The sequence below is a fragment of the Rhinolophus ferrumequinum genome, chromosome 13 (assembly GCF_004115265.2).
Source record: "Rhinolophus ferrumequinum isolate MPI-CBG mRhiFer1 chromosome 13, mRhiFer1_v1.p, whole genome shotgun sequence".
Lineage (NCBI taxonomy): Eukaryota > Metazoa > Chordata > Mammalia > Chiroptera > Rhinolophidae > Rhinolophus > Rhinolophus ferrumequinum.
In genome coordinates, this window is record NC_046296.1 from 31954828 (window position 1) to 32026916 (window position 72089).

General features: G+C 38.2%; 1 protein-coding gene across 3 annotated transcripts; it reads left to right on the plus strand.

Moving 5' to 3' along the window:
• Nucleotides 1–2835: 2835 nt before the first annotated feature.
• EFEMP1 (EGF containing fibulin extracellular matrix protein 1) lies at nucleotides 2836–58947 on the plus strand. 3 transcript variants are annotated; one of them, XM_033125061.1, is made up of 11 exons: nucleotides 2836–2991; nucleotides 4273–4360; nucleotides 8324–8372; nucleotides 8537–8947; nucleotides 42414–42536; nucleotides 46158–46277; nucleotides 47273–47392; nucleotides 48660–48779; nucleotides 52679–52802; nucleotides 52903–53098; nucleotides 58313–58947. In XM_033125061.1, the coding sequence occupies exons 2-11, from the start codon at nucleotides 4280–4282 to the stop codon at nucleotides 58472–58474; spliced, it is 1506 nt and encodes a 501-aa protein (XP_032980952.1). In that variant the 5' UTR covers nucleotides 2836–2991; nucleotides 4273–4279; the 3' UTR covers nucleotides 58475–58947. The 3 variants fall into 3 exon arrangements, with proteins under 3 accessions (XP_032980952.1, XP_032980953.1, XP_032980954.1); XM_033125062.1 differs by having other exon boundaries at nucleotides 2864–2991; nucleotides 4234–4360; XM_033125063.1 differs by lacking the exon at nucleotides 2836–2991 and adding an exon at nucleotides 3790–3808.
• Nucleotides 58948–72089: the final 13142 nt, after the last annotated feature.

Consider the following 72089-nt stretch of genomic DNA (forward strand, 5'->3'; position numbering starts at 1 on the left):
CTATCTTTAGACTAGTCAGGAGATACCGTATGGTTAGGAATAGGAAGCATACTTAAATAACACTGGGTTGTATTATGGGGGAGGAATGGTTTACTACAGCCCTTCACACCATACATTCTAATATGTAAGAACATTCATTCAAATGTGTTGGATATTTGTCATGAGTTTCCCACTCAATCCTCACAACCTTAGAAGCAGAAAGTATTATCCTCCTCCTTTTACAAGAGCAGTAACTGAGGTTTAGAGAGCTTAAAAGATTTGCCCAAGGTAAGATTTTTTTTTTAAATAGTACATAAAAAGGACAAAATATAAAAGAAAAAAATTAATAAATTAGACATTATCAAAATTAAAAATGCTTGCTCTAAAAGACAGCATTAAGAAAATGAAAATGCAAGATTAAGATTGGGAGAAAATATTCAATAAATGTATATCTGACAAAGGACTTGCAAGAAGAGCAAATTTTTAACAAAACCATTACAACTACGTAAGACAAAGAAAACAATAAAGACACGGATTAAAGATTCGATTGGGCTCGTCACAAAAGAACATATATTGATGGATAATAATCATATAAAAATGCTCAACATCATCAACACATCAGAAAAATGTAAAACAAAACCACAATGAGATGTTACTTACGTACCCCCAATCCTAGCTAACGCTATAAGTGACAAGACAATATTAGGTGTTAACAAGGATGTAAAGCAAATGGAATCTCATATATTGCTGGTAGGAAAATGAAATGGTATGGTTGCTTTGGGAAACAGTTTGACACTTTCTTATAAAGGTAAACATACCCCTACCATATGACCCAGTAGTTCCACTTCTAAGTATTTACCTAAAAGAAAAGAAAACACACATGTCCACACAACGATTTCTATGTGAATGTCCATGACAGCTTTATTCATAAACAATCCAAATATCCATCAACAAGTGAACAGATAAACAAATCAAGGTATAGTATTCCACACAATGAAATACTACTCATCCACAAAAAGGAATGAACTTCTGGTTTACCTAACAACAAGGATGCAACTCAAAAGCATGCTAAGTGAAGGAAGCCAGACACAAAAGAGTACATACTCTAGGATGCCGTTTGTATGAACATTTGCTGAGAAAAGATTCCAGGGGGGCAAGGATTTAAGCTGGGAGACCTATTACAAGGCTGTTGTGATAATTCAAGTGGATGATGGGATGGCTTAGAACAGGGTGGTTGCAAAAGAATTGATAAGATGTGGTCCGATTCTGGATATATTTTGAAGATAAAGCTGACAGACTGTTCTGAAGAATGGAATGCAGGGTGTGTGAAAAAAAGAGAAATCAAGGGATTAAACCCATGATGTTGGACCTGAGCAAATGGAAAGATGAAATTGCTTTTAATTGAAATGGTGAAGCAGGCGGGGAAAGAGGGTGAGAATCAGCAGACCTGTTCAGTTTGAAATGCCCAGTAGGTCTAGAGATGAAGATTACAAGGCAGCAGTTGTATACTTGTATGCGGGAAGAGATCCAGGCCCGAGATAGAACTTTGGGAGTTTTAACCCACTTTTTCTGGGGAAAGGGCTGAAGATAGGCAGGAAAATTTTCAAAAAGAAACAAAAGAAAATATCTGGACATTTTTTTACTTTTTACTATTCAAAAGCAAAAATTCAATTTTTTCTTTGAAAAATTTGGAGATCATTAATGACTAACACAACAAACTTATTTGAATTTGGGTAGTACAAGTCTTCAATACTATTAGCAAAACCTTACATGCTCAGGTAAGGTTCAAGGTTGTGAAGCTCCTGTGATCTTGTCCAATATTGCATGGCTTGCAACCAAACTGACAAGGTCTGGGCAAACCCACTGCATACCCGCTAGATAAGGAGAGAGGCTTCCACCTGACAGCCTGTCTCTTGCACTATCTACCACCTTTCCTCCTACGGTCAGTGATTCTTCTTCCTCCCACCCTCTGCCTCCAGCTCTGGATCAAAGTCCTTAATACCTTCAGTTTGCACATTGTCTCATTCATGAAATTTTGTTTGGCGGTTTGCTTCTTAGAAGACATGACTGCCTTAGAAGCAAACTATTAATCTGACTTTCGAGTTGGAGCCTTCAGAGATAAGCCTTAAATCATGTGGTATGATTTGAGGAAGCAAGAAAAATTTTTTTTCCTCTCCAAATTCCTGAAATTCCACCATTAGTATGAAAGGTGAGAGTGAAATGCCCAACTTTGAATGACCAGTACTAGGGATTCCCACAAATGTACCAGAGGAGAAAAGAAAGGCAGTACAACAGAGAAGAGGCCCATAAAAAGGAAGTCTGGGAAGAACAAAAACAAATCCCACCTCATAATTTTGTTAGTATGAGCTCTCTTTGGCCTATTCTTAACACCTGGCACATAGTAGGTCACAAATAATTTGTTGAATGAATGCTGTTTTTTCTACATTTGACGAAGCTGATCCTCCTCCCACTCCATAAAACCAAAAAACATCTGAAAGAAAAGGCAAAAGAACCAATTCTATGAATGGGATTCATGTACTCTCCTAGAATTCACTAATTGGGGCTTACAAAAAAAAAAAAAAGCACAGCAATTTCTCAGGAACCTCAGAAGCTCTCCTCGAGAAATGTTTTCCCCTCTGCAGACACGAAAAATTGCCCGGGAGGCTGCAGCATCACCAAGGCTGATTCAAACCCCAGACATCACATGCCAAACGTGCCATTTTCGGCCTGGGGTTCCAGCGTGTCTGGGAACCGCGGCAGAGGGCCCTTGGAGCAGGGGGCGCGGACCCAGCTGCGCAGCGCGCTCTCCCGCCCGGCTTGCCGCGCTTGGCTCAGCCCTTGCGCCTCCCTCAGCTCTCTCCTCCGCCCCCCTTCGCCTTCCCCTTTTCCCTCCCTTTCTTCTCCTCCTGCCGCTGCGCCACTGCTAGACCTCGCCAGTTCAGACCCACGGGGCTGCCCTCCCCTGCGCTCTCCCCTCGCTGCCTGGGCCTGGAGCGCAGCGCGGCCGCGCAGGTAGGAGCCCCCGATGCGGGGGTCACACCAGTATACCCAGTGCCCGCAGGGCCGCGCTCCAGGGAGTAAGCGGGGTGATCTGAGGGGTGCAGTGTACCCGAGAATTTCCCCAGATTGTGCAGGATCTCTCAGGCAGAGAGGGAGGTGGAGGTGTGCGGTCTCGGAATGCGATCTGTCAGCATGTGCAAGTACCAGGGTGACATCTGTTTGGATGGGCATGTGTGTGCGCGCCGACAATCAGCAGACAGGGATTTGCCGGTAAACGAGGTTTGAAAGTTTCAGAGGTTCAATGTGGCGAGATTTAAGCCGCACCTGGATTCCATGGGAGCTGCTTAGAAGCTGGAGCACTGAGCAACTCCCGGGACTGCCGCCTGGTAGCTTAGTGTTAAGAAAGAGGACCTCACCTCCCTGGAGGCGCCAGGCCGGCCGCCCGGAAACTGGCACCTCGGGCTGCGGTGTGGTCCCCGGGTTCTGGCCCTACGCAGCCCAGATCCTGAAGGTAGCTTATCCCGGAATAATAAGGCACAAGGCAATCAGACGCTCTTCCACACAACCTGGGGCTTTTAAACAAAGCTGCGCGCAGAGAACCGCGTGGAAATACGCACCACTTGGAGAGTTTGTGCTGGGGGATGCGAGAAGGAGCCCTGAAGGGCAAGTATTCTGCTGGAACTGGGAGGAGATTGCCCCCGAGTTCAGTTTTGGTGTTTTGTTAAAAAAAAAAAAAAAAAAAAAAAAGAAACAAGTGTAAGGACAAGGTAATTCATATTGGTTAGCAGGTACTTCTGCTGTGCTGTGCAAAGAACTTCACTAGCTGAAGGTGAGCATAAACGGAAAAGCCTTAATTTTCAAGGGAATATGAGGTTTGCTGCCCCACCTCCACCCTCGGGGAAAAAAAATAAATAAAAATGCGCCATCTCTTTTGAAATTAATTACCCTTTATTCTTTCCCTTCCGCCTCCTTTCTTGAGCCTGTTGTGTAGGTGCAGTATGAACGGTACCTTTGTATACATTGAGCGCAGCCCGATAGAGTGAGGCGAAACATAATTCTGCAGCGGTATTACAGTCCTTGGTGCCTCTTTTGGCCCCGGGAAGGTTTTGGGGGGGAGGTCGGGGGTGAAGAGTTTGGAAGGGGAGGGGGAGATGAGAAAAGAGATTGAAAGCTGGGTATGGTGGAAGCTTCAGCTTTCCCCTGCCCTTTCTTACTTGTTACTTCACAGCTGAAGTTTTGTTCTTTTCCCCGCAGCTGATACTAAGCATCGGTTTGTCCTGTGTTTTCTTTGAGATTCACGATGTTGAAAGAGCTTTTCCTAACTATGCTGATTCTGGCTCTGGTCAAGTCACAGGACACCGAAGAAACCATCACGTACACGGTAAGGGGTGATGGAATTTGAGATAAGTGCAGTTCAGCGGGATTCCGTGACACAAGGGAGACTTTCTCCACTTCTGCCAGTGTATGCGGGCTGCACTCCGGAGGGTAATAAATTAAACAACACTTTAGCATAGTTCACGATTAAGATTCCTTGTAAATTGTCCTTTCAAAAGCTCACTTAGATCACCAGTTGAGGTAGGCACCAAAATGTAATAATTAGTGCAAGGTCCAAAGAGGGGAACCCTTTTAAAACAAAAACCAAAGTAAGCTACATGTTTTCAACACATTCAATACATTAATGGATATAAGCAATTGGAAAACCTGGATTCCTATGCACGTGGAGATGAAACCAAAACTTGCAGAGTAAGGCTCACGTCAAAAAAGAAAGTTGAACGTCACAAAAGCACTTCACCTCATTTGTGTGTGACTTATGTTCTCATATAAGTGGCCTTTATTGCCTTTATGAAGGCTAATGTTAACTTGTAGTATAACCGATAACTTCTATAAATGCCCTTCAGATAGACTTTATGTGTGTTACCAGGAGGTGGTATTTGCTAAACTGGTTTTAAAACGCATTGTGTGAAATTTGGTTTTGCATTTTCTAATTAGCATATCTGATATTTCCAAGTAATATTTAACTAATTAGTTAATTGCCTGGGTATAACCAATGTTTACTGAAATATTGAAAATACCATCTGACCTCTCCCACTGTCAGAAATGGATGTGGTGAGAACAGAGGGTAGCACCTACTTCACTTCTGGTGAATGTGCACCTCTGTTTTGTGTTTTCTATTCTTTAATCAGCATTGTGAGGCAAATGACATTTGTCCTGGATCAGAATATGAAAAACATATTTTTCTACTTGCTCCCAATTTAAAATTAAGTAATCCTACTCAAAGGAATGTGAAAAAAAATTTTAAGTAAAACTCTTAAAAGTGAGCTAATGTCAATTACTGATAATAAACATTATCTCGCTTTTTTGGTACTATATTATCCCTAGAATGTTAGTATTCATCTGGCAAATGTTCCTTGTTTTTCAGGTCAACTATAAATCAAATAAAGTTTAATATAAATATTTTGTTAACTTAATGGTAAATGTAATTGCTTCCTCTGCTGAAGATAAATAAAGCAAGAGAAATGACTACATGTGTTGTTTATCTTCAAATGCAAGTGTTTTGTTATTCAGGCTACCTTCTCAGGGAGATAAGATATAAAGAGTTACCCATTTTTATATTTATCTAATAAGAAATTTTATTGCTGTTACAACTGCTTATCTTATACCCCCTTCCCTTTGCTAATCACCTAAATCTTACTCATCTTTAGCAGAGAAAGTTCCCTGTAGACTAAACACTATTGTTTTAAGATCACTATTATTATAACAAGTTTCCCAGATATGACATCCTTTTTGTGCTAAGATTAGGTGTATTCTCTTTTGAATTGTGTCTGCCTAATAATTCATGGTTAAAGGACAAGTTGTAACTATTTTTTTGAGTACCTCACTGTGGAGACACTTTCTCCTTTCATCCTCACAGCAAAGGATGAGGTAAGTGGTATCATCTTCCTTCTGTTGATAGAACTGAAGATCAGAGGTAATATCTCACTAGCTTAAGGCTACATAGCCAGCAGGTGTTGAAGCTAAATTCACTCTAGGCTTGTTTAATAGTAGATCCATATTAAAGGTACTGGAACCAAATACCTAAAACAAACTGTCTTTTCTATTAGTATACAGATTATTCAAGTGAATGGTCATCTCGCCTAGCTTGAAAGATAATTTTCAGAAGGATGGGCTCACATCCACAAGATAGCCTGACAGTCCCCTTCCATGTTAAAGATAGGATCCATTCAGCTATTTACTCACCCAGTATCTTCCATGTACATAAGCAATTACCATCACTATCAAAAGGATTTAAGTTTGTTTACTAAGAAAATTCAGACCTTAACCTCAGGGAAGTTACTCTGGGAAGATAGCGATGCAAACTACAAAGTTCCTAAGCAAGTACAAATAATATTATTATACAGATTATACAAGTTGCTAAAGCAATAGAAAAGCAAGGAGGTAACTGATGTCAATCTGGCATATTGGGGGACATACAACTCTGTGTTGGTTCTTGAAGGAAGTGATAACTTTGGATTAATCTAGAAAGGCTGAAGAGGCATCTGAATCAGAAGAACTGGCATAATCAAAGGCTAGGAGTGAAAACAACCAAAACGAGTCCAGGAGGTGACAAAGTCAAATGGGCTGGAACTGGGTAGTGGGGAGAACCTAGAGAGAGTAAGAATAGGAGATGAGAGGTCTGCAGGCCACTGTGATTTCTTTGATGGAAGAACAATATAACCAAGAGAACAAGAGAGCTTGCCCTGGAGGTAGTGTGTGCAGCATGTAGAGATAGGAAGACCAGCTAAGGAGACTTGCCTACTCATGAGCCTATGAAGGCTCATTCCAATTGTTAGATACAGAAATGGACACACAGTCAGCAGAGCTTGAAGGAAAACAATTGGAAAAGTCAATGCTGATGTCAACATTGTAATCCTGGGTCCTGAGAATGATGGCAGTGCCCTGGACAGCGTTGGGAAAACTAGAAAATTAATTTGGGAGATAAAGTGAGTCTAGTGTTTACCCTGTTAAGTTTCAGATATCAGTAAAATATCTAAATTGACCTTTCTGTCTCCATTCAGCTATTTACTTGCCAAGCATCTGTTGTGTATATAAGCAACTCTCAGCTCTATTAAAAGAATTCAAGTTCACTTGTTTGTTTATCCTACTTTTGCTCAATACTTCCTGAAGCATCTTTCTTCTGTATCTGAAGAAATGACCTGTATTAGAATCACTTGGAATGCTTGTTAGGAATTCAGATTTCAGGCCTCCTACCCAGAATCGGATCTTTTGCCCAGTAACCTGCATTTTAACAAGCACCCTGGGTTGTTAACCATAGTACAGTTTGAGATTCACTGACCTTCAGTTCAGTGAGAATTCAGTTCCTGCCTGTCCCAAAGAAAGGCTTCCCACATTTGGCCCTGCCTATCTCTCTAACCTCATTTCGACCCCCCCAGAACTTCTAGCAGCTTCTCCCTTCTTTAACGATTTTGCACCTTTGCTCACGTGGTCCTTCATCCTAGAATTCCCACATCTCCCTGGAAAAATCCTATAAGGCCCTATTCAGTTGTCGCCTCCCCCATAGAGCCTTCCCTTCTTATGGCCACCCGCATCCCTGGCCAGAGTCCATCACTCCTTCGACATGTACGCTGTGTCACAGCACCTCACGTCTTGCTCCAACTCATTTACCTGTGTGTCTCCTTTTCTGGCCTATGAGCTGACTGAGGACAGGGAAAAAGTCTTCAGGATCTTTGCATTCCCGAGGACCAGGATGGTGTCTTGTGTGAGAAGGTACTTGATAGATGATTTGTTCAGTGAATGAACGAGAGAGGACGTGTGGGAACTGAAACTAGGAGGCAGGCCAGGGTATGAGAGGGAGGCAGTGGACTCAGCTGCATAGGAATGATAAGGAAAGCCAGGTGCTGCAATGCTCTAAGAGGATTCAGAACGAGAAGGAACAGTCAAGGGCTGAAAAAAAGAGCTTGGTCAATTTTTTTTTTTTTTTTTTTGTAAAATACACAATGTGGGAGAGGTAAATAAAGCAATAAAAGAGCAGAACAGTCAGAGGGATTGGAGAGCAATACCAAGACAAGAAAGAATTCCAAGATGATATTCATGGGTGACTGTACCAAACGCAAGAGAAGAGTTGAGGCAACTGGTGATTGAGAAGGGATGCCTGAAATGGGCCAATGCACAGGGTTGTCTTTAAAAAAAGAAAAGCTAGAGAATGTTCAACCACCCATCTCATCGTCTATCGAGGACTCTAGTGCAAGGATTGTTGCCCTAAGAATGCAGCTTTTAGAGTGACTTCCTAGGGACTGGATATCCCAATTAACTGTCTCTTGGCTCCATCTTGATCATTTCTTCACAGCAATGCACAGATGGATATGAGTGGGATCCTGTAAGACAGCAGTGCAAAGGTGAGCCAGCTTCCAAGACTTTCCATCTGAACATAGCTCTCTGACTCCATCTCTTGTCACTCTTCCTGTCCTATTTGTATTATAACAACAAGGCATGAGCATATATTTACATATTCAATTTTCCCCCTATGAAGATTCCTGACTTATTTTATTACTGACCACAGATATTGATGAATGTGACATTGTCCCAGACGCTTGCAAAGGTGGAATGAAATGCGTCAACCACTATGGAGGATACCTCTGCCTTCCTAAAACAGCCCAGATTATTGTCAATAATGAACAACCTCAACAAGAAACACCAGCATCCGAAAATGTGGGTGCAGCCGCAAATGCAGCTGCAGCCTCAGGTACAGCTGGGGGTGTAGCAGCCAGTGGCATGGCAACAAGTGGAGCGATGCCTGGGGGTGGTTTTGTCGCCAGTGCTACTGCAGTTGCAGGCCCAGAAGTGCAGACTGGCCGAAATAACTTTGTCATCCGGAGGAACCCAGCTGACCCTCAGCGCATTCCCTCCAACCCTTCTCACCGGATCCAGTGTACAACAGGCTATGAGCAGAGTGATCATAACATCTGCCAAGGTAAGCATGATTTATTATCCTAACTAGAAGGTTCTTGCCCAAGTGCACCTTGTAGTGAAAATAACAACTCATAAATTTTTGAGAGCTTCCCACATGTGCCAGACATTGGCTATATATGCTTTTCCCACATTATCATATTTTATCATCATAATAATCCTAAAAGGTGGTTGCTGTCGGTATAGTCATCATTTTTCAAATGAGGAAACTGTGGCTCAGAGGTCATCAATTGTTCTCAACCTTAGCTGCATATTTAGAGTCACTTAGAAGCCTTTAAGACTCCTCCATGTCCAAGCCACACCCCAGCCCAATGAAATAATAGTCTTGGGAGTGGTTTCCAGGCATCAGTATGTTTTAAAGCTCCTCACGTGGTTCCAGCGTGTAGCCAAGTTTGAGAACCACAGGTAACACAGATGGTGAGTGCAGAGCCAGCCTTCAAAGCCAGGCAGGCAGGGCCAGAGTCACAGCTGTCAGAAGGAGCAGTCAGGTTATTCGTTGGGAATTTGAAATTGTGCTGTCAAGCTACTCCATAAATATTCCCTTTTGGCTTCTCAAACTTTCTTTTCATTGAATTTGCCACTGACTTTTTTCCCTTACTGAGGAATAAAGAAATGGAGCTCCTGCTTCTCAGTACCTTTGAGGGAATGTCCCCCACTCATATTCATGTGTCTTTTAAAGGGCTCATTTGAACATATTTCGATTATATCACTTGCACCATAACGCCATCTGCCTGGGTTTTTCTGTTTGTTTTCACAAAGAGTACACATCACTGTGTATTCTAGAAACAGCTGTAGACTCAGCCTAGCAAAGCGATAAGAATCGTAGGCTTTGAAGACGTGTAGGATATTAGCTAACTGGACTGTGCTAAGGGATTTTGTTTCCCTTTTCCTACTTAGCAAACCCTTTCAGATCCGCCTGATGTGGAAGACTGTGTTCCTGAGATAGGCCATAGGAAACCCAGATTCCTTTTGCACTGCAGTGCTGAATGAGTAGATCCCACATTATACCATAAATGCCTGGGACATATGCATCAATGAAAAGATCCCCAGAGTTCTGACTTTCTACCTGCTTATGAGTGAGAAAGAAAGCATCTTCCTCCCTCAACACTGAGCAGTTCATTTGGGATCAACTAGCTGCTGCATTAAATGCAAAAAGTATCTTCTGGTCCCCTGGTACGCACTGCCCCTTATTCACCAGTGTTGAGTTATATCTTCTGTATAGGAGATAGGAAATTTTAAACAGCTTCTAAATGAAATAAGAAAATAAATCACACTCTGACTTTTAGTTTATATTTTGTGTTCAAATTTTAAGTACCCTACATCAAGAGTTAACCCATGCTGTGATGGTGTCACTTTTCAGAGAGACCATCATATTAGCATCTGTTTCGTGTTACTGTCATGAGTCAGAATTCCAATATTGATGATGAATGCTTCAGCATCTGCTTGATATTCTGATATTTAATTTAAGGGTTATGTCAAGGAGATAACCTCATGAGGTTATTTTGCATATATGTATTTGAGTGAATATTGATAAAAAATGCCTCAGATTACTTAAGATATCAATTTTCATTGTGTTATTGAAATATGTAATTATCTTAGAAGGTTTGGTGGTGTTTTTCCTGAAACTGAAACATTTTGCTGAAATTTTTTTAAGTATTGACTTTTATATACTGAATTATTTTTCATACTTCAGATGTATATTTCACTGGTACTTAGAAGACCAAAAAACAGAAATGAATGGGTTATTCCCCAAAGTAGTTTGTAGTCCATTGTTGACAATTGTGGTTGAATTGAAAAATGATGCCTATAACCGAATGAGTAACTTCTAGAACAAAACATATTCAGGACTCACAACATGCATTGGTTACAGTAGAAACTATATAATAAAATGTGAATAATAAAATGAAATCCTATTTAATTTTTCTTGAAAAGATTTAGACAACCTTACAAAGTAAGTTACTTTTCACATATTAAAATATTTATAATTCTTACTTCTTCAGGAAATTTTTATAGTTATAAGCTAAAATTATTTAATACTTTGCTTATGGTAGATGCTATATATATATATATATGCATATATATATGTGTGTGTGTGTGTGTGTATATATATATATATTTATTGATTGCACATGGTATATTTCCAACCCAAACTGTCCTGCATAATTCAACCAATTTCTAAAACTTGGAATTGGGGGTCTATGTCATTGGAAGAAGGGCTAAAAGTTTTTTGGATGACTTAAGGCTGAAATTGGATTTCTTCCTACCTCACAATTTTACAAAGTGCCTACAAATGTGGATTTACTTAATTGTTGATAAAAGGGGGTTATTTCATACGATAACAACAGGATAATCTGTCTAGGGAATCTGACTAACATAAGTCTAGTCACACTTATGCCCGTTTATTATTGAGCTAATCAAACATTCAGTCCAGCTTCTTCTAATTGACTACAGATGTATGACATTCTCATTCCAGGCCAGCAGCACAAAATAATGCTTTATAACCAATGTGAATGTGTGGGGACCTCTGCTTAAAACAATAATGTGCTCCCAGGACCTCTATTACTGACATCATTGAGGAGTTTGAGGAGGCTTCTGTTTTAATAAAGACCTCCATTCCCTTTTCAATGTTGCGTACTTATGCCCAGTAATCCAAACACATTTACCACGGTCATGGGATTGGAATAAATGAATGCCTGTGGATGAGCAATATTTGTATTAAAAATTTTTTTTCCACATATAGTTTTCAGCAGGTACAGTTTATTATTACATAACCTAAAACTGAAGACATGTTTATGTGATGGATGAAATCTGTACTATTTCAGGCTGTGCTTTGAATGTACTGTTACCAATCACAGCTGGCACCTAATCATTTACATACCACTAGGTATTTTTAAATGTACTCTATTTTATAAATATACGTTTAACCAGCTGTCTGTATTTTAACATTTAGTGAAAATGTGATCCTTTTACTCCTTTTTAAAAAATTTGTCCAGAATTTTTTCAATTTTGTGCAAAAACAGAGGGGTTTAAAATGCAATATGATATCCAAATATCAAATTCCGAGTGAGCAGTTTTGTTTTTATCAGGCAATTTTTGTCAACTGAGGGTGATGCTAGGGAGTCATTCACACTCAGAATTTCAAATGCCAGGCACCAACCTTCCTTGGCAGTTATGAAAGTACATGAAGATCACTTCAGGTTTCCACACCTAGAGTCATGTATAAAGTTTTATAAATTAATAGTTTCTCCATAAGATATCATCTACTTCAAAGACAGCAGATATTCATCTGCTCAAAAAAAATTGGATGAATGGGGAGTATATTGTAATCCATTGATGACTCACTTTATTTTTCTACATCTTTAGTGCACAGTCTATGTGATTTTCCTCAAAGGAAATGGAGTTAGAAATCACTAGTCCAAGTTGAAAAAGGAGGGTTTTTTTTTAATATATACCTTTTAAGAGCCCCATTCTTGTATTAAAAATAATCATCTGGGAACTGACAAGTAAGAAAAAGCATCGATTGCCCAATTTGAAGGAATTTGCTCATTTAATTGAACTTTTGAAAAATTAAACACAGGATATTTTGTATAACTGGCAATTAAGCTATAATTAAACTCAGTCAAGATTTACAGGAATCATTACTAACTTGCTAAAGAAACTATGCCATTAAAAAATGGAGGCAATGGAAATCCCTAATAAAACTGATTATGGAACCAAATCCAGAATGCAGTGCCTGGCTTGTATTATATAAGGTGAAAGATGTGAAAACACACCCTAGGTTTTCAACCATTACGGTCTACCTGAGGCTGTCCTGGTCTGAAAACTAAAATCCCCACATCCCCGGAAATGCCTCAGTCCTTAATAAATGGGATGGTTGAACACCCTAGAACACCCCCAATAATCAAATCTGCTGTACCTCACAGCCAAGAGTGAGAAAGTCTCCACGTTAGACCCACTTTTTTTTCTTTTTCAGGTTAAAGTATTGTTTGTCCAGTGTGACTGTTTTCCCATTTGTTTTGAACTTTCAAAAACCAAACTGCATTGATTTTAATGTACCTGGACAGGGCCTTTCTTTTTAGTTGTCAGGATCCCACTTGCCATTTTGTCAATGAGCTGGTTTCCACATATTCTAGATTGCTGGTGTAGGATACTTGGACATTAACACCTCCATACTTAGATACATGTCATATCACAGGTCATCTTTCCATGTTTTTGTGGGGAAAAATTTACCCCACAAAATTGGTACATGGCCAAATTAAGTACCATATTTCAACTGTAAAGTTTTGTTTGCCAAATTTTTTATTTTTTTAATTTTTAGCTACATTTTTAGCTATATTTGATTTGATTTTTATCATTATTATTTATGACAGAGGAACAACTAAACAGCTAAAAAGAAAAAAACAATGCCTTCTATAAAGCCTAAAGGAACAAAAACATTATACTCAGGGTTATAAAGCTCCAGACTCTTGTTGACCTCTATTATCTTCTGCACATTTCTTTATAAACATAAGGATAACTAAAATACTATTTTGAAAATGAAAGTTATTATCTATACATCTACTTTAAAAAAGAGAAAGTTGAGCTAACATGCACAGAGTCTCAGAGTCTCAGTCTAGGGACATCTTTCTTTGACTTCTTTCATTTGAAACTTAAATGATCTCATATCCAAAAGAGAATCTATAAATTATACTGTAATCAAGGGGCCTTAGCACACTTGGCATCGCCATTACCAAACAACTTTCAAACAGTGTCCTTTTGTGAATCCTCACTCATCATCATTAGGGTCTCTGGTTGCTTCAATTAGTTTTGTGAGGAAATGCCCATTTTTTGGTAACATAATTATACAGCCTCCCACCAAAGAGCTTTGATCTCAGAAAATAGATATTTTGTAAAAGGAAGACTATAATTGAATAAATTATGATATTAACAGAAAAGAAATACTTCACGCAGAAAGTAAATGGGTATTTAGTCCGCTTACAGTTCTTCATTGTTTTCAGTTGTTAATTACCTTTGAGTATCTGAAAATTCTCTACAGCTGCATAAATGGATAGGAGTTGGGTTTAGAGGGAAAATTTAATTACTTCTTAAATAAGCCCATGCAATGTAATACAAAAATGATTAACTCCTGAAAAATCTAGCATTGTTTCATAATTTACTTTTCCAAATACTGTAGTCATTGAATTTTTAGTTAATTTAAGACTCATTTTTAATATACATGTATGAACAGTATGTATATGTATCTGATTTGTGCACAATCAGGAAGTGTCCTTAAAATTGCCTCATGCAACTTAAACTACAACTATTTGAGGTAGAAAGATGGAAGAGATCAGTATGATCACTCTTCTGCCACTAAACACTATGCTGTGTAACTGCCTTACTCCATGACTCCCATTGTGGTCTCCCGACCAGAAACATTAGCATCATCCAGTAATTTCTTAGAAATGCAAAATCCTGGGCCCCATCAGACCTACTGAATCTGAAATTCTGAGGGTGGGGCTCAGCAACCTGTGTTTGAACAATCCCATGATTTGGTTCCCTGCCCAAGTTTGAGAACCAGGATTCTAACTTAATCTTAACTTCAGGAAGCTGCATTCAGCTACAAAAATCAGAGGGCGGGATCAGAATACTTTACATGGAATATGGGAAATAGTAAAGAGAAAACGTCAAAAATGTACATTCTGCTTGTAGGATAGAATAATATTTCTATTTTACTTTTCTCACCTGCTTATTGTCATCACCAGTACTGTGATCCCTAAACATGACTGATCGTGAGCCCTCATCACGACTATATCCCTGCACTGAGGACATGATATGCGCCATCTAGAGGAAAAGGAGGTATCTTAATAAGACAACAGAGATCTTACACCTCTCTATAAAACCTGCAAATATGAAATACTGTAACTGTCCTTAAATTGTCAGTTGGTGAATCTCTAAGTTACATTATGGGTATGGTAATATAGATTGGTGCTAAGATATACCCATACCTTCTACGGTCATCCCCATTACTCTTGTGGCACAAACTTGTGAGGTGAAGCAACACTGTTTGAAGGTTCAGTTCATACAGAATCACAAAAGAGGAGGTTGACTCTGATTTTGGCCTAAAAGTGTCTTTCGGTTACCAAAATACCACATGCACAGCTGACATCTCATTCTATTTAGACTCTATGAATATTATAAGGTATTAGAATATTCACACAAGTGTCTTCTGTTCAATTTAAACTTGAACAAAGATTTACTTTCCATGAAAGACAAGAAGATTCTTATTAAAACTAGTTAACAGTTAGTTTTATTTGTGGAATGAATTTCCCTCTCTCTGTAGAAACAAAAAGAAGCAGATTAGAGTAGAATTGCAAGCCTGGGTAACTTCAGGAATGCGCACTGATACTGGCTCATTCTTTCTCCAGCAGAAAGTCTCAAACTCTGTTCTCTGAAATCAATAAGTTGCCCCATTTGTAAGGTTTGCTTTTGCACTTGTTGAATCACTGGCACAATTTTGTTCTTTGAAACCAAAGAGTAAACAAAGTTTGCCCCAAATGTGTTTGATTTTGCATGAATGTACAAATAAGTAATTCACGCCACATCTGAAATGCATTAGTATGCTTCTTTTTCCAGGAGGCAACTGCAAATTGCACACTCAAAAATAAAACTGATCAAGAAAACTGCATTCAAATATTGGCAGAATAAAATGGCTGCCACTACAAAGATTTAGCCACAATTGCAGGCTTGTAGCTTGAACCTAAATGATTTGTAAACATTTAATAAAGAAGTGAAGAAACGACATCAAAGGAAGGCTGAGTGCCAGGATACTGGCAGCAGAATAGATAGCTTATTGCTGTCAATTTCATATGACTACAGATTAAAAGGAGGGAGATAGAGTGAACCAATGTTACGTAAATATGTACTAAGTAGATTAAAATATTTGAGACTTGGGCTAACTCAAATTCTAAAACTTGAACTACCTTTCAAATAGTTGTACATGTATACTAGTTAAGGGTAACCAGACAATATTGCAAGTGAAGTTGATCAAACAGAGCACAAAACCATTCAATGAGTGTTCAATAAATTCAATCAAGTTTGAGGACCACTGTCTGTTTTAAGGCACTTTGATAAAATCAAAGTAGAAGGAGAGAGTGGTCATGATCCTTAAAGAACTTGGCACCATCGACCCATAATTTATCAAATAACAATAAAAGAAACAAACAGTTCCATAAACACATGGTACATCACACCAAGTACATGACAAATTGCTAAAAGTAGAAGTAAAAGTGGTTTATGACAAAGGTAGCCTTATAATTTACTAAAATCCATATTTGGACTGAAAAAGAAAACTTACCCCAGATATGTGGTCAAGAACAAAAGTCTGGTTCCTCCTTGGAATGGACCATTGAGAGAATGATCAGGGGAAATTGGGAGGACTGATGAGGAAATGAAGATACATGCAGCAGAGGAAGTAATCATCCTGCAGCCAGACAGAACCAGCATGAAGATGCATTGCATCCATTTTCCTTATGTCTTAGAGTGGTTTCCCAGGAAAGCACCCCCCCAGAAGCAGTGTGTTGCTGACAAGAATGCTAACTAGGGGTTATGCAGGGGGACATCAAGTCAGCAAGTACACTTGATGCTGAACCACCGCACAGCAAATAGCTAGTACTTGTCCCGTCCTCTGTCACTCTCCCCAACAAAATACTAACGTGTTTCTCCACATCTGACTCAATACCTTCTTGACCGGATCCCATTTTACTTACTAATGAATAAGCACTAAGCAAATGTTTGGTTTGTGTATGTATATGTGTGTGCGTTTGAAAAGTGAATGGTTTTTAATCATCAGAAAACTCGGGCTTAAAGTTTACTCTGAGTTCTAAAACTATCCTTGAAAATGAGCTATTGAGCACCATATGTATATATAAGGCGTATTTCCCAACTATGTCTTTTATCAAATTTCTCATTAATTTTGGAGGTCTTAGATATTTTGTTCCCATTTTAAGCTTAAGCCACTTGAAAGAAGAAGTTATAAAATCTATTCTTTATATCCTGGATGGTTAGTTTTTAATAAACATTGGTGAATAAATAGGTTGCTATTATTCCTAGAACAAGACCAGTAATTGGAAATACTTAAACTCTTTTTACTTTCTGGCAAGCCATTTAACCAATGAATGCTTCTCTGTGTCAAATATATCCTACCTAGAAATCTAATGGTGAATAACAATAATAGAGTTGAACTGGGGAAATGTTAATATTTATGATATTTCAAGCGAAAAAATCGTAAGACTGGTCTGATAACTGTGAAGAAACTCGGGGCACTTGAAGCTCTATATAATAAGAGTAAGAAAGGAAAAAAGGATCAGAACAGTCCATCTTGATCATTTCCTTCTCCCACAGGCCAGAAATTATCCTTTTAAAATCTACTTTGTTCAAATGCTAAAGGGTGGAATCCAGGAAAGTCACTTAGTTGGGTGTAGGTGACTTAGAGAAGCTCCGTTCTGATCTGGTCCCAAAGTAGGAAGAGCTGAATTGCTAGAGAAGTGAGAAGGAAGGCCATGGATCCCAGGGGCACAGGAAGAAAGAACCCAGCTTACTGCGGACAGCTGGTGACCTGATAACTAGTTTATACTTAAACTGTCGGTGAAATACAAGTGTGAAGTAGGGAGTTGAACTAGAGACAACCATAAAAGCTATTTGCTTGTATAGCTTTATGTGTGCCCAGCTAAAGTGAAAATTATGACGGGAATTGGAACTGCCTTTGCGCATGTAGTTAAATCTCAAAAAGCCCCAGGGACTATAGCGAAATGAGTTTTTTACTCTAAAGAGCTCTGTGTGCTGCAAGGAATCTCATCCTACTCCCTCGAGTGCAGGTGTGGAACTCAATCCAAAATGGGAAACGGCTTGAGGGATCCTAGTCAGTGCCCACCCTGGAGACCAGGTCTATGATGATCCGGATTAGGGAAGAATTTTTGTTCAGTGGTGATTAGTTAGATTTCATTTGTGGAATATTTTGCAGCCAAGCCCTTCTCTCATACATACATTCACAAAATAAGTATGTCATTAAATTGTCATTGACATTTTTACTATTCACTGAAAAATTGAAGTATCTCAATCTATTTTTAATACACCAAAATTACAAAGAGCAGTATAAGTCTGTTTTTCAGAGTCTGCTGTTGAATCCTTCCAGTTGTTATTGATTTGAAGAGGCTTCTTAGAGAATTAGCTCAACCTAAATCATTCTCTTAAAATATATGAGCAATTTAGATATCTGGCATCATTCATCTTTGCAAAACCCACCAATGAACTTTTTTCAAATTACTGCTTTTTGTCATTTGAAGCTTAAAGAGATACTGTTGTGTAAGATAGTTTCTCTCCTTACCCATGTTCCTTCCTAAGCAGTTTGTGATATCAGGTGATACCTCATTTAAAATAGAAAAGGACATTCCAAAAGAACTTGTTAAAAGACGCTTTAGAAACCTGTCTATGCAGGCTAAATGCCCCCATTTCTTGCCTAGATTAACTTTATTCCAGCTATTTAGACACACATGTGCACATATACATATACCCCCTCAAGTTCATGCCCATATACACACAGGTACACAAACATATAATGCACCATTATTTTTGGTAGGAAAGTAAACAGGTACCAAAATTAAACTGATCAAAGCCAAAGATGCTTCAAAAATGATTCAGAACACAATTCTCCTCTCATTATTGCCATTAAGTCAATACTAGAAACTGCTTTCTAAATTCATGTGTATCCCTATCATGAGAGAATAGGGCACCTTAGACAGCTACTATAGTATTTAATCAACAAAGCATTTTGTTAGATAGACTATACAAAGGGTCAACAAAATAGAAGTAAAAGTGTTAAGGCCTAACCTCTTAGGCTCTGTTGTCTTACACTTCTGCAGCATCCTGGCCATTTCTTTACTAACCTTTCTTAGAGATTTACCTGGATTCCATCCTAACCCACCTTTGTAATCTATAATGAGGAACTGAATTTTTAACACGACAAATGTTTTAGATACACCATCACAGAACAAATTAGAAAATAGCTTATCTGGGACTGACATTGAATCCCAAAGCTCTTTCATTCTTTAGACTTCAGTAAATTATATAGTCAGGAGATAGCCCAGAATAAAACTCCACTGAACAAGCAAAGCAGAAAATTCCAGTCATTCATGATTAATTAAACTTCCCAGTAAAAGCTGTGGGTTCCTTTTGTAAAAATAGTTCACGACCTGGTATATCAGAAGGACCCTAATCCAGGGAGGTAGCCAGAGAAAAACGTCCTTCCACACAATCTGGTAGAGATTCAGGGCTTTGTTTTGAACTTCAGTTGCATGACCTCCCTTCTTTAGTGAATGGAAAAAAAAAAAAAGTGAACTAATGATAAAAGAAGCTAAATGAAAGAAGGAAACTTAATTGTGGTGCAATTTAACCAGCTAATGATTGTTCTGAAAAACCAGGAAGATTATTTGATGAATAGCTCTTTCAAAAATGTTAAATCGCAAAACCATTATAAATTAGAATTCACCTCTAAGTAAACTACAGAATCTTCTATTGATTCTTTAATTTTAAGCAGAAAACTCGATTGTGTAAACATGCCAGGACAATAGTTTCCAACAAACCAAGCTATCACAGATCATTGATACCTCAGATAATCTATCTGAATATCACCCTACTAGACAAAGAGCTTTAGTTGTCAATGTAAAAATCTGGCCACCCTGTATTAGGGTTCTGAAAGAGAGTTTTAAGTAATTATTGGAAAATTTTACAATATAAAAGGCAGGGGCAGATGGAATTACACATTACCAAAAGTATTATGAATCTATTACAAAATGGTTTTAACTGTATATTTTTCTCAGTGAAATACACATTTCCTGGTCTCATCTTGAGGGAACAGTTTATAGTGACAAGAGAAAGGAAGGAAGACTTCAATAAGGAAGATTCAATTAATTATTTGATTAAATATGAATGGTGTTTTGAATTTTCTCAAGAGCTTAAATAAAATCAAGTCAAGATCCCAAGAAATGGGCAAAACTAACTGCAAGCAGTGGGCCTGCCTAACCCTCAGGGTAGATCTCAAATTAGAAAAAGCAGAATCAGTGCAGATTCAAACTGAGACCAATTCAGAGAGCTACATTTAAAACTTATTCTAACAGAGGATACATCACTGTTATGTTGATGTAATTATTCAGCAGAAAGAGAACAGCACTTTCCCTTTTCTCTGTTACAGTTAGATAAAGCCTGTTAACCACAAAGATCACAGCGGGGTAACTGCAATTGCTGAAAATTGTGACTTAAGTGTTACTTGCCCATTGATTGATTTTAAATATATACCCCACATAGTATTAGGATGAAATGGTGAAGCCAGTTTAGGGACTTCCCCAGCTCCTCTGCTGAGTGAGCAACTCAAGTAACAGAGACACTCTCCCCCCAGCACCACCAACCATCACCACATACAACTCAGTATGAAAATCAGTCATCTAAGGAAAAAGCAGAAATGCAGTGAACACCTGTTAAGGTAGAGGCCAAGACTGTATTCACACATTTATGGAGAACAAAAGCAAAATAGAGCAAACAGCTGAGCCCTGTCTTTCTCTTCCAGGAGCCAACTCACCCTGGGAGACAGAAGTAACTAGCTATGAGAGGAATGAGAGGTAGAAAGGAAAAAAAAAAAGATACAAAATAGAACTGGAAGAGAGATAAAAAGAGAACGAGACAGGAGAGTAAAGGACAATGAGGAATCATAAGACTATGCGAATGGAAAACAGGTTTTACTATAGTATCTTATAAAATAGTAATATAATTACCAATCTTCCACCTAACTATATATGTATCAATGCATTTTTTTCTTCAAAAGACTAATGAAGGAAAAAAGAAAAGATGACACCTGAATAAATCAGTTTTGCTGTTTTTATAAAATTGGCTGTGGGAATCTTTAGATTTGTGATTCAATGATTTAATATGTTTTAGAGAATCTCCTATATACCATGTGTGACAGACCAGTGCTTCTCAAACTTTAACGAACGTACAGATTCCCCAGGAATCCTACTAAACTGAAGATTCTGATTCTGCAGGTCTAGCGTGAGGTTGAAGATTTCACATTTCTAACAAGCTCCTAGATTTTGTTGATGTACACAGAGCCTACCAAGAAGCTGATAAGTCTGGTGATTCTTCATTTTCTATTTTCTGCAGTTAGCAATATGTGGTATAATTTAGATGGAATCAGATTTGCATGTGGTGCGTGGTGTCTTCCCCACCCCCCAAAAAAAGATACTTTTCTCTTCTGGCTATGTACTCAGTTTCTCTGATATAAATTCCAGTGTAACAGCTACAGCTGTGACACATAGATATTTCCCTTCCTTACTAATTAATAGAATTTTCTCCTATAGTGGAATGTTCTTAATGCTTGAGTGCTCCAGAAGATCCCAGAAAATAGTCTTTGGCAGCAGAAACCTGATGAAATTCAGCAAGAGACAAAGGTCCCCATCTGGGTTGGCCCCTAAGTGACTGTATTAACCCAGTTAACATCTCTGGGCCTCGGCTTTCTCAGCTGTTAAAATTAAGAGTTGTCCTTTCCAGCTCTTATTCAACATTATATCAAAAGAACAAGAGAAAGAATGAGAGAGTAGAGAGAGCATGCTTTGTCTAAGTTACAAACCTTGGGAGTTTGGTAACTGTACGGTGCATAACTGATATATGCCTGGAATTTAAATTGTTTCTATTGATAGGAGTTCTTCTTTGCCTTTCAAATGGCTTTTTTTTTTTTTCAGGAAAACATACCAGAGCAAGTTAAAATCTGCCCTGAGAAGAATGTAGGTGCATTCTGTGATTATAATAGCATTAATGACTCAGAAACAAAAAAACACACAGTTCTAATGACTTGACTCTTTATTGACAAAACAGTTCACCTCTAGTACTGGTTGTTTGCTAAAAGCCTGGACCAAATCACCGAAGCTTTAAAAGCTGGTTCACTGCAGCCATTTTCCCAGGCAGTGTAGTGGGCATTTACTATGGTTCAAGCCACTCCCAGGACTCCATTTCAATCCTAGCTTACAAAGCAGTTATTTTTATTTTGGTGCACAGTAATTATACTCTTTGCATGTATTCATATAAATTCCTTTAAAATATAAAGTTGCCAACACAACACTAAATGTTACAGGCTCCTTTGTATTTTCTTGGTTTTGAATTGATTTAATACCTTCACTGGGGGACATGATGACCTTTCAGCAAAGAACAATCTCTTTAAAGTCTATAAGTTTCTTCATGTCACATTTTGGGATTTTTTTTTCCCCTCTCAGACTCTAACCATGCTTACAACTAAAGCAACCAGTCTTTCCTGAGCTTACGCACTATTATCCATCACACAGAAACCATAAGGAAGTTTGTCAGCCAGTTACCTATTGCCACGTAACAAAGTACTCTAAAATTTAGGGGCTTAAAACAGCAAACATTTATTATCTCACAGTTTCTCTGGGTCAGGAATCAAGATGTGACTGAGCTGGAACATGAGGCTTTGGGTCTTTCCCAAGGCTGCAGTTGTCTCTGGGATTGACTGGGAAGGACCCACTTTCTAGCTCTCTCACTCATGGTTGTTGGCAGGATTCACTTCCTGCCTCCTTTCCTCACGAGTTCTTCCTCCTTCAATACCTTGCCACATACACCTCTCCAAAGAGCATCTTACAACATGGCAGCCTTCTTCCTTTCTGTAAGGAAGTGAAGGGCAAGAGAAGGTGCCAGCAAGAGAGAAAGTCCTAATAAGACTGGAGCCACAGTTTTTGTAACATGGTCACCCAAGTGACAACTCATTGCTTTTGCCATAATCTGTTCGTTAGAAACAAGTCACTAGATCCAGCCCACATTCAAGGGCAAGAATGCCAGGAGTATGGCATCCCTGCGAGTTACGTCAGAAGCTGACGACCACAATCTGTCATTAAGACTCCCCCTGCACTGATTCCAACCAAACCTTTAAAGTTAAATCTAAAATTGTAAATAATTTCAAAAAACAAAATATAAGCTAAAAAGCAAAGTGCACCCACATTCCCAGCAATGCAAGAGAATGGATGACTCATTCAGATATGCAGCCTGATGGGTGGGGTTGAAATAGGCGGAGAACTGTCCAAAAGAAGAACCTTGCTGCTTCTAACAGCTCCTTTTATATGAATGTACCCTTTTCTTATTCATGGACCTGGGATTTCTAAAATGCTATGAATTCTTTCCAAAACCACTCCTAAATAATCATAACTACCTCCTTTATTTTAAAACTTCTTTTTAATAAAAGTCTTCCTTTACCCCACTCTACCAATAAACAATGTCCACGTAATAAAAACTGTATGAGCAAACATAAAAACTACCTTTATTTTTGCAGATTAACATGTACTCACATGCCTGTTGCATAAAAGAAATTTCAACTGTTCTTGCTTCATGTTAACTTTTGTCCTAGACATCTGTGATATTTGTGTTTGTCAGGGAATCATGGAAAATGTTCTCCATCTCCCAGAGAAATCTGTGTTCTGTTTTGGTTACATTTTTCTTCCTACTGCCTATTCAAAAGCCTGCTCCTAGAATTGTCATTTTCATGTCTAAATATGTTTACATCTTTTCTTTTGCCTCAGTTGTTTACTAGGCGACATGCGCTAAACATATCCTAAGATTATAATAAATGTGTTGTGTAATCATTAAAAGTTCAGAAGCCATTAAACCCAACACGATATTTCTTGGGATTCTAAGGAGTAGGTATCTTAATAAGAGGCAGAATAATGGTTTGTTTTTCAACAAGAAGGCACTAAGTTAGTAGAATAGCGTTAAGGAAAAGGAAAAGATAAGTGAGCAAAAACAGGAAAATCAATGAAGGTGGAAACCAAGAAATTGAACCATGTGTGGGAGGACCTGTAAAATAGTGCCATGTAGGGAAGGCCACCAGCCACATCCAATTTCCCCTAGAAGAATATTCTAGTAGCCAGATTGTGAATTAACCAGAGGGAAAGAATAGAGAAAAAGCTAATACAGCTATTAAAAGGAGCTAGTCAAAGGAAGGTGTTTCTTTCCCCCCTCTTAAAGAACATGGAAATGGACCAAATGTTCTTAAATTACTTTTTAAAGTGCATAATACAGCTCTGTATGGAGTGTAGTACATTTCCTCCTCGGTCACTCTCTGCAAGAATTATTTTCCAGATTTGTCCAGGTGTCTCTGATGCCAATAATAAAAACCTCGGTAGGCCTGTTGAGTAGGTAGTGGGATATAAATGGGTGTCTCGGCAGCTAGGTAGAGGCCAGCCTCTGGCCTCGAGCCTAGAGCATCCTGGGGAGGCTGGTCTGGTCCATGAAGCAGGCAGTGAGAGCTGGGGCAGCCCTCAGGGGGTCTCCCAGTCATATCTGGTTCCCTTTACTGTGAAGTCTGGAGGGATGAGGCGTGGGGGGGAACACATTATGCTCATAAGATTTCCTCATATCCAGCCATCCATTTGCTAATACATTCTCTTGACATAAGTAGCCCCACTAAATTCCTCTTTCCTCATCACTAACTCTAAAATGACAGCCTAAGGATTATCCTTTCTGCCACTTACCATGAAACACTGCTCCAAACCAGTTTGTTGTAGGTTTCTGAGCTTAACCACATAGCTCACAACTGAGTGGATAATCAATCATTCTATGACTAAATCCATCTGGAACAAATTTGAAGTGGCCATGTAGGTTTCTTTTGAAAAAAAAAAAATTAAACTGAAACCAGAGTTGATCTTTTAAAAGGTTCAGAAGAAAAAATATATATATAAAACTCAGCAATGACTTTACCACCAGAACTGGTGCATGCTCTCTGAGTAAGACTGGGTCTGTTCTGCCCCCGTTTTGCATTTCATTTACTCTTTTAGAAAGGCAGTCATCAAATGCTTTGGAGGAGAGTCCACTTCCCAAAGAATGAGGTCACCATTTCCTCTTGGGTAAAAGGCAAGGGAGACATTGTGTGGCCAGGTTGTCACCATAACTTCATGCTGATCTTAAATTCCCAAACACACAGGGCTCAACTGAGAGATTATGGAACCAAAAGAGCCTATCTCCAGCCTTTCTTGCTAGACACATTACTTTTTGTCCTGTAGGCATTGAAGGATCCCTTAAATATCAAGAGCCTTGACTTTCTTTCCCTCACTAGACCCCAAATTTTTAGAGTAAATTTAGGATATATTTTTCCATGTATACCCTGAAATCTGCACCATTCATGCATTCATTTGTTCAACTTTACGTCACTTACACATCAATTCATGCACCACAGCATTCAGTTAGTATGTGTTCAAACTGTGCTCAACACCTACACTCCACCTTTCTTGCAAAAACTTTACAGTCTATCTGAAATGGTAATTAAGTTCAGATTGTAAAAAATTAAATGATAAAGGTAATTCAAGTTAACAATTTAAGTCCACAAAATCTAAATGAGAGCCTCAGTCCCTGTGTAATACACGGTAGATGGTGGTTACCAAAAGGCACTGGAGGAGTCCAGAGAAGGGACTGGATACAGCAACCAAGACTGGTTAGGATTTTGTTGAGAAAGTAGACGTCATCAGGGTCATGAAGGATGAACTGGATGTGAAGAATCCCGAAGACAAAGGACGGGCTCTGCTGGGTAGACGCTCCGTATACAAAAGAATGGTGACAGTATTGGTGTCATTGAGATGAGGGAAAGGAGGGCTATTACAGGGAGGCAGGAAAGAAGATAGGAAGTCATTAGACGACAGTTATATAGAACCCTGAATGCTTGGTTAAGCCGTTTAGATTTAGTGCTGTCATAACTAGTGAAAGATTTTGAGCAAGGAGTGACATAATGAAAATGCTACCTCAAGAGAGTTGTAGGATGAGGAAGAAAAATAAGTATACACACATGGTTAAATGTGTTAAATCATTCTAATAGGACTGGGGAGGGGAACAGGGATGGAGAGGTCGTATGTCAGTCTGGTTTATTTAAAGGTGGGTGAGTTTCTTGAGAAAGAACGGCGTTAACTTTCAAGTGCTGTACATATAGTAACAATACTAATAAGAGGCATAAAAAGAGAGTTTGATCCACAGGAATTATGTTCAGGATTATAAAAATTTGTTTAAAATTATTTCTAACTGACACAGTCATTATTTTTGCAGGCAAGTGCTTCTTCTGAGTCAAATGATGATTTTAAACAAGTTCCACTCCAAGTAGGATAATAATATTGTTTAGCAATATAGTTATAGATATGCAAATTGCAAAGGTAAACATCAAATTCTAAATTAATAAGATTTTGGTGCAATTTCAGCTCCTGCACCCCATGAAATAACCAATTAGGAATTAAATAAGCACTGAACAGATCTTCTGAATAATCAGCCTTTCTGCCTCATGCCTACATCCATTAAACTGTAGAATGTTCATTAGTCATAATACATGACTGAAGGAATAAGGAGCAAGTCTCTGTCTGCAAACTGTGGCTAAACATAGACCTTTAACACTACTTATTCTTATTTTAACATGTTTAAGGCTGTGATACTGCAAAATGCAATGAACACAACCTAAGCAGAGTCGTGCCCTGAGTATAACATGGTTTTTGCAATTTTAGAAATTATGGTAAGAGGCAATTATCAATAGGCCCACTCTCCCCTATCAGTCCCCTACCATCTATTTTGCATATAAACATGAACTAAGGAATAATGTGGTTCTAAATAGAGGAGAGCAACAAGTTCTCCTGATGTGTTTAGGGGAAATGAATTTTCCAGTTAAAAATCACCTTTAGTTTAACAATAAGAAGCTAAATAAAGTACAAAAAGGGGAATGGCTGTTTGGGAGTAGGGGTGAGGCTAGACAGCTAAGCTAATAAAGCAAAATCTTAAGAGAATAAGAATATGTAGTTTAGTTTATGGAATCCAAAAGAGTTTTAGCTGGATTTAGATCTCACTTCACTAAGTCGTGATACTGGTTTTTGGGTTTTTTTGGTTTTTTGTTTGTTTTTGTTTGTTTCTTCGTTTGTTTGTTTTTGAAGACCTACTCACAGTTAGAATTTTGCAAAGGTAAAACACTTGGTTTGTCCATTTATTGACCTAGTTAAGTTTCCATTCTGGAACACTTCATAAACAATAGTCATGCCTGTTATTTTCCTTCTCAAGAGTGGGGACTGCCGAAGATGATGTGTTAGTTGTCTGGATTTATTTTTTATTTTATATTGGATTTGGGAATAATAAGACAGGGGAAGAAAATTTTCACATTTGCTTTGTTGTTTACACTTTGGGAGGTGGCAGAAGACCATAATGTAAGCATCCTGAAGCTGGATCCCTAAACGTAACTTCAGAGTGAGATTATTCAACAAATCTGAGTTGAGTAACTACTGTACGCAAAGCACAGTCGGTGCTGAGGATAAAAGATAAAAAGTTACAGTACCTGCCCTCAGAGAGTGCGTAGTTTATGAGGAATTGGACAGTAATTACAATGTGGCATTTTGAGTCCCATTTTAGAGACTTCACAGAGAAGGTAACGCCAAGCCTCCGTCTTAGGAAGTTGTGGGAATGAGCCTTTGACCAACTGGGGGAGGGAAGGAGGGAAGGCAAAAGAATGTTCCATGCAGGAGGAATGGCATTTGCTAAGGTCATAAATAGAAGACAGAAGAAGGGGACAAGTGTCCTGCATGATTCACCGTGCAGCACATGAGGTTAGGCAGGACTCAAGTCACGAAGGCTTTGTTTGCATCGCAGGTTAAAAAGTTTCGATTTCGTCCTGAAGATGCTGGGAAATGACATAATCAGATTTCCTCTGCACCAAGTCAAAGATGCCCGATACCAATTTACTTCCTTATGTAAATCCAAATGAAGGCCACCCTCTTTGTTCACAGAAGTAAACACACCATTTGTTTTCAAAACTTATTTCTGAGTTCTCAATTTGTTAACCCAGTTAGGTAATTATACTGTAACTAATTAAGGTTGGTTTTATTCTCCGTTTATAACACTGCCTCAAAGGCATATTAAGTATGGATTTCATTCTAAAAATAACACAGCTCTGTTTGTAAGCTTAAATTTTTATGAAATATAATATGCTGAGGAAAATATCTTAGCTCAGGAAAGGCTAAAAATGTCAACACCAGCCTTAAAAATCCACTCTGCATTTAGTGCCTCATTCCTGGCCATTATGATTTTGTCCACACAGAATATAACTGTAACTCTTAGAGGATTTTTATGACTTGAGGTTTGTTCCACCTTAAAGTTTGTACTAAAACTTATTGGGAGACTAGCTTGAAAGTAAAACTGTAACCCAGCCTTTGCAGAAGCTACAAAAAGTTTTACACATTCTCTTTATTTGGCACAGCATTCCATAGTCCTATAAAAAATTTGTTGTAGTGGCAATATAATTGTATAAATACTATGGAAGCATTGAGTGTTATTTATTGTGTTTTGCCACTTTATAATGTAACAATCATAGAATTTATGTATCAAATCTAATGGCGAGCTAAATTGGTACCTTCAAGAAACTGAGGCTACAAAATTATATATAGGCCACTGATGTGGCCACTAGGGTTATCCAGTTGCTGGTTTCCTAATGGAAAATGCCAGAATTCAGTAGTCAGAGCAGAACTGTTTAGGACCCTGTGCCAGACCAAGTGCTAGGGTCACCCCTTTACCCTTAAAGTGGCTCTAGTTGAGGTGAGATGGGGAGCAGTCGTCCAAGACCTCCCCAAGGCAGTTGACTTTCCAGAGATTGCATGTTTGCTGCTACTCCTCTTTCTTAACAAAGATAATGTGTGGATACAGCTGTCCCAAAGATGAGTTGGACAAGCTGCTTTCTGTAGTGATCTTATATTGGACAAAAGGACCTGGGAAAAGCAGCATAAAGAAGGTGGGTGGGAGCTGGCCCTTGAAGGGGAATCTATTCTGTTAAGGCAGAGGGGTTGCAGAGAAGCTCACAGGCAAAGGCAGACAAGTGCCAACGTGTGTGTTGCATGGGGCAGCATGTAACCTGGCTGGTGTGGGGGGTCATATAAGATGGCATTGGTGAGTGGGAATCTAAGGACAAGACTAGCTTGTATAGGAAACCACCTGCTATGCCGCCATGAGGTTCAAACCAACCATACAGGACCTCCTGCATTTTATTGACATCTGCTTGCATAGTCACAAGATTAGCTGGCAGGTTGGAGTTCTGAGGCCCAGCCTCACTGAGGAGATGAGGATGGCAGAGGCAGCCCTGCTGAGCTCCTGGGGCTGGGGGGTGGGGAACACTGGAGAGCCACAGTGCTGGGCCAGAGAAACAGCACTCACAAACCATTGCTGAAGTTGCAGTGCCCAAGGCCTACACATCCGTCGGAGATGGTCCTCACACTACCTTCAATGTGGTAGCAGTCAGAGCTCTCAAGTTAGAAGAATGATCTATTCAATTAGGGTGAAATTGAGAAACGGCAAATGCAAAGTCAAATATTTAAATAGGAAGGAGTCAGAAAGGCAAGATGGAGACAGGCAGGCTAAGAAGATGACAGAGAAGGAAATCAGTGTAACCAACCTGCAGATTTGTCATACTGTCACCATAAGCATAGTGTTTTTCCTTAGGCTTTAAATTATTTCTTGTAGATTTTCTTTGTTATACCCTTAAGAAGGGAACAAGAGACTATCATATTCACATATATAATTCACCTATTGCTATAAGGAAAGCAGTTGGAGAAAGTCATTTGGTGTTCGAAGAAACCAAAACTAATTTTCAAAAAGAATATTTTTTTAATATGCCATGGTTTTACTATGTTACTAGCATAGCATTAAAAAAAAAAAACAAAAATTGACTCCAAATCAAACTGTCCTGTGTGATAAGATTGAATGAATGCTTTGTTAACTACTAGTGATATAGATTACCATTATGGTCTATAGAAACTCCTGGGACTTGCTCATTTGAGAAGCCAAGCAAGCATCTGGTGTTTTCATCTTAGCGTCTTAACTCTGAGCTTTGTCCTTATGAGCAAACAATCAGAAATATTTGTCCTGACTTTCCATGCAGTTATTTCCACTGCATTTGAAAATATTCCCCATGTGTTCTCTGGTTCTGATGTATAATTTCATCACTGCCTGAAACACAATGACCATACTGTCCCTGACATAGTTAATATAATAAAAACTGCTGCTGAAATTTATATTTTCATCACTTTTTCATCGCTATAATGTGTTCACACAAAAATTCTGTCTCCAAGGTTCTAATTAGAGGTCTAATTAAAGGTATGCTTACTAAGTAGCCGAAGTTCTTATAACCATTAACACTCCATTGCTGCGAAAGGGTCCTATAGCCTTTAACTGTCCTTTTATATCACAACATATTATGAAAAGCAAAAGATCTTAGATTCTCTTGTTTTGCCAGATCCCTTTTATTTGAATACTTGCAGTTTCTCTAATGAGAAGTGACCTTAAGAAAGAAAGGCTGATTTGCCTGTTCTTGAATCCATTCATCTGGAATATGCCAAAGGAAGGAAAGTCATTCAATATGGTGTTCTTTCTAATTGGATTTCAGTCATGAGGGACCACCTTCAAAATCTGACACTGAGCAAGGAAATGAAGATAGGATGTGTAATTATATGCAAGGACATAGAAAATTCTGTTAAAAGCCCTGATTTTCTGCAGCTTTCTTGCTTCCTTCCTTCTGTATATAATAGAAGTACCAATCTGAAATACACCAACTGTAGTCATTTCACAATCTTCAATACAATTTAAGAAACACTTAGTGTCAACCAGGTACTATTTGGGGTGTGTATTAGTTCAGTCAGTCTTCACAATAACATTATGAAATGGGTATTATCCCTACTTGACAGATGTGCTGGAGAGCCTTGGAAAGGTTAAATAATTTTCCCCAGACACATAAGTAAAATGTGGTGATGCTTGAATTTGAACTGAGACCTATTTGACTCTAAAACCCATGATCTTAACCACTCTTTTGTCTCAATCATATTTCATATCTTCCTGTCAGTGAGTTGCATAAGAAAATATTTTATTCTGTGGTTCTCAGACTTTCTCAAAAGATCAACAAGTCCTCTCATAAACTCTAATTCCTGGTATGATAAATTCCTGGTATAATAAGGCTAGAAAAAAAAAAGCTAGCATAAGCAACTAAAGAAAGATACAATCTCCCATAAAATTATTTAGAACTTAAAAAGACTATACAGTGAGAAAATAGTGTGATTGTTCTCCTTCTTAAAGCCATAGAAAGAGATCCATAGTTGAAGGTCACTGACAGAGGGCCGCCTTACACCTATCTGGCAGCCTCACAGTCACGCACAGCATGTGGCTGAAGCCAAAGGTTTGCATTTAAAGGTTTCCACAAACAAATTATTGCATTTCTAAGGAAAAATAATTCTAGGCTAATTTTTAAATTAACAATATGAATTGCTCAATTTTTCCATTTTCTTCTAAAACGAAAACTTGGACTGTGATAGGCTCCACGGATGTGCTTCATGCAGTAACCATTTTAAGTATATATAACAGATCTAAGAATGTAGTCCTTTTTTTCATCTGTGTTTATTCATGCCAAGAAATTCTCTTAAAGACTGCCTTAGTTTGGCATCTACCTTTAACACATCAATTGCACAGCTGGCACGGGTCCATCTCCCTTTGTACTCCACAGGCATAGAAACTGTGTACAGGGCATGTTTCCCTGTGAGATTTTTTTCTTCAGAGTTTATGCTGCTAAACAGGCATTAAGCTACTCTAAATTCCTGACAGGTATGTAGCTTTACAAGTACACAGCAGTGCATTTAAACATTGAGGAGAACTTTCTATTCATCTCACTCTGCTAACAGAGCCATTCAATCCTATTCAAAAGATGAGTCCACTTTAGACCCTCCTTTGATTCTGCACAGTAGAAAGAGGGAGAAGTCACTGCTGAAAAATGAAAAAGAAGGGAAGAAGGTATAGAGACCGATGATTATAGCCCCCAAAAAGCGAGAGCATGTTATTCAGGTTTCCCAGGATTCGTTTTCAGTTAGAGAGGGAAGAAGAGATAAGAGCTGAACAATGAATACTTTTTATAATAGCATTAAGGAATTCAGCAAAGTGAGCTGAATTTCAGAGTCTTAAAACTAAAAGAGACCTTAGAGAATCGGTCCAAATTTATTTATGTCCCCAATAGAAATAGAAGGTAAAATGCCCACAAATTTATTTAAAGTCCAAAGACTATTTTATGCATTAGCTTTGAGAAGCATTCAGAATTGAAACCCTCTCAGGGTCGTACTTTTATGGAACCGTGTTTTCTTTTTTCCTCTTTGCCTTCAGGTATTCCTCAAACTAATACTGAGGTGTTATTTCAATGCTATTGCTTCACAATACTGAAAGTGTTTTAACACAGAAAGGTGGGGAAAATCCCACAGCTTATGTATATCAAACACAATTTATCAGCAAATTAAACTCAAGTATGCATGACAATTCGTGAATAACTTAGGGAAAATGCTAACTATAGTGTTGATTTGGAACAAAACCAAGAAGTCAAATCTCACTTGGTTTAATGGTATGTTAAAGATTTGGGCACAAGTTGATAGTTGCTCACATTTAACATTTTTATCGCTGAATAATCTTGTGTCTTAATATGATGAAGGCTGCAGAGTCTTCCTGAAAAATTCTTAAAACAGGACAAAGAATAATAAGTCTAGGATTTCTTAACTATTTCCTTGCTCAAGGAAGAGGGAGGGAATAAATAATCACTTAAGAAGAGCTCTTTCCTTGCTATACTTTATCATCAAGCAAGTTTTTCAGATGTTAGAGGATACATTATAAAGGTATAAAAAGTAAGCTTCACAACTATAAAAAGATATATGTGTATGCACTCGGTGTCAAATGAGAAAAAGTACAGATTTCAATTTTGTTGAATCCTCACAGCTTTCCATATTAGGGAGGTGGCAGCATCTCTTTTTCAATTTTGTTTTATGAACTTTTTCAAACTTAACTGTACAATACCATGAACGTTGAATACACACTATCCAGATACAAAAGTTGTTAATATTCTGCCATATTTGCTTGCAGCACTTTAACACCATTTTTAAACACAAATGACTAGTCAAATCCTCCACCCACTGCTGGGATCCACATTGCACCATATGCACATTTGCAGTGATAGGAACCTCATCACATCCTAATATATTAAAATGTCCAGTGACCACAACATTTTTTTCTTACTCTGAACTGAAATCTGCCTTCCTTGAATTTCTACCAAATTTATTCTAGTTTTGTCCTTTGGAAAGACGTGGTCAAGATCGTTTCCTTCTTTTCTTGCTTAGCAGCCCTCAAAACTCTAAAGTCGACTCTCATAGGGGATCATCTCAGATATGAATCTCATCTGCATATGCTTCTCTTGTAAATTGAGTATAGTGGGGGAAAAGTCAAGAATGATGTAAGGAAAAAGGAGGGGCTGTAGGCCTACTTATGGGCTGGCATTTTTTACCCACAGGTTTTGATATGTAATATTTGCATTTTTACTGTTTGAAGAAGTCTCAAATTTCAATTTTATCTTCTTCAAGCCATAAGTTGTTCTGTAGTATGTGCCTTCTTTTCCAAAATAAGGGGATTTTTCTAGTTTTGTTGTAACTGTTGTTTCTATCTTATCTACATTGTAGTTAGAGAATAAAATTCTGTACATTGCAATTTCTGAAATTTATTTAAACTTGCCTTAAGGCCAGTACATAATCGTTTAATTTTTATGTTCCCTCAATACTTGAAACAGTTATGTATTTATTCTGTGCAGTGTTCTATATATGCTAATCAGTTCAGTTTTTAATCATTATTTATATTTTCTATTCATTTCTGAATATGTATGCCTATTCTTTTAGTTACTGAGAGAAGTATGTTACATCTCTTAATATAATTATGTTTATGCATTATTCCCTTTAGTTTTATCCTTTTTCGTTTTATCTATATTGAAGCCAAGTGATTGAGTGTAGTAAAATTTATAATTTCTATATTATCCTGGGATCTAAAATTTTTATCGTTACATAGTGTTACTTTTTATTCACTACTAATCTTTTTTTCCCTTAAAGTCAACTTTGTCTGATATTAATATTGCAAAGCCAAAGGTCTTTAGTTTAGCGTTCACGTGGTATATTTTCAATCCTTTTTCTTTAATCTATCTGTGTCCTTATATTTAAATTATGTCTCTTAAAACAGCATATATGGCTTCTGTTTTTTTAATCAACCTGAGAATTTGGGGTTTTAGTAAGAGCATTTGATCCACTTACATTTAATGTAACTATTGATATGTTTAGGTTTAAACTACCATTTTAGTATTTGCCTTCTATTAGGCATGTTTTAGTTTCCTTTTCTTTCTTCCATTCTCTCTAAAATGCTGAAGTATTTTGTATTATTTTAGTTTCCCATATTACCTTTGTAGTTTTATACTCTTTTACTATTTCTTTAGAGCTTTCCCTTGGGATTAATTTAATGAGTATCCCTGACTTACTAAAATCTAAAATAAATTAGTAGTTTTTACCTCTTCCCAAACAATGCAAGGACCTTGAACTACTTAAACTCCATTCACCCTGCTGCCAATTTATATGCTACTATTCTCATTTTCATTCTACATATTTTATAAATCCTAAAAGATCTGGCTATTATTGTTTTATATATTCAATATTCATTTAGATTTACCTACATACTTATGCTTTCATTGCTTTTCATTGTGCTGGAATTTTGAATCAAAAAGAGAAAAGAAAAAAGGTATTTAGTGCAAATTTGGTGAGTCACACATACACATACAGATACATTCATCCTACCTTTCTGCTCCATTTGGAATTCAGAAAACCATAAGGGCCCAGAGGCCTATGGGGAAACACTGTACAGAAACATCATAAGTAAGCTGTAATGAACTGGGTAGGAAAATACACACAAGAAGGTAACGTGCTCTGAAGGGCAAGAGGCACAAAGATATGCTTTATTTCAAAAACCTTAGGCAGTTAGTGATTTGCAGAAGTGCTGCCAAATTACACTCAGCAAATTTAGTAGTATGCCTCAATTTAGTGGGCACAAAAGCTGTCTATTGTTGAATGAACAACAAGTACAATGTAATTGGTTTCATGCAATTAGGAGGTCACCAAGCCCTGCTTGTTACAATTGGCATTGCCATAGCCAGGGGCTTATGTGACCTCAAGTGATGATTGGCCTGAGGGAGTAAGCCAGGAATGTGTATGCTTTGGGCTAAGGAGACTGACTAATCTGGCTGTAAGGATTGGGGGAAAGAAGCCAAGAAACAGATCACAGTACTCAGGCAGGGCATGGTGGACTCAGTTGAGTGTAGTCAGTCTCCATTCATCACTGTCCAGGGGTTTGATCTGGAGCTGGGGATGTGAGGGGGTGAGAGGGGTAAGGTGAAATGATAGAGCTCCAGGAAAACACAATTGAAATGTCAGTGCATAAGCATCTCACGATAAGGTGGGATCATAATTCCTCTGAAGGCCATCCAGTTAGAATCAGGCCCCCAGCTTGTGGGGGTTGGACTTGAACTTTCACACGGAGGTCTTTAATTCCTGGTACTGAGCCACCCTGAAACAAAGACTGATGGTGCTGCTTGCTTCAAAATACAGTTTTATCTCCACAAGTTTTGCAGATTGATGATTGGTTATAATATCATCCCAAATACCAGGTTCATCTTTTCCCAAACATTTGAATAATTAAGAAAAAAAGTGGGGGGAGGTTAGCTGGCTGTGACAGAGATGCCAGAGAACATCCCTGACAATTAATTATTTGTCAGTGGAAAATGTTTTTTCTTTAAGATTCTAAAAGCAGTAAACTTCACTTAGCCAGTGTGTGAAAAGACCTGAAGGATGAGAATTAAGGCCTTCGTTCCCTGGCTCTTTCTCCTGTTTTAGCCTACGACCGATTCGTTCATTTGGTCTGTGCCGAGTACAGATGAGTCATGAGTTGATTGTTCACACACATGAGTTGGTTTTCTCCCCCACGTTCATGAACCCTATGTCTAACCTCATCCAATCATCTTGCAAATGAATACCACTAGCCACAGAGGATACTAGGTAGGAGAGGGTCGATTTGCAGGGTAAATCCATCATCTTTGCTGGAAAAGCAACTCCAAGTACATGTAGCATTTTTCCATATGGGAACAGCGTATTTCAAGGTTCTGATAGAACACAGTGCAATGCCAAGGACTTCCAGGACACTTGATTTGCCACTTCACTTTCTAAAACAAAAATATGAACTATCAAGACTGATATTTGTTGATTTTGGTGATATTTTTGTTGATCATTTAAAGCACACCAAATTATTAACAATCTGTTTTGCCAGAACAGATAAGAATCTAGAACTATAAATCTGCCGCTGGCCATGGATGAAGACAGTCCTTTTTTGTTACTTAATATCAGTATTTATTTTTTCCACTAGAACTGCTTAGCTTGGGTGAATTCTGGTTGATAATTTCAGAAGGGTGAAATGCTAACTAGAACTGGGCATTTGGCCCAGATAAATCTGATTCCAGTACTATGAAAGAAGCAGCAAGGGAAATAGAAAGTCTTTGACAAAAATTGTTGATAATTGGCTAAGGACTGGGGAGGGAAACAGAAGACTTGGAGAGTTATGAATGTTATTTCAACATAGAAGAAAGACGCAAGGAAAGAATCAAGATGCTACAGACTAAGGACCCTCTCTTTAACTCTAAGAAAAATTATATATATATATATATATATATATATATATATATATATATATATATATCTACAATAAAACTGTTACCCAGAACTTTTAGGTTTGGATAAGTCTTTCTGGAATAAGTCTTTCTGGAAACCTAAAATGCACAGGCAAAATGGAAATTTTGGGTTTGAATTTCTGCTCTGTATGACCTTAGTCAGGTTACCTCACCAATCTACATTTCAGTGACATCCACCTGCTTCACCCATAAACTGTGGATGACGTGACCACTTATTCCACAGGGCGATTAACAAGATTAAACCAGAGGCCTGTAGATCTGATTTCCTAATCAAATAATGTGTGTTTAAAGATTGCCAAGCATTTACCAATTTTTACACCAATTAATTTTAGAATTTTAACAGATGTGTATAGGGAGTTATATAAAATATTACACACCTTCTTAATCAGATTTCAATCAGCATAATGCAATGTCTTGATTACTCAGGTTATTGTTATCAGTAGCCTTTAATGGATGAGGCAGCAAGAAGACAGCAATGCCCTCAGCTCTTGTTGAGATAGTTCCTACCTTCCAGGATTATATTGAAAACTAGGTTGAATACCCCAAATAACTATAAGATCTTCACCCATTGAATCCCTTCTGTTTAAAAAGTTTCACAGAGTAAATAAAAAGAGTACTTTGTTAGGTATTAATTTATTGTCTTGTCACTAAAAAGGATTAGGACCAATCACTCGAAGCAGATGGATGTCTCTCTAAATCATTAAGACTATGAAGGGGGAGGGCGGGAAAAGGAAAGAAAGAGGCCAGGAGTAGAGAAACCCCTCTTTACAACAAACATGAAGGCTTGACCTTTTCTCCCTTACTTTACTCCATTTATGAGGTTAAATCAGCATGGTTGGGGAAAATATAACAAAATTTTAAATCCACACAGATCAATAAAGAGCAGCAATTGGAATCCAACTACTACATTTGCTTTAACCACAGGAGTTCAAGGGACAGCACCGTCAAATAATATTTACAGAGTATACACAGTGTCCCACACAGACTAGTAAAGACATGGTTATTTTACTCTAAGCGTTTACAGTCTGGAAACAAAAAGATATATTTTGAAGATTCTGAATTTCTTTTTTTTATTCTGCACTATCATTAGGGATAGACAGTGTGTTTTACAGACGGAGAAGCAGAGAGAGAGAAAAAAATTGATACCGTGGCCCAAGATCATACAGGCAGTGACAGAATCAAAATCATTGCAATCCCCTTCCTCATATTTCAGTGCATTCTCACAACTGGTCGATGGTATCTTATTCCAAAGTAGTTCTGAATTATTTCTTAAACCTAAAGCAGCACAACATTTAAAAAGTCTAAGTGGTCATCTACGGCATTTAAGATACAGAAAATGTTTGCCCATGAAAACACACTGAAGTGACTCCATGTCGTGGTAAGTTATCAAATTATGGAAAGAACATTGCACAGATTAAAATGTTGCATAAGAGAGAGGAAGCGGCATGAGTCAGGGGTTTGGGAAATATGAGTCAGGCTGAAGGGAAGGAGCCAAAACCATAGAGAATTAAGGGCCTGAGCAGGGACTTACTGGATGTTCACACAGTTGCCTCCATTAGCTTTGAGAGAAAACTGAGTATGCAGTTGCATAGACTGGGGGTCAGCGTGGCAAAGAGGCTGGGAGCACGAGCTGAGTAAAGATCAGACGGGATTGTTTAAAGCAGCAATGGGGCCAAAGTCAGCAAGAGAGGGACTTGCAATAGTATAAATCACTAGGAGGGAGAACACGGGCACATTTTTGAAAAATGAGGGAATCGCCAAATATTGCCATTAGCTATTCTTAATGCATTAGACTGATGAAATGTGAGTTGATTTACATGTTGTGATAAGTTAGGAAGCACACTCTATTATTCTGTTCTTTGATAATGTTTACATTAGGCTATGTCTACATAGTTCAGAGCTGCTCCCTGTAGTGTTAACCCAAACTCTAATCCCAGAATTTTTTAAGGCCCAGAATTTTGCTCCTGACTTGAACTACCATTTTAGAGCACCTTCAACCAGGCACTGCACCAGGCTTCACTCACATAGCCCCTTTAGCTACGCAGACTCCAGCGGTCAGCCATTCAACCACTTCTGTCTTGTCAGTGTTTTCTAAAGTAACTTGCCTTCTGCCTCGAAATAACCTCCTATTTCTGTCAATCCATGTATCTCATCTTCTTCAAAGGGCTGCTCAAAATGCACCTATCCCAGCAAACCTTCCATAGCCACCCACCTCTGATGTTGACTTATTCTTCTTAGCTTCCACGCTTCTCAACACCCATGCTTTACATCCATTTCCATTTGCTGACCTCTTGCTGATTTTGCTGTTTTTCTCACATCTTGCCTGTTAACCTGCCTTGTAAATGTTTAGTTCCTTGAGATGAAACATCGATCCTTTCCTTAAACATCAGTTCTCAGCAATCGTGATTCATTCATCTATTTATTTAACAAATATTTATTGAAAATCCACCATGTTTCATGCATTCTGCTTAGGTGCTAGGAATACGGGAGAGAAAAGTAAAACATAGACCACTTCCTCAAAGAGCGTGGGGTCCAGGGTACGGGAATGTGTCCACGGATGGCTAAGAACCTAGTGAGCTTACCTGTCAAGGATTAATTTTAGATAGTTTAAAAACAAAACAAAAACTCTTCTCCCCAGAGTACTTCTTTCTTAGATAATCAGGAAAATCATGAGTGACCTGAGCAGTTTCCCTTATAAATACAGCATTGCTTTTTCACCACTATAGATACTCTCACCACAGAGGGCTTTCATAAACAGGTACCCCTGTGCAGGAACGGATATTTTGCTTTCAGCTTCTGTCATAGATGTATATTTTAGTCATTTTCTTATCACATTCAACTTTCTGATATTTAAGACCAATAGAAATGCATGCAAGTAGAAAAGAAGCATAAGAGTTTAACAATGTATAATGATTCTTATATTACTTTGTATATTCTTTTATGACTTTTTCATATGACTTATATGTTTTGTGAATAAGCAATAACAGGATCTCAAAGTACAACTTTCAAAATAATAAAATGGTATTATTTAAATAAACTAGTAAATTGACAGTATAATTGAAGATAGTTCAAAGAAATCCGTCTCTCTCTATATATATATATATATTCTCTATATATATATATATTCTATATATATATATTCTTAATATATAAAAGAATATATATATTTTATTAAATATATATGTAACTCACCTCATATTTATATATATATATATATATATATATATATATATATATATATATATACGTCCTTCAGCATTAGATAACCTGCTAAGAGCAAAGGAAAGGATAACTATTCTAAACTCGACTCAGAGAAGCCATAAATGAAAATGTAGTCATTTAGCGTACTAGCAGATCCAGTTCACGGTATACGACAAAGCATCATGCCCAAGACTCCTTTGGAATAACTTCTCAAAGGGGATTTCAGGCAACTGTGTTTCATTGAATTTCAGGAGGTTTCCCCTCTGAAACAATTAAAATAAAAGTGAATCCAACTAAGTAGAAAATGTATGAAAAATATCATCGGGTGAGGCGAGTCCAATTGCGGTTTTGTTTGTTTTTTGATAGAGAAAGGAAAAGAATATACTAGTACTGGAGGCTGTGGTATTTTACTTGGTGTTTTCTGTTGGTGTTGTTTTTATTAAATTATTTTAACTTACCTCATATTTTTATTAAATAATCCTTCTCAGAAGGTAAATGGATCTGTTCTTAGAAAAGAGTAGGTCCAGGCAGCAGGTTTTTTTATGTTTAAAACCTATTTAATGATATACGAATTCCACTGGAAATGTTAACCTATTTATCAAAGAGACTTAGAACTGAATGACCAGAAAATAGGAAGGCAGTCGTAGAACATCAGGAATGCGATGGCGTGGTTTGCAGAGAGGTATCTCAGAAAGAAGCCCCAGTCACTAGTGAGGCCTCCTTTAGAAAATGCAGCAGCCACCCTGAGCCCTTGATCTTCGGCCAGCACTTACCGAGGAAACTTGCCACATCTGAATCTCACGTTGCAGTATCTCTCAGGGCTGTTATCACTGCAAATGCTGGCAAATGTTCTTGACATAAAATAATAGGAATTCTGCTGTCATTTCTGCATTAGCAAGTCATAAAGCTCCAAAGAAACCTCAGTAGAAATGTTTTCATCAAGTACATATGAGAAAATAATAAAAGACACAAAAAAGAATGGATATTTTCAAAGCAAGATTGCTGCACCTTTACATAGTACCTAAAAAGGACAGAATTATAATAACTGATTTAAAAATAAAAATAATAATAATAAATTTCAAAACAAAAATTTAAAAAATAAAAATAAATCCACCAAACTTTAAAAACCAGGTTCAAAGAACTGTGTAAGCAGATACTTTAATAGGTTATTATCCAATAAACAGCCATACATCCCTCGAGTATTTTTCAGCTCTACTCCCTCTTTCTTTTGGAAAGAATCTCCCTTATCACTTCCACACCCAGCTACTCAAAGCCTGTATCTGAGGACAACCCTCTTACAACCTGAACTTCCTCTATTATTTTACTGGGTAGTGTAAGTGCAGTAATTCTCCTTGGAAATGTAAGAAAGATGCATGGCAACATTCTGAGCTTGGGTAGGAATTGAGGAATAAACTTTAATTAACTGATGGTTCATTTTTTTATTAGCGATTCTTGGCCCATTTCTTCCAAAGCACCACCCTGGGCCTACCACAGAGATGTTCTGGACTGCCTTAGCTTGTCACAGTTTTTATGCTAAATTTGTCATCAAGGAATTTCAAGGCTATATTTTTTAATGAAGCTTAAGAGTCTTAAGTTGTTGAGGAACACCAAAATCACTTAATCCTTTCATTTGTGCTATATTTAACTTCATAATATGAGAGCTCTGAACGAATGCAAAGTGATGTAGATAAGGCAAAATTAAATTTCACTTATAAATTACTGTGTAATATAAATGTACGCACACAGATTCACATCACATTTTGACCCTAAAGAAATTTATTATAACAAGTTCATTATATTTTGACAGAGCATTTCTTACTTTTCTAGAACTGCAATCTACTGGTACCTATTCCTTAAGGCACCTTTAGTATATTATTCCCAAAATTGAAATGCTTTGGGAAAACATGTATTTTACACTACACCAGCCTATCTCTCCTAAAGGAGTATTAACAATTTCAATCCTTTGCATTTTGAAATTTGCAATAAAAGGTTTATACAGTTATGTTACCCTAAAGTTCGAACACACACACACACACACACACACCAACAACAATAACAACAACAACAGGTAATGTATAATATTAAAATTTGGTTTATACCCTGTTATTGAGCAGATTTGAGAGAGTTGTCAACAAATTATCTCAAATGCAATGTAGTGGGTAGAAAAAACAAGTATCATACAATTTGTTTACATTTTAAAACACACAAAACAATACTGTATATTCTAATGGGTGTATCTTTGTATAGCAAAAGTATACAAACATCTCAAAGAAGGATTCACACCTACAAAGACAGTGGTAGGTGGATGGGTAAAGGGATGAGGACGAAGCTTCAGATATAGCTTTATATCGCTATATCTGAAATATTTCATTTCTTAACAAAATAAGAGCTGAGGGAAGCAGGGCAAAATGTTAACATTTGTTAAATCGGAGAAATTATTTTGAACACTCAAAATAGTTGATCTTTTTAAATATTTCTAATATAGCAATATTGCAAAGTAATATTTTAAAAATAAAGTAAAAAGTCAGTTTCTTTAAGAAAAGTATTAGGACAATATGAAGGATATACCAACATCTTCACAACCAACTCAAACCCTTTCTACGTTGCGTGTCTTTAACAGACATAGATGAGTGTGCTGCAGGGACGCACAACTGTAGAGCCGACCAAGTATGCATCAATTTGCGAGGGTCCTTCGCCTGTCAGTGCCCTCCAGGGTATCAGAAGCGAGGAGATCAGTGTGTAGGTAAGTACAACCATACAATAAGCAAAGTCCTGTCTTGAGCACTTAATTGTTTAAACATCAGGTCTTCAAAACAAAGCTCTCATATATATTCAGAGAATGACAGCTAACAACTGCTTATCCTTTCATTGATTGCCAATTCACTTTCCACATTCACAAAAAACAACTAGCTTTAAAGATTGAGCATATTCTGGATATCAAAATGTTGGCTACCTGTTAGACTCAGCAAAAGCAGAAATTTGGGGTATGAATGGGACCACAAAAGCAACTGAGAAAATAATTTTAAATTGCCTATTTGGGGACCATAGCATGTAAACACTGATGATACAGCTTCATTCACCGGGTTTAGCATAGCATAGTTTATAGGGCAAATGATGAGGTTCAAATCCCAGCTCCACCCCTAATTCACGGTGAGGACTTGGGTGAGTTACTGAAATTCTCTGTCTCACTTTTTTCCTGTGTACTATGTAGATAATCCTAGCCCTACCTCAGGAGCTCGTGTGTGGGAATATGAAGAACAGTGCCTGTTCCCGGGCTGAATAATTGTGTGCTATCATTATATAATGAGTCAACATACTGAACATTCTTGATGCTGCAAGAGGGTGCAGTGCTAGGAATGCAAAGCCAAGTTCATCCTGTGCTTCTATTTGAGAGCTCTACGTGAGCTCCCCGAAGGCTAGGGACAGGTCTGATTTGTGTCACTGCTGCCTCCTTAGTCCCTGACGAGTGCCCACCACGTTTTCTGAATGACTGGAAGAACACAGTATGGGGAGGTCGACTAGCAAATAAGAGGTTAACTACAGCGTCCTGGGCTCAACTGGGAGGTCCAGCACGAGGCATGAAACCCTTCCACTGAATTCCTCTGTCCATTGATTTACATACCACCACCTCTTACCAGAAATCAGTCAAGAGCCCTTATTTCCTCTTAGGAACAGAGGATCAGGATGTGGGGACAGGCAGGCAGCATCCATTTCTGCCTGAGAATATGAGCTGGTGATGTCAGGGTGTCAACACTGAATTCTGCGGAGTTCTTCCTGCCACAGGGCTGTGCCCAAAGGCTGGGGTTCACGCTGAACCTCTGAGGAAGGCCTGGCTTTGCAGTGATGAAACAGATTTGGGAGAAGATTGTGCGGGAAAACACAGATATCGAAGTTTTGTCCATTGTGTTAGTCAGGAAAATAAACAATTGAGAGCATAAAAAGTACAGAAAAAGAATTAACCCAAACTACTGTGGGAAGAATCAGAGAATGGAAGTTATGGTTGTAGCCCTTTGTGATAGAGTAGGAGGAGATGTTCTTAAATTCAGATCTAATCATATGGTATTTTCTTTACCCATTGAACCAACTCTACGTTCCTCAACAGAGCTTATAAGGTCAACCTTAATCTATCCTTGCCCAGCTCTGAACACCCCTCTCCCACAAAAAGAAGTATACTCCAGCTCTATCCCACTAGTTATAGTTTCCCACATACATCACACAGTGTCACACTTCAGTGCCTCTACATAAGCTCTTTCAGCACCAAGAACACTCTCTCCTGGCCAACTCCTATTCAACTCTCAAATCCCCGCTCAGAATCATTTCCTCTGGGAAGCTGTTCAGGATCTACACCAATAAAAGTAGTCATCCCTCCTCTATGCCAGTACTTCTCACATTTTGATGGGTCCTTTTTGTAAATCTCCTATTGGATACAGAATAAGTCTTCTGTAAAGTACAGTAAAAATGTTGTGGTAAACCCCAGTTGCTGTTTCTAAATAAGTACTCTCATTTTCTGTACTTCTTTGTGGCCGACTGGTCCAAATAGTCCATGGACCAGCAGCGGTTAGCAGGCCACACTTCGAGGAGCACAGTGCTCCCATATCCCTTTACACCTTTCCACTGTTGATCTTATCATTCCATGCAGTGATCTGTTTTCATGCCCATCTTCCACACTAGATAAGGGTGGAACACATGTATATTTATCATTATTGTAAGCCTGCAGTGCCAAACATAACGCTAGCAAATAACGATGGTTTGATGAGTGTTGACTGGTTGTGAACACATGCATCATTTATTCATCAAATATTTATTGAGGGTTGACTGTGTGCCAGACACTCTTCTAGGGGCTGGACCATCATGGTGAACAAACACTTTATAGAATCACAGCCTTCTTGGAGCTATTAGAAAGTACTATTTATACAAATTAGGTATCGAGACCAGCACCTGGGTACTAGGAAGAAGCATGCTAAAATTGCTCTTAGCTAGAGTGACATTTCCATTCATTCAACTAATGTTTATTGCGCACCTACTTATGCCAGACCCTGTTTTGTTTGTCATGCATTATAGTGAGGGAGACACATAACACATAACACAGTGTTAACGAGTGTCAATGGCTACAAAGAAATACAAAGCAGGATAAGGGGATAGATAAATATTTTATATGGATGGTCAGAGATGGCCTTCCTGAGGCAACATTTGAGAGACCCCCTAAATAAATGAGGGGGGAAGCTCTGTGATTATCATTATCATTTGTTTCAATATTGAAGTTAAGTCAAATAGATTTTGCAACTTAGTAATAATAGCTCCCATTTATTTTTTACCTGTTTGTGTGGATGTAGGAGGAAGTTTACCTACATTATCTCATATAATCCTTGCAACAATTCTACCACATTGTTGTACTATTATTTACAGAGGAAGAAATGGAAGCCCCAAGAGGCTAACAACAAGTTAGTGATTGCCAGAAGATTCAAACTCAGATTACCCTGAGGCCACTTGATCACACTGCTTCCCATACTTTTAGTTATTAAAATATCAGAAGAGCTTGGCATAGTTTTGTTTTTGTTTTTTACTATAAGATAGTGTCACTATATAGTCTTTACATTGTACATGCATGATTGCTATTTTGAATTACACATGCCATGTTGGAATTGTCACAAAGTATAGAGTCATGAATTAATGGAATTTTATTATGCTTCTAAGATGGTAATCCGACTCTGCAAGTTCTCAATTGAGCATTTTATAGTTGGAAATATTTATATGAGAAGGACACGGGTTGGAACACTTCATCAATGCATCAGAAAGGAACTTTGGTTTAGCATCCTTTTGCTTCCACAGTGTTCTTTCATTTGATTCTCAGAGAAACTTCATAAGATACTCACAACGAGCATATCCGCATTTTACAAAAGAAAAAACAAAGATACTGAACTATTAAGTGACTTCACCAAACTCACCAACTAAACAGCAGCCCACACTTCTTTCTCCTAGTTTTATGCTACATCACTCAATTCTTCAACAGTTCTTTTATACTTCTGTCATCATAAATAAGTTTTTAGATTCCTCAAACTGACATTCTGATATATGTGAAACAGTCTTAATTTCTTTACTCTCTTCTAAATCTCAACCCACCCAGCCAAGTTTATGAAGTCTTTGTTCTTAATGTATCACTTAACTGCAGAATGTAGAGCAAAGCATATTTAGAACACATATACCCTAATTTTTTTAAAAAAAATAATAATTACTTTTAAAATGAGGTCTTCTCTAGGTAGGATTTCTAGATAATCTTCTGCTGAGAACTCAAGAGCAAACAGCTGTGGATAATCAATAATGTATCTGTGTGTGTGTGTGTGTGTGTGTTTGCCTGATAACCTAGATATAGATGAATGCACCATGCCTCCATATTGCCACCAAAGATGTGTGAACACACCGGGATCATTTTATTGCCAGTGCAGTCCTGGGTTTCAGTTGGCGGCAAACAACTATACCTGTGTAGGTAAGTAAGCATTTCGGGAAATGCCACCTGAATACCTGATTTCTGTCTTCCAAAAAAACAAACTCCATGCCACACTGCAGCATTTCCAGTTTTCTGTGTTCTTGAGTGAACTGGTTTCCATCAACTTCCCCGCATAAAGCTGAAAAGACAATAACCAATCTGTTTCTGAAAACACATCAAGATGTGAATGGAAAACTTTGTGAACCTTGGGTTTAGTTCTCCTCCGTGGGTGTATCAAAAATTAAAAAAAAAAAATACAGATCCATTGATATACACACACCAATTAGTCAACAGTATGTGATATAAATGCTGAAGGTGCCAAAGGAGTTACTGCAAGTTCAAGTACATAAACTTTCCACTGAAAGCGCATCTGATTTTTACATGCTTCTTCTCCCTTTCAGAATGCAATGTCACGGCACACAATTTTAAGATTGGCATGACATGGAAAGAATCTAGTGCAGGAAAAATGCCTTTTCACAATATTTTCAGTGCCTTAGAGCATTGCAAAACTCCGTATGGGTCTCAAAGGCTTATGTTATAATTGTAATGGAATTTAACAGAACCCATTTAAAAAGTAATAAATAGCACAGATAAATCTTCACTACAGCATGCTGAGAGACCATATCAGTATGAGTGTCTTATATCAATTATTTATAGACTTGGCATTTTGCTTCTGCACAACAACAAAAGAAAATAGATACTGGAATGTATATTTATTAGGATCATTAAATTCTTTTGGAAAGTTTCATCAAACCCCAAAATATCTGTCATTCCCAGAAAAAAAAAATTCTGGTATTTCTAAAAGAAGCATATGACAGATGTTTGAAGCTGTTCCAACAAATATGAAACCTGAATGAATGTTCTCCAATGAGCTTCTGCGGGGCAAAGAATCCAGCTAGGGAATTACTCACTTACCATCAGATGACACAGGTACAAAAGAGCAAGGACTTGTTTAAATCCATAGATATATAAATGTATATAACCTTTCCTTTCAGACATAAATGAATGTGATGCCAGCAATCAATGTGCTCAGCAATGCTACAACATTCTTGGTTCATTCATCTGTCAGTGCAATCAAGGATATGAACTAAGTAGTGATAGGCTCAGCTGTGAAGGTAAGATATTTTCCAAATAATTTTTAATAAGACTCCAATCCCTTTGATTGCTGTTCCTTTATCTGATTATGTGCCTGTTTATGAAAAAACAAAGTCTTATCCATAGAAATCCTATTCTAAAATCCAGTTAATTCAATTGTAACATTGACTTTTTCGTATGTTATCAAGAGAAATGAGGGGGGAAATAACTGAAATATTAAGTGCAGGATGGGTCTAATAATTAGAAAGGGTGCACTAGTGTCTTGCTTCTCAAAGTGTGACCCGATGGCCAGCAGAGTTGGCACCTCCTGAGAGTTTGTGAGAAATGCAGACTCTCAGGCCTCAACCCAGATCTACTGAGTCAGAGGCTACACATAACTCCAGGTGACTGGTGTGCACATTTAAGTTTGAAAAATGCTGGTTGCATATCAGAAACCTTAGAATAGAAACGAAGAGAGCTGGCTTCTAGTCTTATTCCTGACTGTTTGATGTGAGCACATTTCTTACGTTGCCTGGGTTTCATTTTCCACATGAGTAGAAAGGCGGCTGTTGAACTGAAGGGATGACCTTCAGAGTCCATTGCACATGCACTTTCCACTGTGTAATTTAAAATGCATAAGACATCCTGAGGGGATGCCATTGATATTTGATGTCTCTGAGTTCCTCCTGGACCCTCCTAGTTTTACTTGGGGTCACAAAGGTCACACTTCACCCAGAGAGGCATCACATCATGCTACTATGCTCAAAACCAAAAGAAGCCGGCTCTGGACATCTGTCTCTACCCTTCTAAGGAAACTAGAATGACATCACCATTGAGAAATGAAAAGCATTCTTCCCCTGAAGGTCAGATCCTGACAGGATGTCCCCTCTAGAAGCTAGCCAGTGATGGGACTTGAAGTTCAAAGCTCAAATAAACTTGGTATCAAAGCGACCCAGTTTCTGAGAAAACACATATGAAACTACATCATGGGTGGGTCTGCAGATCCCAAAATGAAAAGCCTCTACCATAAGCTAATTCATTCACTCTCGTCAGCTTGTACAGTTAGGTCCAGGATTTGCCAAACTGTCAGTAATAATTAAGTAAAACTGATGGTAAGACAAACGCTTTGTGCTGTGAAGTTCTAGGGGAAATGACTTGAAAATTGTTAGAATTTGCCCTTGAGCGTCTTATAAAGGATTGTATTTCGGTTACAGAGTTTGCAGTGTTTTTACTCTATTATATCATCTAAAAATATATTACCAATGTAGTTTTTTAATTCTGTGTCCTTGCTCTTCTCTGATTCAACAGACATTGATGAATGCAGAACCTCAAGTTACCTGTGTCAATATCAATGTGTGAATGAACCTGGGAAATTCTCATGTATGTGCCCCCAGGGATACCAAGTAGTGAGAGGTAGAACATGTCAGGGTAAGTTTATTGCTTTCCGATCTGCTATGTTTAGTTTTAACCAGGAAGGGCAGGGAGGAAGTTGTAGGATGTTCTGCCATAGACTCTCATTTTTTTCCACCTTGAATGTACAATTTAAGCTCTCTTATCCCCCATATCTGCTCATCATCAGATATGCACATCTCATAAAAAGGGTATTCACTGTTAACACCCCCTTTCCTTGAAATTTAAAGTAATGGTTTTTCTTTCTTAAAATAGAAAAATTTTAGTAAAATATTGATATCCCTTCTATATAGCTGATATAATCTCCATGCTATGTGTCTTCTAATCAGCTACCAGAAAAGATCGAATTATTAAAATATCTCACCATGAGTTTGAGTCTAGAGCATAAGCTTAATATGTGGGTTAGGCATACCTCTAAAACACCAAGATTATAAATTGGGTAGTAGTTTAGATGTTGAGAATATCAGCCTCATATGTATTAAAATGTGCTTGAATTCTTTGGCAAACAACTATCGATTCAAAAATAGCTAATGTCCTTGGGTCCAGTTTTAAAATAAATATTCAGGTAATCTTCACACACACACATAGGTGGAAGAAGTAACTCTCTACATGGTATGATTTCAGAGTCTCTGGAAGATCTGAAAATATGCACCTTTTTCTCCCTACCAGCAATGCTACATGTAGCTTGAAATGTCTTTAACAGGGAAAACACTGCTCAGATAAAACCAAAAATGTTGATAATCCTGGAAAACCTAGTACATCACTTGGATTTACATAAAGCAATGAGAGAATGAAAAAAATGACTGAACCTGAAGACAGGCAATCTGTTTGAGTCCTAGCTGCACTACAGTCTATGTGTACAATCTTGAAAAAATTATCAAACTTCTCAGCTTTCTAATTTGGAAAAGGCAGTTGAGGAAGGGAAATGGAATAATCTATGTAAAAAATTATTTGTGAAGTATACAGCCTGTCTAATTCAAGATGTTTTGTGAAATTTACCTAGCAATGTAAATGACTAGTAGCAAATCTACTCTAGAGAATCCTTTCTAATCAGAACTGAAAGAGGGCCCACAGGGCCGTAAAATGCTGGTAAGAAAGGAAAAGATCAAGGAAAGGAGACATTGGGGATTCTCAGTCTATATCATGGTTTAACAAAGAAATATTAACTCAGAGGAAGATCCATGACCTGGGATTTATTAGTATGCATATGATTATTCAACTAGACTCCAACCACCAAGTATGAGCACAATCAGAATGTCAGTCATTGCACAATGAACATCTTTATACCCCTTTCCAGGTTACTAGAGACTCCGTAACACATTAATTGTGGAAAAACATTGCATTGCAATGGTTGTACTTTCTGAACCTTAACTGAGACTTTTAACATGAATCTTACATGCAGAAAAATGTTAGCCAGTGGCATATCTTAACCAATTTCCCTGGCATCCTTCAAACAAATGTCTATGTGTTTCTCATCTTATATGGATTTGATACTCAGCAAAAGACAGAAGCAAATTAATGTACAGTGGAATCTGACCTGCCTCGTCTGTATATCTGCAAACATTTATATCTCTTATAATTAAAGGTGAAAGTGCACTGGAACTTCAAATAGAGGATTCATGAATGTTATATCTTGAAGATATACAGCTTCAGGATGTTTGGTTAAGCCAAAACTTTTTCTGTATGTGTGTGTGAAAGAGATTTTCTGTTAAGGTACAAATCAATTGGTTTCGTCCACTGAAACCATCCCTTCCGAACCTCATCCACAGATTAAAGTAAAACTGAAGGAGTTTGGGTTCTTACATTTCTCCAGAAGGCTTATTTTGGGGATGAAATAACTTTTCTCATTTCCATAGTCTTGCAAAAATAAAAACTGGGGATTAGGGAGGGGGTGAGAGGGAAAGGGAGCGAGACGGAGAAATAGTGACAGATTATACACATACACAAATATACACTCATCAAATATGTTAATACTGTTGAGAATTTCTGGAAACCTTCCAGAACAATTAAGGTGTTGATTGTGCTAGGCTCTAAATTAAATTACTGAAAGTAATCAATGAAATGATTACATAATATGTCCTTTTGCTACCGTTGGGACTCTGTATAACAAACCAATCAGTTTGCCCTGCAGCTAAACAGCATCTTTATTTTTCAAAAAAAATAAAGTGAAAAATATTGATTGTGATTTCTTCTGAGTAATTTAAGTTCTTTCTTTAGCCATAGTCAGTCCAAAAGAAGACATTTTTTGTAATTTACTCTTGGAAACCTCATAACTTTTCCAGTCTTCTGTTGGGTTCCAGATAGCTTTAGTCAGTTTGGAAACTAAAAGAAAGTTGTTGTTTTTTAAATCCAAAAGGCAAAGCATGGAATTATTCTCACTTAGAGGATGTAGTATCTCGCAATGGAAAGTTGCCTGTCACTAACTGTATGAACTGGGGTCAGTTACTTAACCCTTCCTTATTTGTCTTTCCTCCAATGTCAAATAGAGATAATATCTTTCTCACCCTTCTCCACCTCCTTTGTGTGAGGAGCAACTTAGTTCAATTTAATATTTATAAAAAAAAAAAATCAGGAGTCCCCAGTGCTAGGTGATGAAAGGATATAAAGATGTGTATGATAGTCCTTGCCCTCAAGGAGTTTACGAGCTAATAGAAAGGTGAAGACAAACATGCAAATTTCAACAATGCAAAGCAGAAAGCAATAAAGGTGCAAAAAGGAGGACATGAGGTGTGAGAATTTCAGAGAAGAAAAAGAGATCACATCCCATTACTAGCCCATGCAGCAAGGATTCAGTAAATTACTTATCGAATGAGTAAACTAACAAATGAAAAGACCTAATTGTGGGGAAAGAATGATTCAGAAAAGGCTTACGTTGGATAAAACCTACATCACTATTCAAATGTAAAGGGAAATAAACGTAGATAGTGATGTGGGTATCAACACAATTGTTGTTGATGTAATGGCTCCCCACTGAAACTGTTCTCTCCATGTTATCTGGGAGCTCCTAACCCCTAAATCTAAAATCAGTCTTTGCCCAAACTGGCTTATCCACAGCCCTCCTTCCCAGGACTCTCTTCCCTCTGATATCCTCGCACTGCCTTTTCCTGGGTTGCTTCTCACAGCTGACAGCCCCTTCCTTAAGTTCTCTTCTTCCATACTGTCTTTAAATAGCTGTGCTCTACTAGGTGGAACACTTCATAGCTTCATTCTTGTGCTCTGCCTCCTCTGCACAGTCTAATCCACTCCCGGAGCATCCACTATCCTTTGCTATTGTTTACTGAAACCAGATCTCTAGACTTTACCTTCCTCTGAAGCTGCTGAGCCAGACACTACACTGCCCTCTTCCTAGTTTTCGCTTGCTGCTTTCTCCGCCTGGAAGGCCCTCCCCACCCCAACCATGAGATTCCCATCTAACCACCACCTTTCAAGGCCAAGTTGAGATGCCTCCTCCTTCCTTCAGCCTTCCCTAATTCCCCAGGCAGCAGAATTAATCAACTCTTTTTTAATCTTCCTGTGTACCCATCAATCTCTCAGTTAATTCCATTTTATTTTATAATTAACTGTTGCCATATCTATATTCCAAGCTAAATTATACTCTCCCTGAGGGCAAGAAATGGTGCCTTTCACGTTTATATAAGCAGGGTCAGTGGCTAGCATTTGGCTTTGAATTCAACACATGAATAATAGGTGCTTGATAAAATATCACGAAATGACACATATTAATCTGTCTTGACTGTCTGGCTTAGTTACATCTATCCTGAATTAAATGCAATGAACTCAGGTCCTGCCCAGTCCTGTGTCTAAAAGCAAATTAAACACAGTCCAGGTTTCCAAACACCTCCTTCCTTGCAAACCTGAATCTGCCACTTATATAATTTGCTTAGATCAGTAAACTCTTTGACCCTATGTCTCTACAGATATAAATGAGTGTGAGACAACAAATGAATGTCGGGAAGATGAAATGTGTTGGAATTATCACGGCGGCTTCCGTTGTTACCCACGCAATCCTTGTCAAGATCCCTACGTTCTAACACCAGAGAAGTAAGAAAAATCAGAACTTATGAAAGCAAGAATCTTCTGGGCTTACCAAGCCAAACTGTTGAACGTATTTTTATTTATTTTTTTTTTTTTGCCTTTGCAGCCGATGTGTTTGCCCAGTCGCAAATGCGGTGTGCCGAGAACTTCCCCAATCCATAGTCTACAAATACATGAGCATCCGATCTGATAGGTCTGTGCCATCAGACATCTTCCAGATACAGGCCACAACCATTTATGCCAACACTATCAATACTTTTCAGATTAAATCTGGAAATGAAAATGGAGAGTTCTACCTAAGAGTAAGTATCCAGAGTGCAGCCTCAGCTGTTGAGAAAGGTTCAAATCTGTTATTGTTGTTTGGTAGTAGTCACAGGGAAGGAAAGCTAATATTTAAAAAGTTCTATAGGTAGGCATTGAGTACGGTCCTCCTGTGTGCATTACCTCATTTAATCCTCGTGGTAACACTCTTGGATAGACATTAATATTGATCTCCATTTTTTACAGAAAAGTAAGACTCAGAGAGATTAAGTAGCTTTTCTAAAGTCATGCAAATAACAAGTTGCAGACTCTGATGAAGTTGTGTGTGACCATTAAAACACAAGCTTACACACACACACACATCTCAACTAGATACCACAAATTACTGATGGTTAATTAATTGCACATAGAAAAAATTATTCCTGGAAAGCTTTTCATAAAACCATGAGTTCCTTATTGTTACATTCACAAGATTATTTACATTTGCACCAAAACTAAAACCTGGAAGTCTCTAAGAAGTGATCTCAACCCCCTGTACCATGTGTCAATAGCCATAGGTACCACCCCTGCCGACCTCCAGGCAGACAATGTGAGGTCACCTTTGTGTTTTCCCTTTCTTTCATTGCCTATATGAAATCTTCCTCTGAATTCTGCCATTTCTTCTTCACAGTGTCTCCTGGGTGATCTTTGCTTCCCCATTCCCCTGCCTCTCTTCCTTAAAACTGGCCTCTCCAGTCCCTCCAAGAGAGTCCAAGCACATCTCCCTGACTCCAATGCCTCGGCCTTCCAGTGCCCCCCTGCAAAATCTCAGCAAGTTCATTTTAGGTTAAAATTCTGACATATTTTAAATACGGCTCACCACTTCATGTGAAAATGATGGCACCCCCCCAAGGAGTTTGCAGGGTTACGGTAACTATTTCACGCTAAGGATGTTATTCATCTAGTTACAATTTTCTCAAAACTCCTCTGGGCACTCTTCATTTTTAATCAAATTTTAAAGTTAATATTTCATTTTGAGAATATGAGAAGTAAATTGGGAAATTCATCCTTGTGGTAAAGTTTACAGATTTTTAATGTTTACACATTTACACTATTCTTTGATACATTAAGTTCCCTTCCAGTTCCAGAATTATGTGATTCTGTTTCTTTGCCAGTAAATTAGAAATGATTAATTTCTCATGACCAACTTATGAAGAGAAAAAACAAACCCAAAATACGATCTGTTACTATTCTTTTTTCTAATAGCTAAGAATAAATTTTGTAACATTTGATGCTTTTAATTTGAGATATACTAGATATTTGTGATTTCAAAGAGTTCAGATAATACCAATTTAACAATTCTAGCCCAAACAAATAACATTATTTGTAACCCATGGCAATAAAATAGGTTCATCTAAAAATCTTCTTTTAAAATAATTTTCCATTTTGAACCCTTAGCCATAATTTAAGAAAATAAAATTTCCTAGCAGAATCAACAAACAGTTAAGCAAAGTTCCCACATGTTTTTTTCCTTGTAATAAGCATGGCACTTAAAAAGTTTTATGATTCTTATCAGTGCATTTATCGACTTGATGATTTCAAATATACTCAGTGTTTTTCCTCAAGTAAAATCCTTTTTGCTCATGAATGATCTGAAACATTGCCCACTTTGAGTTAAATAATATTAAATTATTTGAAACAAAAAACTATTTAAAATGAAAAAAACATTTCCAGACTATCTCTTATCACATAATTCAAAAAGTAGTTGGATCAAATCCTACAAAATTTATCCAATGAAATTCCAGTTGTGCAGTGGGTATTTAATGCATAAGAATCAATTAACAGGCCTTAATTAATACCTACTGTCTGTTCAGCTTTATGCTACATGCATGTAATACACAGTTCCTTATTTCAAAGAGCTTTAAACATTACTATTTGGTAAAAGTTAACATTTGCGGGGGCGGGGGAAGGGAAGGTGGTGGGGGCTGGAGGAAGTTTGTGTTTAAATCTATGGCTCAAGACATCAAAAAATTAATATGAGCTGGAATAGTCAAAGAATGTTTCTTGGTGGTTATGAGACTGGACCTGATCCTTGAAAGGATTTGTGGGATACAGGATTTTATTTATATTCCTTTGAGGAAAATACTGAGAAAACTTTTTTTTCCCTACAAAAGGGAACATATTATAAAGTACTACATGAAATTGAAGATAGAATACGATCCTCTTTCCATACCACCCAATATCTATCCTCCCTTTTGAGCCTTCTTTTTCTTCATAGCTCTTATCAACACCTTGCATAGTATTAATTTGTCTATGTCACCCACTAGAGCATGAATGTATAGAGGATGGAGACTAGCTGTCGGTTCACTTTTGTATACACAGCACATAGAATGGTACCTGGCACATAACAAGTGCTCAAAAACTATTTTGAAATACATTTAATTTAATCAACACATTCAAGATGTTACTGTTACCAACAAAGGGCAAGCACCATGCTAGGTCGTAGAGACATAACAGTGAATAAAACTAAACCAATTCCTGCCTCAGGAGAGCTTATATTCAAGACATGGAACAAGGGCTCACAAGTATGCTGAATGTTACAACTGAACATTGCAAGTTGCTCATGAATGCATAACAAGTCAACCCCTAACCAAAGCAGGAGTGGTCTGTGAGCCTCTTGGAAGAGGAGGATTTAAGTAGAAAACTAGAAAATAGAGAGTAGCAAATGGAAGGAATAAAAAGAAGACCAGTTGGTCAGGAGTTCCGGGTACTACAGGCAGAGTGGTTTGAGTGGAGCCTGGAGAGATGAACAAGGCCTAGATCACACAGTGTTTTACAGACAATATTAAGGGTTCCAAGTAGAGGAGTTGTTACTGTAGGACCTGGATTGGAGTGAAGCAAGAATAGAAATGGAGAGAGCAGTAAGTAGTTCAAGAGGTGGGAGACTAGGGTGGTAACAGTGAGTCCAAAAGAAGTGAACAGATTTATGAAGACATAAAAGAAAATACATGACTTGTTAATCCATGTGCTATGGGGTGGTGGAGGAGAAGGAAGCATCAAAGATAACCTCCAAGTTTCTGTCTTGAGCAACAATAAATGGTAATGCCATTTACTAAGATAGGGAAGAAGGAGCCACTATAGAGAGGAAGGTGAGTTTAGTTTGGACATAGAGTTCTGGTCCCTATGAGACATCGAAGTAGAGATGAACAGAATGGGCTTGGAATTCAAAGTACAGACTTTCAAGTCACTGGCAAACACATGAAAATTGAAGCCATAGCTATGGATGAGATAACTCAGGGGGAGTGTGTAGGGAGTGGGTGAGATCACTCAGAAGAGAAGATGACCTGCGACAAGGAGGGGCAAGTCTGTGAAGTTGTCCTTTTGGTAACCTGATCTGGGCACTATTTTAGCCTACAATTCCCTGACCATCTCATCCCCCATGACATTCAGCTTCATGTCACTCTGCCACCAACCCCATGGCCACATACTGGACTTGTATCACTCTGAACAGTTCCATATCAGAATCTTAGTCTCCAACGACTGACCTTCTCTCTCATGCCCTCACTTCCACTCTATCTGCTCTTCACCCTCAAAATGATGCTAGTCCCCTGACGTCTACCCCCCCAGTTTCTTCCAGTCTATCAACTGCTTGGTAGACCCTTGAACTACTCTGTCACCAACACCTCAATTCCCAGGCCAGTAACCCTAGATCAATCCCATAATCCATATCTATTTTCATACTCAGTTTATCAGCACAAATTGGTAATACTATAAGTCTCCAACTTCAGATGGGTCCTTAGTATGCTCAACAATCCTATTGCTTTCTTTTATTTCTTCTTTTCAGTTCCTGATATCAAATGTCCCCCAGACTCTTAAAGTCCCTACAGCTATCATTTTCAGTAAGTAACCTCACCTCTTACTCTTCTGAAACCACTGAGACCAACAGGCATGAATTACCTGAACCTTGCATCCCATCCCCTGCAAACTTAAGTCCAAGTGTCCTCCTTCTTACACTCTCCCTCAGTTTTCCAAAGACAAGGTTTTACTTCTGTCAATCAAGGCCAACCTACCACCTCAATTCTTGAAGGTCCCATCTTTTCTAAAACCTTGTTCTGTCAAACCCCCGTCTACTTCCTACATATTTAACTTGTTTCTTCCTCTAAATGTTGCCCCCTCTGTCTTCTCCCCTTTTGGCCAATGTTCTTAAAGCATAGTCTGTAATCACAAATCGCTGCGTTCTCACTTCGTATCCCACATCTCTATCGTCTGTTTCCAATACTCTACCAAAATTGCTCTGGAAAAAAGCCACCAACAACAAACATCCAGGGGTCATTTTTCAGTTCCAGTCACCCTCAGCCTCTTCTGCTCTATTGGATACTGATGGCCATTCATTTGTTTACCACTTTGTCTTCTATTTCTTCGCAGTTTCCTTCCTTGCTTCTCCTCTGCCTACTCCTTAACTGTTGGCCTCTGCCAGACCCCGTCTTATCCCATACACATTCTCTATCTTGGTTTAATGTCCACCCATTGAAGTGACTGCTAAATCTTAATCCATTGTCTCTATCCCTGCCCTCCTCTTGACATTCAGATTCGCACATCTATTGAACTGCCCTTCCAACCTCATCTTCCTTCACTTTCCAGCACCCATCACAGTCTTCATCAAAATGAAATTGCATCCAGTTTTTGTGAACATACTTCTCTACAAAATTTCCGTTTATCCTGGGGGACTCTCCTCAGGCATTGAAAAGCCTTCCCTCAATTCTTGAGTGTCCCTCCTCCTTTTCCCTGCATATATACACATGTATGTAGCTTTATACATACCATGTATACCCCCATATATCTTAGCATTTGCCACATTCCATTGAAATTAACTATTTACAGGTCTCTTCATCTACTAGAATGTAAACAGATCTACAATGTTGAGAAGTGAAAGACGACAACTTTGTTTATCAGTTCAAAAATCATCAGATTTTCACCTGAACTCCAGTCTCTATAAAGGCTGGAAATACTCAATAAAAGGGAAGAGAATATTAACAGAGAGGGACAAATAGAAAACAAAGAAAAAGGTAGGCCCCTGTACCTTGGAACTAATGACTATGTATGGACGAGGGACAAGGCCACGGAAGGATTGGAACCAAGAAGCAACTAAGTAGTGACTTGTATCCCACCCTCAACATTCTTCCCCTAATTCTTATACGAGGTACAACTCTCCAGAATAGAAACTCCAATCCAAGAAAAATTATTCTCTCCCTTCCTCTTTTTGTCTTTTGTTTTAGCAAATAAGTCCTGTCAGTGCGATGCTTGTGCTGGTGAAGTCACTATCGGGACCCAGAGAATATATCGTGGACCTGGAGATGCTGACAGTCAACAGTATAGGAACCTTCCGCACCAGCTCAGTGTTAAGATTGACAATAATAGTGGGGCCATTCTCATTTTAGTTTTTTTAAAGAGTCCACTAGAGGCGTTTAAATCAGCCAAAGAATATTGTTACCTTAAAGCACTATTTTATTTATAGACATATCTAGTACATCTACATCTATATACTGTACACTCACCAATAATTCAAACAAATACACCATGGTATAAAGTGGGCATTTAATCTGTAAAGATTCAAAGTGTGTCTTTATTACTATATGTAAATTAGACATTAATCCACTAAACTGGTCTTCTTCAAGAGAGCTAAGCATACTCTATCCGGGGAAACTTGGATTCTTTTCTGCAAAGGTGGGACCAAGCAATGATTATCTTCTGTGGTGCTTAAGGAACCTCACGGTAGCTCCACTGACAGTCTCGTAAGGAGGCAGCCATCACAACATTGACTAGCAAGTTCAAGGATGAGTTTTTTTAAACTGCTTTGTAAGAAAATGGAAAAAGTCAATAAAGATATATTTCTTTAGAAAATGAGGATCTACCACATTTGTGTTGGTTTTTATTTTCCTGATCAGTCCTAACATGGTTGTTTATTACATAGTAATAAATCATTGTATGATATGCTGGTTTCTGTAGGTATTTTACATTTTGTCAGAAACTTTTGATACTGAATGTGAAAAAAAAAAGTAGGCAAAATTCCCAAAATGAATAAGGTATCCCCTATAAAATTATTATATTGAGAAATCTACAGGGAGGAGATGCGATAATGGATTCTTTCTAAACCACAATGGAGTAGATCTGAAGAAGCAAAATCAGTATCTCACGAGCTGCTAGAACAAAACACTATAGACTGGGTGGCTTATAAACAACAGAATTTAATTTTCACAGTCTGGAGGCTGCCAGCATGGTCAGGCTCTGGTGAGAGCCCTCTTCTGAGTTGCAGCCTCATATCCTCACATGGTAGAAAGAGAGCTGAGGAAGTTCTCTGAGGTCCCTTTTACAAAAGCACTAATCCTATTCATGAGGGTCTCTCCCTCATGACCAAATGACCTCCCAAACGCTTCACCTCCTAATACCATCACATTGGGCTTTAGGGTTTCAACATAGGAATTTTGGAAGGACACAAACATTCAGTCCGTAAGGCTCAGTAAATTGAGGAGTTCTGCAAGATGTGGAGCAAAGTGAAGAAAAGGTATTTCACTTTCTGAATAAAATTAGATGAAATTTCAATTTCTGAATAAAATTAAAGCCCTAAAACTTCACCAACTTATAACTAAAATTTCTCATCTTTATATTTGATGCTCACAGAGCAAGAAAATGGTGATGGTTCTTATTCTTGGCGTCCAGAGTGACAGTGATAGAAAGTAAATCATCCTCCCTCCCAATCCTGTGAAAAAGTTTTATGTCTTCTTATTTGTTTCAAATGTAACTGCTTCACTTTGATGTATCATATTTTTAAATAAAAACAAATATTCTTTTAGAGGATCATCTAGTCTTTGGAGGTATTTGTTAATGCAGCCAATATAACTTTAGTGTCTGGGAAGAAATTAGTTATAGCTGCCAGAGTGAGAACACCACTTGATTTTTTAAAATAAATAATCTAGGAGATGAGGAAACAAAAAGACTGTAAAAATTGTGCCACAGAAAGGTGTACAACCAATTTTCTCTTCCATCTAGTTTCAAAATACATATGAATAACCTCTAACACCAGGTAACCTTGACACTGAAACAAATGTTTCTCAAGAGTTGACTAAATGTGCAGTAATTGTCAAAAAGAAAGTTCACCAAGAGACAAAGGAACAAAACACAAACTTCTTGTGTGAGTAGAGCAGGGGTTGGGTTTTTAAAAATTAAAGGGGCAAGGAAACAGTGATGAGAGAATAGGTCTAAACAAGTGTCCGACAAGGAAGCAGAGTAAACAACGAGCCATAACACAGCAGGACTGTTGAGGCTGTTCCTGTCATCTGTCCTCATGATTACTTACATTCCAGATAAATTAAGGGCTTAATCTAAACTGTTCCATTTTTTAATCAGTCTAGTGATTTTTCAACGTATAGACACGGATCTCAAGTCAGAGCTAGGAATGGTAAGAGTTTTCTTTAAAAAGCCCAAGATCTTCTTTCCACAGATTTTTCCCTCTTAAACAAGAAAGCAGGGTCTTACCTATAACTCTTCTGAGGATTGTGGCAGAAACAGAAATCTCTCTGAAATAATTATACATAAGCCCTGACTGCTAAACATATATATTATTATATTATTATACTATTATATGTAACATAATTATATATTACTATAAAATTACACATATATGTATATATACATATATATTTGTGTCTCTGGATCTGTAGAAGCTATTAACTGCAGACAAAATGGTTGCCTGTTAATCCCAAAGCTTAGTCCTATACACAGATCACATGGAAAGGGTTTAGGTACCGAAGTGTTACTGATGCAATTCCTTTTTTGTTAATTGTAAACTATACATAAAATTCATTTTAAAGTACAGCTCAGTGGTATTTAGTACACTACAGTGTTATGCAAATATCACCACTATCTAGTTCCCTATCATTTTTATCACTTACAAATAAACCCCATATCTGTTAGCAGTCACTCTTCATTCCCCTTTCCCACAAGCCCTGGTGGGAGTTAAACACTAATCTACTTTCTGTCTCTATGGATTTGCCAATTCTGGACATTTAATATATAGAGAATCAAATAATAGGTGGCCTTTTGTGTCTGGCTTCTTTCACTTAGCATAATGTTTTCAAGGTTCATCTTACGTCACAGCATGCATCATTACTTCATTCCTTTTTATGATTGAGTAATAGTCCATTGTTTAGAAATACCATATCTTGTTTATCCATTTATTAGTTGATGAACATTAGTTTGTGGGTTGGTTCCACATGCAATTCCTTTTTATCTTGAGTGTCAAAAAGGAATCTGATTCCTAGACTATTCAATCACAAATTTCATAGCCTAAATCACCCATTTTCAGGTTCATTTTTAACTAAAAAAAAAAATAGCAAGTGAAAAAAAATCTTTTTTTCATTCACAGAAACAAAATCCTGGAAAGAACTATGAAAAGTTAACACATGAGTTCCCTTACAGGTACAACCATTCTTGGTAAACACAAAAATCTCATACTCTTTTTTAATGTAATTTGAAATTCAAAACAAAGTAAATATCATTACCAAAATCAAACCAAAGCAGTAAGAAAAATCCTTGCTATGTTTTCAAGCTACACATCCCTCCTTCTTCCCTCCCTCCATGGGAATCACTGATTTAAACCAGCTCCCAGAGATGGGAATTATGAGAATAATTCATCATCAGAGTTGTTCTTACTCAGCAGCAAACATTTATTGAGCAACTTCTATGGTAATCCCTTCCAACATCTAACAGCATGATATAGTGTGGAAGAACCAAGATTCTAGTCTCAGTTCTAACATTAATCAGTTGTGAGACTTAGCTTCTTGGGACTTTGGTTTCTATATCCATAAAACTGGACTATTGAAACAAGGAGTTTTTCCAGCTTTAAAAAGTATAACTAATCCCTACCCCAGGGTTGCATTGAGAGAAAAGATGGCTCTATTTGCCAACTTTTTTTTAAAGCATCTGAGCATTCTTTGTATGCAAAGGCTGTTGGAAAGCATGGGACATTGGTGGAAGGGAAAATCAATAGTTCCTCCCCCAAAACAGGTCTTCACAGTGCGGTTTCATTACTGGGGCCAAGGACATGAGAAATAACCCAATTTAGCTATAAATTTTTTAAATTACAATTCAAATAAAAAATTTTTATTCATTCTGTCAAATTTTGCATGGTTTTGCTCCTTTCTTCTGATACTGACTGAAATACGATTACTCATGTTAAACTGAAAGATATTTTACCTTGTTTCACCAGTGAAAAAAGCCTAGCCATGGGTTCCCACATTTCAAACATGCTTCTGGGGAAATTCATATGTTCTTACTGAGTAGTGAGAAGTGACCTTCACCATTCTAATACCCATATCTGAGCTCTGAGTCTTCCATGCTCTCTGACTGGACAGAGTTATTTTCTGACAGTGGTTAGGAAAGCCCTCTGAGTTGTCAAAAGAGTTCTCAAAAGCAGAATAACTTCCCTCCTGCTGCCAAATTTCCTTCTTAGCTAGTTTATTTGACAACTTACAACCTCCATCTCCTCAAAACATAAAATCTCCTATGACAGACACTTCTTTTTCATAATAATAGACTTCTAAACTTAAATGTCTCCTTGTCAAACCATCTGATTTTTAAGAATTGCTCAAGGGCACAGTTTGTTGAGCAAGAGCATTGTGCCCAGACTAAAGGTCTAATGACTTAGATTCGGCCTCTTGTCATTGGCCATACTCCACAGTTCAACACCAATAAGCCATCCCTTTCCTTCCAAGCTTCTTCCTGCACAGTGTCCACCCAAACCATGGACCTGTCTTGCTGGTTGCCAGGACCAGTTGTCACTGCTGCTGTTATACGCAAGGAGGTTTAAATAACACAGATACCCAACAGATTCTGATCTACTCTCTTAATTTTTAGCTGACGTGTTCTCTTTCAAAATTCCAAAGAGGCAGAAGTAATTGTGTTACACCAAATACTCTGAAACTCCAGAAACTGAAACTCAAGAACCAATCATGTAGCCCTTACTAGACTTGAGAGGACAGCAATTTCCAAAAGGAAAAAAAAAAAAAAGCCTATCACCAAATATCCAAATGGCGCTGTCGGCCTGTCGGAAGTTTTGAGAGCCACCGCGGTGAAGATGGCGTGGGTCTAACACATTTGTGGTTTAGAAGCTGGACCAAGAGGCTTACAGAGCCCTTCCTTCCATTGGATTGGTGTAAAGGTAAGGAGTTAATGTAAAGATTACTGCCATTCCTTGACATTGGTTAATATTCATTAGGTGATTTTTGAAGGGGCAAACAATGAACACCGTGACCAAATGGATTCTTGCTTTCCAGGCCTGGAAGAAGATAATATACATCTTATTAACACCTCAGTTCTCAGTGAGGCTTTTAGTTCTTTCACAATATGTTTTAGTGAAAATGGCAGACATAAGTAAGGATTTTTAAATGTGATTTAAAAATATGAATATTGGAGGATAGGAATCAGCTAGAAACCAATCTCCATGTCTAATAAATGTAATCATCTCTACCACTCCACCTCTACAAAAAAGATGTTTTAGTGAATCCAAATGATGGAACTAGAAAGACTGTTCAATACGCGAAGACTACCTGAACACAGCCCATTGCGATTATTACTTTTTGGGAAGCTTCACAAATACAAGTTTATTGTTGAATCTTGTTTCCATGACTCCAAGCAGTTGCTTATGTTTTGAATCGCCATAAATGCTTCTAACTTTCTAAGTCTTCTTTTAAAATACAGAACAGCTGCTAGTCTGCTCATGTGTTATGCATAAGCCCACAAGGGACAAAGCCCTTCATTAATATGTTGAATTATTTTTAACACACTTATATTTCTATCCTGAGTCATCATCTCAAAAAGATGGCAAGTTTCCATCTTCCCAGCTGGGGGGAGCACCTGCAAAATACAAACCCAAACTGTGACACATCTGGTACCAAAAAACCAATCTTGTTTCATCTGGCCAGCAGACTAAAATATCAGGATCACTGAACAGAAACAAGGCAAAAAGTTAACTGCCTCTTATATGTAGTCAACACAGATGTCTAGTTAAGCTGTTTATATTGTAAGCGCATGTGTATGTTAACGGAGCACAGACCCCTTTAATAAGCCAGAGTTGGAATATAAACGCAAGAGAATTTTAAAGACCTGAATGCAATAATTCAGTTCCTTTTTATCTTCCCATAGAAACTCAATTACTTTCTGCAGAATCTCAGCATTATTTTTAAATAGATGCACATAACACAAATACGTACTTTTGTTGAATTTTGGGGGTATCTCTAAATTCTTTATTTCCTTTAAAAACTATATCTCATGTTTTTGTATTTTAATATTTATATCATGTTTCTTTAAATGGCAAATTACTTACTTAAACCAGGTGTTTTGGTTTGTGTTGCCCCCAAAGCAGACTCTGAACAAGCATTGAGTGTGGGTAGTTTGAAAGGTTAACTCAGGAATCACAGGCGAGGAAGTGAGGAAAATGAGTCAGGGAAGGGAGAGATGCCAAAAATGAGAGAGGTAAAAAAAGGGTCACTTCTGTGGGCAACTGGTACTCAATCTCTCTGGGAATCCTCTGGGAAATAGTGTGGAATTCACCTTAAAAGCCTCCCACAAGAAGCTGCCTAGGCTGGTCCATTTGTCAACCAACTTCCATCCCTGTGGTGAGGGTTGCCCCAGGGGCACTAAGGCCACATCCCCTCACAACTGCCTGCAGGGGGCGAGCTTCCTGGCACTGGAGAAAGCCCTCGCTCGGGCAGAGGAGAAGAGACACAGAGGCTTGATGTGGAATGCTGTCAGTGAGCTAGAAGTTTCTACTGCAGCCCCCAGGAAAGTCACGTGACTGAGGAGATGTGGAGCAGGCATCAATCTCTGCTGTCCAAGGTCAGCATGCTGTTTGATGAGTGTGACACCTGAAGCAGGAGTAACTGGCCTGATGGCTTCATACCTCTTGAACTTCTTCCTTGACCTTTTTCCTATTGGTTCTCCACCTTTTTTTCTCTCTTCCTTTATCTTTCTCTTCTACTCTGGCTTCCTTCTCCTCCTAGTATCACTCACTAGGCAAATCGGGCACCAACCATGCCCAGGACACATGGTTCTGAATTAGATGCAAAGACAAATTAGATGTCATGTAAAATGGTGTATTTTAGTTAACACCATGAGCCTGTCAGATCCCAGAGCACATCACAAGCCCAACTACAGAGTATTGCACAAAACCAGTTGCCCTTCACAGGTGAATTTTCAGAGAAGCTACTGAAGATAAAGCTTCAAGCCCCGTTCCCTGCACCAGTTGTTGCCAATGCTCTGAAGGGACCATAGCAATGTGTCACATGGTCATATTATTCTTGTAAAATTTGTTAAAGTTATACCCTTTAGCTAATTGGTTAGGATTGCTTTTTCCTCTTAGCCTCCCCCGTATGCCCCTGTCTTGTCACATTACACTTCTCACGTTGGGTGGCACTGGAGTGGTCACAAGCATTTTTGGAAACTCAGTCCAGGGAAGTTGAGTTAGGAAGGTACATTTAGTTTGGGTTTAGTAGAATATATCTATGCAATTCACAGTCACTTCTATGTATGGTTAATCTTGGTTCCTGTCTGGTATAGGAATAGCTTCTAGTCATAGTCCTACCACCCTTAGTGTTGCCCTTACTTGACAGGAAGCACAAATGTTCAGGCCAGGGGTCCTATCACAATATAATCTTCCCTATAGCATCCAGCACCAAAGAAGGTAGTAGAGGAAAAACAAGATTTGAGACACTAGAAGGGGGCCGGAATGGATCCATGTTAGAAGGCTTTGCCAGCAGCCCAGGGAAAGATGATATGTGAACTTGGACAAAAAGTGTTGGTGGAGAGGATGAAGAGAAGTGAACAGACTCAGTATATGTAGGAGACAAAATAAAGGACTTAGTGATGAACTGGATATGGTGAGTGAGGGAGGACATGTCAGAAATGAGCCTAGGTTTCTGGCTCCCATCACAAGATAGGCAGGCAATTGTTTCCAAGCAGAGATTCAGGAATCCACGCTTCTTCTATTCAGGGACTCTACCATCTTCAACAGATCACTTCTAAGGTCACTGTGCTCATCTACATCAAAAGGTAGATCAGTGGCAGATGGAAGTGAGAATGTTTTATGGGGTAGGCCTGGAGGTGGCTTACATCACTTGGCTCATCTTCCTTTGACCACGCCTGTGAGGAAGGCTGGGAAATAGAGTCTAGCAGTGTGTCCAGGAAGAAGAGCAAACAAGTTTGGTCCCTAGCCAGCATTCTCTGCCTCAACGAAAAAGGTAGAAAATGAGGATGTTCTTTATTCTGGGAATGGAAGTGTTCCCCTGCGGCAGAGAACAGTTTTCTAATTCCCGGATTTATTTTTAGTTTCACTTATTTTTCTCTAAATCCCTTCTTTTTAACATACTTCTGTATTCAAGGGTAAGTAGAATCCTTACTTAGTTCCATACTTCCATGTATTCATGTCTAATAAAGGCAAATCGCCTTTTAAATACTTATTTATTCATGCAATAGATATTTAAGTGTCTACAATGGTCCCAGTCTAGTTGTTTACTCCTTGTCCAAGGATGACAGAAAAATAGAAAACTACTCTTTTACTCAAAATAAAAAAAGAGTGTTAGAACTGGGTTTGAAGTTTATAAGAAAATGTTTATGTACAAATATGATTACTTTAGTGTTTCTAATAACCAAACAAACAGTTTATAAATATACAACAATTAAAACTATGGCACATCTATATGATAGAATATTATGCAGTGATTAAAGTGTTTATAAAGAGATTTTTATTATGGAATGGGAGATGTTTATGATACAGTGTTAAGCAGAAAATGTAGGAGGTGCTATCTCAATTATATAAATATATGCACAGAAACAAGAAAGTACTCCCAATGTTAACTGTAGTTATTTCTGGGATCGGATTAAAAGAACAGTGTATTCTCCTCTCTATACTTTTCTTGTATCTACAATTTATTTTTTCACAATGATTGTCATATCAGATTAAGAAGTCCTTTTTTTAAAAAAATTCAAAGCAAACTCAAGGAATTCATAGGAACTTGGAAATATGATAGGTAATCACAGTCAGGCCATATTAATCTTCCTAAGCATTAAAATGGGCATTAAACTGAAATTGGAGGTCGAGTCCCAAATCTGGCAGTGGGTTACCGGAATCTTCCATATGGGTGCTTGTTAGATAGTGTCTGGCTATAGAGTCTACCAGTCCCACTGACTGACAACTTTAACTTCTTCATGTCCTACGTGCAGCCCATGAGATGGCTCCATCTTTGCCGATCTGGTGGGGCAAAGCCAAAACACAGAACTCTAGCCAGAAGGTCAGGCCTGGGTACATGAGGTGGCATAACAAAGCCAAACCTCCTGGTGATAGACAACCAGGAGGAGAGGCCAGACATTGGCTACCAAAGCAGAGGCAAGAGGTGTCAGAGGGCAAACAAATAGAGGCAAGAGGCAAAAGCTGCAGGAGCAGTTTGGATTCAGAGGTGTTAAGATGCACGTATTGAGTAGTTCATATGCATCTTCTAAATTAGAATTTAGGTTAGTGGCTCAGTTGAAAATCTATATATCGAATACCTTAAAGATATAACTTAGTGTGAGCAAATCTCTGTAGCCTTTTAATGCCTACATATTTAAATAGTAATAATGAGAGCTAGTATTTACTGAGTACCTATTATATGCCAAACTCCGTGGCCTCACACTGTGCTAAACACTTGATATGCTTAGATGACCTCACTTTATGACAGGGGCCCATTTGAAAGAGGAGGAAGAGACTGTGCCTCAGAGAGATAAACTGCACAAGTCACACAGGCAGGAAGTGGGGATCCAGGTCTGTAACCCAGGTCAGTTTGATTCCAAAGGCTTAATCACCTCATTACTGGTCAGTGGCTAATTCTATGTGGCTATTAATATTTTCTGTGCCTTTTAAAAAAAAAACACGTCGATAAACCAAAACCCCATCTGCCAGAGGTGAGGCTAGTAGAGACCATGGTAAGTAAATTGCATTAAAATTGCATTCCTTTATTAATAATAAAGGAATATTATTAATAAAAGACTATTGCATATTAGAAAGTTGCTAAGAGAATAAGTCTTAAAAGTTCTCATCACAAGAAAATTTTGTAACTATGTATAGTGACGGATGTTAAATAGACTTATTGTGGTGATCATTTTGCAATATATACAAATATCAAATCGTTATGTTGTACACCTGAAACTAACATGATGTCATATGTCAATTATACCTCATTTTAAAAAACGATTTATGAACGTTAATTTGGGGAATAAGGAAATCTCAGCACTCTTAACATCATGCCATGGGGTCAGGAGATGACTCTTCTTCATCTCTAGCTGAGGAAATTAGGGAGGAAATGAAACGTTTATACGAGTGTTGTCTGAGGCAGCTGGGAAAATGAGACTGGATTTAGGGACGATCTAAATGAAAAGCAAGGCATTAAGCAAGTAAGAATACTAATTAACATTGAAAACTCAACACCCAACCCTATATGATTCTTCTTTGAATCACTGAAACATACCCACTTTAGACCAAACATCGAAAGGACATTGTGCAAAGTTGAACAGTAGATAAAAAGAGTAAATACTCCTTTGTTTGCTTCTTAGAGATTAATGTAGAGCTGTTGAATATCAGTTGCAACTTAATAACATGCTCAGTTGCTTTTTAAAAAATAGTTCAAGAATTGACATGTTCTGTTGAATGAAAGCTTGTGCAGTTAGCTGTGTGGAAAGCTACAGACATGCATGGGCCACTTTACCTTAACAGAAGTAACTGTTCACGGATCATCAATTATATACTCTCTATCACTGATGCTCAACCTAGCAGGCCATTCCAAAAGTAACCATGGAGCTTCAGCACATACCATTTACCTTCTCCTATTCCAAAAAAAAAAAAAAAAAGTTAGTTGCTTCAGCAGTAATTCTCATCCTTTTCCCAAGAGATGCTTCAAACACCCTGTGATGAAATTATTATGCAAAGAAAATAGAAAGGAACTGATGATGTGAATGTCACAAAATGCAGTGGAGAAGTCTCATAGCAGCCCAGGGTCACTTTGGAGGAGGGTGAAATTAAATATCTGTTCAAAGACACCAAAGCAATTTGGTTTTTGTTTTTATTTTAACAGTCTGAGTGCCATTCTCAAGATTCCATCTAGAAGTTACTGCATTGATATCAAGATACCCTTTCTATCCTACAGTGTAGTATTTAGAAGAGAGCGGGACAAGTTTTGACGTCAAATAAATCAAAGTAGAGTATAAATTAAAAAATAAGATATGAAAAATGATGTAATACAAAGCTGTTTAGCTCTGCCAGATGCTTCTGTAGCAAACAAGTCAAATGATCCCAGCAAGTCAAATGCATGCCCTGTTATCTTCCCAATAGCTTCAATAATGAGCTATTTAATGTGGAAGCTTGCTTGGGCCCCAGCTCTTGACAGTTTTATAGCCCTTGGTCAAAGTTTTCAACAGCATTTGGGGCAGGCATGACTAGGCAGCTAGATTATACACACTGACTTTCCACTTGCAGATTCACAATATTTACTTTTCAGGGTGAGCCTGTAAACCAGCGGACCAATTAGGCTACAGATTCTTCATGCCTCGTGAAACCTAAGCAAAGACTGTGAATATAAAAACCCCAGAAACACATGCAGGCTGGACTTTCCTTTAATGTCTTCATACACTCTCTACGAAAAAGAATGCCAATGACCAGTAGACTTCTACATCAGAGCCACTTCGGTGTAAAAAACACCGGGAGTGTCTGTCAAGTGGCAAGTGTTAGTTCTGGGTGTTAAGGGAGACCCACATTCAGGCAGTACATAGGATCAAACTTCAGAAACAGAGGCAAAGTTTTGCAAGAAATCTCCTGAATTCCTCTAACCTTCCTGTCATTCGGCCTGTCGTTAAAGTCCCTTCACAATCAATTTTTCAACTTTTTAAATCAAAATTTCCTTCAATGAATCCTTTCTTCTAGCCAAATTTATCTTCTCATAGTCTCCTGAACATGCGTGCATTCCTGTTTCTCTGTTTCTGCTCAAAGCATTGCCCGTCACTTAGAATGTCATCATGCCTCCCTCCCTATCTCTCCTTTCCAAACATAGATCCCACAGCTCCCTCTAGACCCCACTGAAAAGCCATCTCATCCACAAAGACATCTTAGCCACAGTGATTTCTCTCTTCTAAGACCTCTCTTAGCATTAACTGTTTATATATCCATTTGATACTTACACCACTGCATGACCCTCTTTATATCATTATATAACTTTTTATTAATACATATTTTGCCCTCCTGAAAAACTTTCCAGCCATCTGTATGTCAATTCTACTTGAATGGCTGCCTTCCCGAGAATTCAACAAATCTACCAACAAGCCTATATGCTTCTTGAATTTCTCTTACCAGCACCACCATTCTTACATTTCAGCCAGGCTCATAACCTAGGAATCACCTTTGAGTCTCCTTCCTCTTCCATATTTCCTATATTTAATCAGTTGCCAGGGCCTGTGAATTCTAGCATTGTCATATCTCTTGCAACCAACCACCGGCCCTTTCCATTTCCACTGCCAACACCCTTTCTCAGGCCTTTATTTCCTTACTTGGACTATTTCAAAAGTTTCCCACATTCCTCTCTAACTCCAGTTTCTCTATCTCCAATCCAATCTAAACACCTCTGCCAGGTTAATCTTCCTAAATACAGCTCTGACTCACATTATGTCTCTGTGCAAACACCTTCAATGACATCCCCAAACCTACCAAATCAAGCGTAAATTCCTCAGAGTGGCATGAAGTACACCTAGTGTTGTGGATGCTGCGGAGTGCCACCCAAATCCCCCTTCGGTACCAAGGGGTTCCTTCCCCCAGATACCAGCAGTGCTGGCTTCTGACAGGTCTTAGTGAAATTCCTCCCCTGAAAGTGCTTTGGCCAAAAGGAGCTGTTTGGCCCAAGTCTTGCTCCCTCCCCAGAGGCAGCCCAAATCCAATGACTGATTGCTGTGGGTACACAAAGGCCTGACCCCCTTGTCTCATTTCAGGACAATTTTGGAGGGTAATGCTAGCTTCTATGTGCCATGTGAGGTTAGCTGAGGGCCCTGTGGCAGCTTCCAATAAGTTCAACTTCTCAGGCTGCCATATCCTGCCTCGCTAACGCCCTCATAGGAGTTGCCCCCAAGAAACTTCCTGCACTGGGTTCTTTATCTCAGAATTTGTGTTCAGGGAACCCAACCTAAGACAACCAACCATTTTTATTTTATAACTTTCACTCCTATCCTTCACAAATCCTACATTCTAGTGAAACTGAGTTATCTGTCATTTCTTAAAGATACCTCATGTATTACTTCTAACTCATACTTCCAAAAAATATCTACTGAACGTCTAAAATGTTCCAGACTGTATTAGAGATGTCGACTGACTTAAAGGGATATAGGCAAGTAAACAGTCTATTAGAATACAGTATGAACAATGATTTCCCCGCTGAGACCACACGAAGAGCAAGGGAAAAGAGTGTGCTAGCTGGAGGATAATGTAATGTGCACAAGTCCTGAAGACATGAAAACTCGCCTGGTGAGTTGGTAGACTGCAAGTGCACTGCGAAATGGCTGAAGTTCAGCGAGCTTGAGTGGTGGTGGCAAGAAATGAGGTAAGAGAGGTCAGAAAGGCCAAAACAAGAAAGGCAAGTAGCCTTAATTAGGGATCTGGATACTATTCTTTGGGCAAAGGAGAGCTATTAGAGGGCTTTAAGGAAAGAAACAATACAACGGTCATGCTTCTGTTTTAGAAAGGTTCATTTAGCTACAATGTAGAGAAAGAATTATCTGGAGGAAAGATTTAAGGTAGATAGATGGCTTCTGCCAACATCAAAGCAAAAGATGGGGTGATTACCCAAGGAGGTGGCAATGGAGATGGAGTGACCTGGACAGATTCAGGAGACATTAAGAAACTGTAATATGAGGGGCATGATGGTTTATCATATGGAGAGGGATGGGGAGGGAGGAGTCAAAGATTATACCATGTTTCTGACTTGAATAATT

What these genes read in the sequence shown, in the direction of transcription:
- EFEMP1 (XM_033125061.1), top strand. Translation starts at nt 4,280, where the DNA reads ATGTTGAAAGAGCTTTTCCTAACTATGCTGATTCTGGCTCTGGTCAAG. An exon ending in AAGAAACCATCACGTACACG is followed by an intron (nt 4,361 to 8,323) that starts GTAAGGGGTGAT and finishes ATTTCTTCACAG; the next exon opens with CAATGCACAGATGGATATGA. An exon ending in GCGAGGAGATCAGTGTGTAG is followed by an intron (nt 42,537 to 46,157) that starts GTAAGTACAACC and finishes CTGATAACCTAG; the next exon opens with ATATAGATGAATGCACCATG.